General features: G+C 36.8%; 1 protein-coding gene across 1 annotated transcript; it reads left to right on the forward strand.

Moving 5' to 3' along the window:
- Nucleotides 1-13,576: 13,576 nt before the first annotated feature.
- On the forward strand, nucleotides 13,577-14,671 carry LOC143529631 (uncharacterized). The gene is made up of 3 exons (XM_077025383.1): nucleotides 13,577-13,763; nucleotides 13,834-14,030; nucleotides 14,573-14,671. Exons 1-3 carry the CDS (start codon nucleotides 13,577-13,579, stop codon nucleotides 14,669-14,671), a joined length of 483 nt encoding a protein of 160 aa, XP_076881498.1.
- Nucleotides 14,672-72,089: the final 57,418 nt, after the last annotated feature.

Genomic DNA, 72,089 nt, shown 5'->3' on the forward strand with positions numbered 1-72,089 from the left:
ATAAAAGAAAAGAATACGTTTCTTACAGAAAAAAGAAACGTAGGGTTTTTATAAATAAACTAAAGGTTTATATAGATTATTTTTTTACTAAGGGTTTTAAAGTAAAAAGAGATTTTTAACTAAAGGTTCATCGAGATAAATAAGACTAAAGGTCTTAAGCCGGATCGTATATCCGACTAACAAAAGTTATACTCGTACTATAGGTGCGAGATAGCAAGGGAAAGACCCAAGGACGGTGTTTGAAGCCGATCCCAAACAAAAGGTGAATACGCCCCACTTTTACAAACTTGATTTCAAACGAGTCAATTTGATTATGTGAAAAACTTTACGTGAGACTAAGTGTCTCTAAAAACATTGTGAATAAGAGTATAAGCCTAGCCCTCAGGCTGTAGTATACATTTGTCTGGATCCTTACATATGTGGAATGCGGTGGGCACATTGCACCACGCTTGGTCACGACCTCCAGCCATGATGGGCCGAACCTAAGTTACGTTCGAGTGAGACTGACCATGTGTATGTTTATGGTACCTAAGTTATGTCGAAACGCTACGGTGTTTTGCTGAGGTGACCTATTGTAGAGACTCGAGTTTATAATGATGTTGTTTTAACTTAATTATTCCTAAGCCAAGATGGGCTGAGGCTTACGTGGTCTCGAGGGCTGATTAAGTAAAGAAAATATTTTAAGCGTCAGCATATTCACCAGCATTCGTTGCTGACGTATTTTCTAATATTTTGCAGGTAACCAAGAATAGAGCTTGAAGGACGAAGGGCTCAAGAATCCGATGGCTCGGATATTTTGTTTAAATATTAAATATGATGTTTTTGTAAAACTTATAAACAAGTAAAACTAAACGAGACTTTCGTCTCGTCTTTTGTAATGTAAATATTTACAATTTCGATCCTTATGTTTTTATAAGACTTCCGCTAATAAACGTAACTCTGATTTATATACAAATGTGGGTACCAACAGTTGGTCGCACTCCTAGGCCCAAGATGGGGGTGTGACAGATGACTTTGCGGAAATCAATATAACTGATTGCTTAATAATCTAATAACTGTTCTTTGGGATTTCGTTTGATTCGGTCAAGGGTCCTTTAGGGTTTGTTAGATGAGTATGTTTAGAAATCAGTTTCCATATCATGTTATTTGTCCATTGCTTGATGATTATTGATACATGGTATTCTTACCTAGGTAGATTTCTTCTCTTATTGGTTTCGATCTTGTGTTTGATTGCTTGTTTCTCGTTTACTTGTTTATTTATTTTCTTAGTTTAATATTAGTTTAAAGACCCCCTTAAAACATTAATAATAAATAGTCGTGTCGTAAGTCGAGTCTAATTAGTTAATTTACGTAATTTATAGAGTCCAGTGGGTTCGATATTCCGGACTTACTTAGCTTTAGTACAATTGACCGATTCACTTGCCGGTGTTTTGTTTAGTTAGTCTTAGGTCTAGTTTTTAATACTTGTTTAGTTTAGTTAATATTTAATTGACTGTTTTTAGAACATCTATGATGGTTCAACGGATCCTGAGGAACATGTTGCACAGTATAGAGAGCGTATGGAGATCAATCCAATCCCTATGGAAATCAAGGAAACATGTATTTGCAAGGGATTTGGGTCAACCTTGACCGGGACAGCCATGAAATGGCTACTGAGTATTCCTTCTAACACTATCACTTCTTTTTCTCATTTAGTTAACTTGTTCAATAACCAGTTTTCTTGCAGTAGAACATTTGAGAAGATGACAGGTGATCTTTATAGGGTTACCCAAAATCCTGGGGAATCCTTGAGAGATTTTATTACCAGGTTTAGTAAGGAGTCGTTGGAGATTCTAAATCTAAACCCAGCTTCAGCAGTGGAAGCTCTTAAGTTGGGGTTAGAGAAAGACTCCTCTTTTTATGATGATCTTGTTATGACTCCATGCAGGTCGTTAGACGAAGAAAGAAACAGAGCTCTGAGGTTTATCAGGCTAGAAGACGATAAGAAAAACCTTAAAAAGATCGATATCCCGAAGTATGAACAGACGAACAGGAAAGCCGAATCCCCAAGAAAGTCATATCGATCAAAACCTTACTATAAGCCTGATAACCACAGGATTAATGCAGTAGATGACGGGGATGATGAAAAATATCCTAAGATTTCTGAATATTATTTTTCTGTTGATATTGGTGGATTAATATGTGCCATGTTGGATTTAGGTGAGAAAGCCAGGTGGCCCAAGAAGACGGAGAAACAAGGAACCTGGAAAGACAAATCAAAATGGTGTGCCTTCCACGAAGATTTTGGGCACTTGACTGAGGATTGCATTGCACTCAGAATGGAAATTAGCTATCTTCTCAGCACGGGCCACTTGAAAGAGCTACTTGGCCAAAAGAAGGGAAGAGAGAAAAATCCCGAAAAAGTTCCTGAAAAGCCAACTCCTCCACCAACAGATGCAAGAACAATCCTGTTCATATCCGGATGATCTGACATCTGTGGAACCTCTTATTCTGCTGCGAAAAGAAATGCCGATCAAAGAAAGTTAGAGGTGGTTGACAGACCAACAAAGACATCCATTCTCACTCAAGAAAGGACCATATCCTTCGATGAAAGCGATAGAGTCGATGTTCAGGATCCTCACCATGATAGTTTGGTAATAACTTTATATGTGGCTAACCATTATGTGTGCAGGATCCTCATAGATAGTGGAAGCTCTGTCAACATTATTCAACTAGACGTACTGAAAAAGATGAATATTCCTAAAGATGAGATCGTCCCCAGTTCCTCAGTATTGGTTGGATTCAGTGGAGAGACTAAGAACACTATTGGGGATATCAAGCTCCCTGTATATGTCGAAAGGGTAAATAAAATGCAAAAATTTTGTGTTATTGATTGTTTGTCTTGTTGCAATATTATATTAGGCAGGCCCTGGATACATGACATGAAAGCAGTACCCTCCACTTATCACCAATGTGTGAAACTCCCAATTCCGTGGGGAGTTATCAAAATCATCAGTGACCAACAAGATGCAAAGAATTGCTACACCCCTTCTATGAAGTGTACTGCCAAATCCCAGCAGGCATAGCAATTACAGACGCCGGCACGAGACGTAATGGAGGCTAGAGACAGGCCCGGCTCCGAGAAAGCAAAAAAAATTTTGGGCCGGAGGCAAAAAAATTTTTGGGCCTCAAGTAAAAATAGTTTTTTGTTAGGTTTAAACAATTTAATTTTTATACGGGTTTACTTGGTTATAATTTAGGTTGTATAAAAAACTTTTGTTTAAAAATATGATTAAACATGTGTCAAATGAGATTAGAACCCACAACCTTTTGGTTGGAAGTAATACCATTTGCCACTAGACCAAATTATTGGTTATGTAGTTGAGTTTAAACATTAAATACACATATTGTATTTAATAAAAAAACAATAATTTAAAAAAATAAAAAAAAATCGGGCCTATCGGGTGTCGGGCCTATGGCGGTCGACCACCTTGCCATGGCCCAAGGCCGGCCCTGGCTAGAGAACAAGAAACTAAAGAAGTACCTCTTTATCCTGAGGATCCTGAAGTCAAAGTGCTGATAGGAACAAGCATTCCTAAGGACATTGAGTCGAATTTGCTCAATTTCCTCAAGTCAAGGCTGTCAACATTTGCATGGAAACATAAAGATATGACAGGTATTTCCAAAGATATTATAACACATAAACTTGGAATTGATAATTCTTTCAGACCAATCCATCAAAAGAGAAGAAAGTTTGCACCTGAAAGAAACATAATCATTCAAGAAGAAGTAGAAAGACTCTTGAAGGCAAATATGATTAGGGAAGTTCAATATCCCCGATGGTTAGCAAATGTGGTGGTTGTAAAGAAAAAGAATGGCAAATGGAGAGTTTGTGTAGATTTCACAGACTTGAATAAGGCTTGTCCTAAAGATCCATTCCCTCTACCACACATCGATTAAATGGTAAACGCTACAGCCGGCCACGAGATGCAGGCATTTATGGACGCTTCCTCGGAATTTCAGAAAATCCAAATGGAGCCCTCAGATCAAGAAGGCACGGCCTTCATGACTCCCACATGTATTTATTATTATATTGCTATGCTCTTTGGACTTAGAAATGTAGGTGCGGCGTATCAGAGGTTAGTTAACATGATGTTCAAAGAGCAACTGGGGGACACGATGGAGGTCTATACTGATGATATGGTGCTGAAGTCCAAGAAAGCTGAGGATCACCTCCAAGATCTCAAGATCGCATTTGATATCCTCGACAAATATAACATGAAGCTGAATCTTTCAAAGTGCCATTTCGGAGTAAAGGCTGGCAAATTCTTGGGATACATGGTCACCAAAAGGGGGATAGAGGCGAGTCCAGAGCAGATGCAAGCTATCCTGAACCTGAAATCCCCAGCATCAGTCAAGGATGTTCAAAGGCTAACTGGCAGTATAGCAGCGCTCAACAGATTCATATCCAGATCCTCATAAAAGTGTAAAGAATTTTATGATATCCTGAGGAAAAACAAGAAGTTCGAATGGACCAGTAAGCATGAAGAAGATTTAATGTCCTTAAAAGCTTATCTTCCTTCTGCTCCTCTACTGGTAAAACCCGAGGAAGGTGAACTTCTATCTTTATATCTAGCTGTATCAAATAATCTTGTAAGTGCAGTTTTGGCCAAGGATCTTGAAGGTCAACAACATCCCATCTATTATGTAAGTAAAAGTCTCTTGGATGCTGAGACCAGGTATTCTTATCTTGAGAAATTAATTTTAGCACTTATTATGGCATCTAGTAAACTTAGACACTATTTTGAAACTCACCCTATATGTGTTAAAACTAATTACCCTATTAAGTCTGTTTTGAGAAAACCAGAAATGTCAAGTAGGATGGCAAAATGGGCTGTGAAGCTAAGCGCATATGATATAACATATGAACCTAGGACATGAAGCTTTGATAGCAGGATTACAACTAGCAATCGACATGAAAATCAGGTTTATTCAAGTACATGTTGATTCATTATTATTAATTAATCATTTTAATGGTTCGTATGCGGTTAGAGGAGAAAAACTAATGAAATATCTAGAGCTAGTCAAAAAACTAGCAAAGTGTTTCGAAATGTTTGATATTTCACAGGTACCTAGAGAAGAGAATGTTGAAGCAGATGCCCTAGCATATTTAGCTTCATCATTCAGGATACCGGAAGGTGTCAAGATTCCTATCATACATATCCTGAGCCCAGCAATAGAAGAGCAAGGTGTCAATGAAATAATAGAAGATGAAGAAGATATGGAAGTCAAAAATCCTGAAGATAATGAAGATTCTTGGACTATCCCGATCAGGAGATATATTTAGGATGGAGTTATCCCCAAGTATGAAAACCCAAGAGCTTTTCACATAAAGGTAATCCCATATACTATAATGAATGATATATTATACAGAAAATCTCTTGCAGGACCATATCTTAGGTGCTTGGAGAAGGCAGAGGCTCAAGAAGTTCTTCAGGATATCCATGAAGGAAACTGTGGGAATCACACTGGGGGCAGAGCACTATTCTCCAAAATCCTGAGGACAGGATACTTCTGGCCAATGATGAAGAGGGATGCTATGAATTATTCTCAGAAATTTGATGCATGCCAGAGACATAGCAACATTTTGCATCAGTCAGCAGAACCATTGTATCCTGTTATATCCCCTTGGCATTTCATGAAGTGGGGAATGGACATTGTGGGGAAACTACCGAGAGCTCCAGGAGTAAAAGTCTTTATGCTGGCTATGACAGATTATTTCTCGAAGTGGATCGAAGCGGAAGCTTTCGTTCAAGTCAGAGAGCAAGAAGTTATCTCATTCATCAAGCGCGATATCCTGACAAGATTTGGAATCCCGACAGAGATAGTGTGTGACAATGGGTCACAGTTCATCGGCAAGAGAACAACTAATTTATGTGCCAGTTAGGGAATCAAGATGATCTTGTCAACACCTGTCCATCCTCAGGCTAATGGACATGCCGAATCAAGCAACAAAATCATTATCAATAACCTGAAGAAAAAGTTGGGGTCTAAGAAAGGAAAGTGGGCCGAGGAACTACCTTTTGTTCTTTGGGCGGATAGGACCACTTCAAAGAATGCTACTGGTCAGACTCCTTTCTCATTAGTATTGGAGCCGAAGCAGTTATCCCTGCAGAGATGGTTATCCCGATAGCCAGAGTCAGTCATCAAAATCCCGAAGATAATACTCAAAGTCTACTTGAAGATCTGGATGCAGTAGAAGAACTCAGGGATTTAGCAAAGATCAGGATGGCATCTTATCAGCAGAAGATAGCAAAGTCCTACAACAAGAATATTAGAGTTCGAAGATTTCAAGAAGGGGATTTGGTTCTCCGAAAGGCTTTTCAGAATACTGCAAATCCTACGGATGGAAAGCTTGCACCAAAGTGGGAAGGTCCTTACTTGATTGAGTCAGAAGCAGGAAAGGGGGCATACAGATTGTCTACTTTGCATGGTGATTTGCTACCAAGAGCTTGGAACGCTATACACCTCAAAAAATATTTTATGTAAGACTTCTATCCCGAGGATAATTGTTATATTAAGCAGCTAAGGTATGTATTCGAAATTATATTCATTTTTAATATTATTATTCTTCAATCAAGATACTGACTTAAGCATCAGAGGGGTGTTAGCAAGGCTAACACCCACCCCTCACTTAGATTTGACTGTTTTGTAGCCTGAAGATATGTGGTATTCTCACATGGAATTAAATTAATCTGGGCTTTACTGCCAGTTTCTTTGGGCCTCTTCGCCAAGATAAGGTATTATTCGATGCCTTCTAAGGTTTAAGGGGTCTTCACCTCTTCTTAAGATCGCCCGTAGCGCGTGTTTATTCAGCCATAGTTCGAGAGGCGGGGCCAGCACATGAAATATAGTGACTTGTTTCCTCGTTATCCTTAGCTATTGGTTTGGATCTGGAGTTAATGGCAAACGTACCATCCCTAAGGGCCTCGTCGCCAGTTTTCTAAGGTTTAAGGGGTTTTTCGCCTCTTCTGAGGATCAAGGGGGTTTTCACCTCTTCTAAGGTTTAAGTGGTTTTCGCCTCTTCTAAGGGCCTTGTCGCCAGTTTATTTATAAGGTTCAAGGGGTTTTTCGCCTCTTCTAAGGGCCTTGTCGCCAGTTTATTCCTAACGATCAAGGGGATTTTCACCTACCCTAATGGCCTTGTCGCCAATTTATTTAGGGCTTGTCGCCAGAATTTCTGAAATTGTTTTCAGGATAATCACTGCAAATCTATTAATATATCCCTAGGATTGGAGAAACATTCTGAAAAGTAATCTCATTACAATGATGGAATGGTCTATACATTATTAGAGTTAGTTGCTATGTGATTCTGGTATGATTTCCTGTTTATGAATATTCTATATCACTTGTCTTATTTATATGATGAATTTTATGACTTGGTATTGGTTTATTGAGTAAAACTTAAGCTATTACTAAAGAACTTCCGTTCAAACAAACTTAAATTTTTCTATAATAACAGAAACAGGGAAAGAACACCAATATAAGTCATAATAAGTTGTTATACTAATATCATAATGTAGAAAAAGATGATTCAGGTTTCACTCAAAACAGAGCCCATCCACCCGAACCATCAGATTGTTCAAAAACAAGAGATTAAAGTTAGTTTGGGCTTCGTCCTGAACCAGGATCCCTCCACCCAAACTATTGTCCTAAGCATGTTATATTATCCTAACACAACCAAAATAAAAATTGGTCAAAACAACCATCAGAAACACATCAAAACAACCTGAAAACCAGGCTTAAACCTTATCACCTTCAACCTGATCATCCTCCTTCTTCTCCGCTTCCGCCGCCTCGTTAGCACCTGTCTCCTTCGTCACCTCTGAAGTACTTGGAACCTCAGCTTCTTCCACCTTCTCATCCCTTAGCATCTTCAACTTCTTTGCCCAAGCTGCAGAATTCCAGGAATCCATCACATAGCCCTTTGCTTTCACCTCCTCTAACATCTTGAGCATTGACTCCAGGATACTTGTTGCTGCAGACTTCTTGGCATCATCAATGAGTTCGGTTTTCTCTAGCTCGAAGGAAGCTTTTAGATCCGCAATCTCTTTTTCTTTCTTTTTGTGAAGCTTGATCTGGTGTCTACTGCATGTTGGAGTTCTGCAATCTTGCCTTCAGCTTCTTTCAGAGCCAATTCAGCATCGTCTTAGAGCCTTTGTTGGTAATTCTCAATTCCCTGTTATCCTCAGGTTAACATAAACTTTTGCAGGATATTATTTTCAGGATAAATAAAGAAACTTACCGTTCCAAGAAGATTCGCAAGAGCTTGCAATTTCTCCCCAATTTCAGCAGTGGTAATGCCAACAAAGGGCTCAGTCCCGGCTGAAGTGGTGGCCTTCCTTTTCTTCTGGGCAACGCTCTTTTGGCGAGTAGTTGGAATCCTCGGCTTTGGGGAAAGAGTCTTGGAACGCTCTTGTTTCACCACAGTTTTGTCTTCAATGAAGTCGTCCAGTCGATCAAGCTGAAGGAAGATTTTGGTTTTGGCATCTCTGCGCAATAATTTATCAAGTTATTCTCAAGAAAGTGAAATCCCAAGAATTCCACAAAATACCCAAAATACTTACAAGAAGACATACTTTAAGGAGATTTCGCGGCAGTCGTGCTAGTTTCCCCTACTTCCTCTCCAAACCGAAATTCCCTTTCTTGTGCCGGAATTTTGAACAAAGCTTTAAGCCTTCGATTCGTATCCTTCCTATACCTCTCCAAATCCTCAAACACAACTGCAAAAAAGAAGGTGTATTAATACAAAACGTTTGCAAAAAGAAATTCTATCCTAAGGATTTCCTACCCTTGTGAACCCATTTAACAGGCAAGTTTATTCCATCGGGAATAGAGTCACGGTGTACGAAAAAGAATTTCTTCTTCCAATCATGGTCATTATCGGACACCTTGGGGACCATGTAAAGACGGCTGGATTTGGATTGAAGGCAGTAGCGGTGAGATCCGTGTGTATGAAGGTTATAGGTCGCGGCTATCTCAGGGACACCTATGGACAGTTCGTGGGTTCTATTCAAGCGATCTATTGTAGACAAGACTCTCCATACCATTGGCATCATTTGGGAGTAAGAAAACCCGGTAATGTCGAAGAACTCCTTAATGAGCGGAGAAAATGGATACGAAAGGCCGATCGAAAAGGGGTAATAGAAAAAGCAAACCCAGGTTTTGGATGAAAAGTCAGCTTTGGCTTTGGGGTCATATGGTATGATGACGGCCTCAGCGGGTAACAAGCCAGAGTCTTTTAGAAACCTAATGTCAAGATCTTTGAAAAGACACTGATCCTCATCAGTGGCAGGGATGTAACCCTGATCGATAAAATCCTCCGAGTTTACGAATGAACAAGGATTGGACGATCGGGGGTTTCTTTTTCTCATTGTTGTTTGAATTAAAAGCTTCAGAAAATTAAGAGATGAGAGAAAAGAGGAACTGACCTGGTTATGAAGTGCTGAAGAGATTATTGTTTTGAGATTTGGGAATGGTTTGATTAAAACCTAAAGGAACGGTTATAGGGTTTTCTCAATCCGCGTGCACATCCTTTCAAGTAGCAGGAGATATTGTTATTTTTGAAATTTGAAATTTTTACAGCTGTCACGCGCTAACTGTAAAAATTGGGGCAATTGTTGGGTGCAGATTTTTTATCCTTGGGATTGACTATGATTCAAGGATTCCGAGCTATCCTGCCGACGCGAATATTCTGAGGATGATATTTGACTAATTCAATTGTCCAATATTATTTTTGTTTGTTTTGCAGATAAGACCACGTGATTAATGTGATTATAAGAACGTGGGTTTGCAACGGATATTATTTAAACTCCGTCAACTCGAACGTGGGCAACAACGGATCATGGAACACTTAGTCTAGGTTTTCCGGATTATTCGAAATTTCAGTTGTACTACTTTGCTTATTTAAATGAGCTGATAGAATCATTTAGAACACACACTACACTAGTCTAGCTATTATCACTGATTGTAGCACTTAGCATTCGATTCACTATCAGCTCCACCACTTGTAATCACCTTTTTGTCATTAATAAAATAGACGAGTCCGTGGTTTTTTTGTGCCGGAGATCCTTACGATCAAGGGCTTTTTCCCTCGAAACCAAATCATTGTGTTCACTTTGTTTTCGTTCAAGCACTCTACCTCACGTACTAATTTAATCAAAAGTTACTTTGTTAATTTTTGACCGAAACAGTAGCGACCTAAGCAAAAATCTGATTTTTTCTAGCTTCAATTGTTAACCTCCTGTGCACACACTTTATCAACTCACTTATAGGACATTTGCCTATAAGAGTTTTGTAGTTAGAAAAACATAAAAATGTGTTGGATGAGAAGTCATTATGAAATACACTAGAAAACCATTGCTTATTTCCATGTCTAACCCCTTTAATTTATGGGCATGTCCACTCATCACCATTATCTGCCCCTTTCACACCACTAACTTCACATACTTTTAAGTGAGTATCTTCATAATTAGAGTATAGTTTATTTTATAGCACTTGAGATGGAATTCTTGATAACAATTAGAGACAATCACTTTGACATCTCCCACTTTTCATTCTCAAGTTTCTGATTTGTAGTATTTTTAGCAGCAAAAGCACCGGGAGCATCACATTTTAGGGCATAATCAAGATCCGACATTTCAAGAGTTAGTTTGATTGAGTCCCTCCATGTGTAAAGTCCGCCCAGTTAGCAGTTTAATCTAGGGCTAGGGCTAGGGCTTAACTTGGATACTAGATTAATATAAATAGAAGAGTTAGCTTGAGCTAAATTAGGTATAATTGATTAAGATAGACAAAATTTATGTGTTGAAGATAAAGCCTATTACAACACCAAAATAATAGACTAAAAGTAAAGTTCTATTTGAATATTGACTTGGCCTTATGACCAACATTCAAATGTGATGAACTATTAAAGTGAGGTTCTACTTAAATTTTGGTTTCGCATTGGCTATGACCAAAATTTAAATATTATAAACAATTTAAATAAGGTTCTACTTGAACGTTGGCCTCACGTTGACTATGACCAACATTTAAGTATTATGAACAAATTAAATTAAGGTTCTACTCGAGCATTGGCTTCGCGTTGGCTATGACCAACGTTCAAGTGTTGTGAACATATTAAAGTACATTCTATTTGAATTTTGACTTCGCGTTGGCTATGGCCAAAATTCAAATATTATGAGTGTACATAATTAATATATTGTCTCAATGTTCTTTGTGAACTTTGGTTTCACTATGGCTTTGACCAACACTCATGTATTATAAAAATACGTAATTTATAAAGTAAAGCACATAAATAAGAAAGTTCGGTCATCCACAAGTTAAGCATTCCAAAAGTATGTGTCATTTGCAAGTTTACGTTATTTGCAAATTCGGCCTTTCGATAGTTAATCCATACCAAAAACTTTCGCTATTCGTAAGTTAGGCTATTCGAAGGTTTTAGTCGCAAGTTTCGAATGTTAAGGAGAAAGTTGGGTCATTCGAAAGTTTATGCGAAAATCAAGTAAAATAAGGCATTCAAAAATAAGTTCATGTGAAACTAAATAAACAAGTCCGTGTGAAAATAAAGCATTGTTTCATTGAGGGTTGGGAATTTAATTTAGGTCACATAAATTATGAGCGAGATATAACTCATGTCATACCAATTTAGGATACACACGAAAATAATGCATATTGATGGGTTGTTAATTAATTGGGCCAAAACGTGACTAATTAAACAGACCACACAAAATATATAAGTGCATGCCAAATAATCATATAAAACTAATTTTTATACGTATATATTTGACACGATATTGAAAGAGTGTAATTTCGTACATGCATTGTACTAAAGTCATACAAACATAATTCGTATAGAAGTATTATGAAAAAAATAAAATCATGTGAAGTAGTTTGATTTATAAGCTCATAAAATTAGTGAGAAAAAAGCATGCTACATACATAAGTTTCATGCATTCAAAGTTAATTATATAAAAATAAATACCCATACCAACCGTAATTAATTTTGTGAAAAAATAAGCGTTATAAATCACCCATGAGGCCATGAGTTTGTGAATAAAATTAATTTACATAACTAATCCTCATAATAATAAACACCATATAAAAACATTCAGTGAGCCATACAAAACTTAATGACCAAACAGAAATTTCTAATGGGCTATGCATCAATGATTTGGTCCATCGAAAAAATCATAATGTATACAAACTCAGTTTATGCCAAAATAAATTTACGGCCATGAATTGATAATCTGTATGGTTATAATATAATATGTACGATACATGCAAAAAGCTCATGTATGACATAAAGACTTTTCGGCTTTCGCGTATAGTTAATTTAATTATATATTGCAGGTCATGGGAATGATAAGCCACATACAAGTTTTGCAACAATATTCAATCACTAAAATAATTTAACACACAAAGTTTGTGTGAACCATAATGATATACAGGGGAATTAATTAAAATGTAATTAAGTTTCAAGCAAACATATTCTGATCCATCGTTAATTGACAAAAGTGATCAATGAAAAGCAATCAACCAAAAGTGCTTTGGTAAAGCCTTTCTACTAATTTATTTTAAAGAATTTCCCTTGCCTTGGGAAGAAAATTAAGTTCATTTCCCATGTTAACCGCACCCTTTAGAAATTTCATGAATTTGGTTTCAATGTATAAAATAGACTGTCGTGGGATTTCAAAAACCGCTTTCTTTAAAATTGATTTGTAGAAAAACTGATTCATCAATTTACGAAATCAAACATACGATTATTTTTATGGATACGATTTCAAGTAAATATCAAATCAATTATTCATGATTGAATTGATATAATCAACATTGATCTGGTACCACATGTTGAATATATCATTAGACATAGGTCAAAAATATGTAACCATAATCATGTTTATTCAATCCATAAGGCAAGCTGTAGTGGGACAATAAAATGGGCGAAAAGGGGCGACGAAATGGAGGAACACCGCCCCCATCAGCAATATTGGAGCGAAAGGGGAGGGGGCGGGGTATTATTGTCGCCGGATTAAAGAAAAAAATAATAATATAATATTCTTTATGACCGTTGGATAACGGTTAGATTAAAAAAAAATTAAATTAAAAACTTAATATAAATATCAAACCAACTAAACCATTTTCACCATATCATACACAAACTCAGACATAAAAATATCAACCATTTTCATCATTTCATACTTCGTCAAACAAAATGGGTTCCCCTGATTCAACGAATTCTGCCGAGATTTGGGATCAAGTAATCCAGGAGAGTCAACGAATTCATCAGATTCATCAACAAGTGGCGGGAGAGCATTTAGAGGTCACGAACGCGGTTCGGGCCATCACCAATAACATAGTGTCCGGCTCTACTAGCTATTCGCCACCACGTAGACGGTCATATATCCTTCGGGATCGTAAGCAAGCGAACGATCGTTTGATGAAGGACTACTTCAACGACACACATACATATAACCACGCTATGTTTCGACGTCGTTTTCGGATGTCTAAGCGTTTATTTTTGCGTATCGTTCGAGACATGGAGCGGGAGTATGAGTATTTTCAACAGAAACCCAACGAAAGAGGATATTTAAGATTCTCCACCATCAAAAAGTGTACTTCGGCTCTACGCATCCTCGCATATGGCAACATGACCGACATCAACGACGGGTATTTAAAGATGGCTGAGAAAACGACGAGAGATGCGTTAGAGAATTTTTGCATCGGTAAAATTTAAATTATTTGTATTAATTATTGTTTTTAATATAAATATTTTTTAATAATTTATTTGTATAGGAATAATACAATTATACTCTCGCCGTTATCTGAGGATACCAAATTCAAACGACCTGACTCGCATATACAATGTACACGAAAGAAAACATTCTTTTCCAGACATGATTGGGAATATAGATTGCATGCACTGGAAGTGGCCCAACTGTCCAACCGCATGGCGAGATCAATACACTCATGGTGACCATGGAGTGCCAATGGTTAGTCTTCAAGCCATTTATTCACACGACCTCTAGATTTGGTCAGCCTACTTCGGCTCCGTCGGGTCCAACAACGACATAAACGTTCTCAACGCATCACCCGTATCAGCCATAGCATACCGGTCTTACCGTTTTATGCTAATGATACCTTCTATCGTCATGGATACTATTTGGGAGATGGGATATATTTAGAGTACTCGATCATCGTCAAAACGTTTCAAGACCCGATCGAAGAAAAAAGAAAATATTTTAAGAAGAAGCAAGAGTCCGCGAGAAATGATATCGAGAGGTGTTTCGAGGTTCTAAAAAAGCGTTGGCATTATGTGAAAAACCCATGTCGTGTATGGTCGTTGGCAAAAATGAGCGATGCCATGTATACGTGTATCATATTGCATAATATGATTTTAGAAGATGAGGGAAAAGCAATATGTTAACACTATATACCAGGAAGCGTTCCAGAACAGTTCCATGCACCAACCCAAGACCAACGAACATATAGCATTCACCAGCTCACATCAAGTGATATACATAACCAACTGAAGGCGGATTTGGTTCAACACATGTGGGATAATCTTCCCGTTGAGGTCGAAGACGAGGTTGAAGACGAGGAAAATGACGATGACGAGGATGAAGACGAATAGATTAGTTTTTTTATTTGTATTTTTATATGTATTTTGTTGTGGTGTGTTTTTTTATTATAATTTATTTTTATTATTGGTGTGTTTTTTTTTTTAGTTTTATGTATTTTTTTGTATTTCTTTCTAATTTTAATGCATTTTTATTTAATTATTTAAATAAATTAGTTTTTATTTGATTAGTTTAATTATAAAAAGAAAATAATAAAAAAGATACCGTGGGCCAGTTTGTAGCCATTACATCATTACACCTCAAAAACAAATTACAACCCCTTACTGACTGGGCGCCACGGGTCGTAATTCGCCCCCATTTGTAGCCCCTCCACTACGCATAGCCTAACATAGTTAAATATCAACTTTGTTACTACATTGACTTGACCCACTTTTAACACAATCAATTCATGTATCCGTCACTGCGTAGTTTAGAGTCTTCCAACATCAACTTTATTTTGTCAACAACTTCAGCGACAAAGTCTTCCTGATCCCTGCATAATAGTTTGACAATAATGATCAAAATTCCTAACTGAGAAACGAATTTTAAAGTTGGAAATTACTTTAGAATAAATATAAAGAAAACCACCTAAAGTGAGAGTCTTCAATCCCACATAGTTGAGTTGCTTCCACAAGAGCACATTTGGATTTATCACAATCTGGGTCTATATGTTTGTGACAAGATATGGTGTTGCCAAAACCCCACCTAGGTTCTTCACCTCAGAGTAGCTTATGTTGTACAAATCTGCAAGCAGAGACATGCCAAATGAAGACACTGATGAAAATGAGGGTAAAAAAACAAAGCAAAACAAAACAAAAGAAAGTGTGTGAAATAACTTACAACCCCCAATCGCGCAGTTTATCATAAGCGTCACTGGTGATTCTATCTACAAACAGTGATTGACGCAGGATATGAGAATATGATAATTAGCAAATTTTAAATAAGTAGTGGTAGACACAATAAACCAAATGATCAATTAATTGACTCTTTTCAGTTGTCTTCATATAATGAAATAGGGGAGATTTTAAAAATATGTGCTCGGCGTATAAATTTGTGGGAATAATAGAAGTAGGACCAAGTGTTTTTTCCACTTTCAAATCTCAGTTGCACTAGTTAATTAGCAGCTATAGTTGAAGTTGTGCTCATTATACTGTATAAACTTTTAATGCTTAAATAATAGAAGTTCCAAGTAGCTGAACTTGCTCCAACTTCATGGCTGAATCAGCAACTATTGCGATGCGAGTGTGTCTTGCCAAATTCCGTACCTTTATGAACCGTAGATGCCGTCCCCATAGAATGTTGTTGAATTTCCATCTCCATATTCAGAACTCCTTGAAACTGAAAGAGACTCTAAAATCCGAACCTACTACACATTCGGGTAAGGTGAAGATGACCGAGACCGATTGGCTGTAACGCTACTTTGATACTACAACTTGGTTGATGTCGTGCTTTGTACGTCATCTTCAACCTAGTCCAGGTACATCAACTCTACCGGTGATCGAGCCATACCATCTCTTCTTTCTGATTTTTCAGTTTTGGGGAAGTTTAAGTTAGAGATGGTGAAGGAATTGTGTCTTTCTTCTAGTTCTTCAAAACAAATTACAAAGAAGGTTACAAAGAAAATTAAGTAGTAATAAATGGTGGATATAGGTTGAAGAATGTGAAGATATTATGTGGTTGATATTTAATTACCATATTTGAAAGAGAAGAAAATAAAGTCTATGTAATAATGGTTATTCGTAAATGTTAACTAGTCACGTGAAAAGTCATTACAAAGTTTGTATAAAATTGGAATTTCATCATTTCGACCAAATCAGTCAAAAACCCGAGACCAGCCCGAACACCGAAAACACCTAAATTAATAACCGAGATCTGATTAAGATACTAGTATACGGTTCAGTTTCGTTCTTTTTTCGGGTCGGTTATCGGTTAATTTCAGTCCGACCCGATATTTGCACACCCCTATTAGGTATGGTTTAGGGGGGAGCACATGGCATCTGTAACTTTGATGTTTAAGATGCTTTTCGAACGTGTTACCTAAATTAGTAAGACAATCCTCTATGATGAGGAGGGTAATGGGGCATCCAAACCCCATCCAAAGATACTCTTCTATGGTGAGGGGGCATCGATGACACTTTAATCTTTTGTATTTTTATAAACAAAAAAACCAACAAATATATAAAATACAAGAATAATAAAAAAACTTAATTAGATTTAAAATAAATAAATAAATAAAAAATCAACTATTTTTAGTTGTCATTGTCGTCGTTATGTTGTTTGTTTCTTCAAAGTTGTTCAACCAAATCCGATCGAAGACTGAAAATTGTTTCCTTTCTTCGTGTTCTTAATAAATTAGCAAGTTTCTCATCTTCGTTTAGTGTTGAGATCGGCTCCAACGCATCGTTGTACTCGTCTTGACAAATTGCTCTACCTGAGTCCTCAAATATCATATTTTGCAAGATAATACAAGTGTACATTATGTTTCTTAACTTATCCATTTGGTGAAAACAAGAAGGATGTCTAGCAATAGACCAGTGTTTCTTTAATACCCCGAATGCCCTTTCGATGTCCTTTCTGACCGACTCGTGTTTTTTCTTGAAATATTTTCGTTTATCGTCAGTCGGGCTCATAAAGCTACGAACCAACGTGGGACAATCCGGATGAATGCCGTCGAATAGATAATATTGTATTCGTAGTTGACATCATTGGTGGAAAATGACGTGTCGGGTCTAACTCCGTTTATGATTCAAAAATAGGGGACGCATTTATCACAGCTACATCTTGCACCGAGCATCCCGAAAAACGCATGTCATATCCAAATATCAAATGATGCACCAACCTCAAGAATAATTGTTGGGTCATCATGATCACCCCGATGATATTGACATTGCTAAGCAACTAGGCAGGCTTCCCAATTCTAGTGTGTGCAATCAATGCTACCAAGTATCCCGGGAAAATCTTGTCTTTGTTGATGCACCTCGTATATATTTTGTATGTCCGTTTGAGTCGGCCTCCTCAAATATTTTTTATGATATAGCTGAGGAATAACTACTATTAATAATTTTAATGTCAGTTTATAAAATTTACACTTAAAATAAGAAGATTTAGAAATAAATAATTAAAATGATAATAATACTCACATTCGTAAAACGTGTGAAGGGCTTCACGAGCCACTGTCTCCGACATCTGTAAATACTCTAACATGGTGTCGCTTGTGGTCCTGTACGCTAGTTGACGAATTGCCTCCGTGCATTTTTGCATAGGAGAAAAACCTGGTTTACCTCTCGCGTCCTCCCGTTGTTGAAAAAACGCATAATCTCGTTCTAAATCACCAACTATTCGTAAAAATAGTTGTCGGCTCATCCGAAAATGGCACCAAAATCATTCCGAATCAAAAGTCGCATCTGGTGAAAAATAATCTATAATCAACCGGTCATGAGCACCTACCGATCCCATTGAAGATGAGGTCGTCTTATTCGTGGTTGTGAGCTTTCGCAATGCTCGACTAATATTTGGGCAACCTCTCTAATAGCACTAAATATCACATCATCTTCTGAATCCGAGTCTGAAATTACGTCGGGATCGGGGTATTAACCGGGTGTCGAAGATGATTCGGAAGACATATTTTTGGAGAAAGGTTTAAAAGTTTAAAAAGGTGTAGGGTATGTTTATAAGTTTGTAGAGATTGAGTGAATGAGTGAATGGTATAAATATATATATATATATATATATATATATATATATATATATAATATTTTTGGTTTTTTTATTCAAACGGTCAAATAGCCGTTGGGGTGGGCCCACCCAGTTTTCCTTCATTAGCTCCCATCAATCTGAAAACACTCCATCACCGCGCCCCACCACCAAGGGCGCCCCCCCTGGTGGTGTTTCGCGCCCATCGACGCCTACCATGCCCACCATCGGCGCCCCAAGCGTAGAGTTTAATGGCTTGTAATTGTTAATTCACTCGAGCTAAAAATCAATTGATTGAAGTGCGTAATATCGATCGATTTTTGAAATTAGATATATGAATGGATGATTGTGAGTGTATTGTAGTCACTAGAGAGAATTCAGATTAATGAAGTTAGGATGAACTTGTTAATTTCAAAAACAACCCTCACTCATCTGGCACTTTAGGGTTTAAAAAAGTTTACTTTTTTGAAATCTTGAAGACTAGGTGGAGTCCGCCTCCGCACTTGATTGTATCATGCCAATTTGCTCAAACAATCTTGAGTATTATTGAAAATTAGTGAAAGGCATTAGCAATCTTTGCTTTCTCAACTTTTGAAATTTTGAAATTGCATAAATATTGCTCACTATCAAAATGGAAGTGATGTAAGATTAGTTCATAATTTGAATTTTTTATTATAATATCTTTTATTAGTTTAAATTTATCTGGTTTCTAATTTTATCTTTTCTTTATTTAATATAAATAGGGCTATTATGTTTACTGTTTATTTAGTTTTTGATTAAGTTTTAATATAAAGAACATTGTTCTAGGAACATTTGGTTCTGTTTATCGTATTTTGATTAATCATGAGCCTCTCGAGCCATTGATTGCTTCCAAAACTGCATCAATGGATACTTTCTTGCTCGTAGACTCGCCGACAGAGACAACGAAAGGAGGGGCTCCTATTCATGTGCTCGCGGAGAAGATCGACAGAGGCAACAAAAGGAGGGGCTCCTATTCAGCAAGTTATTTAATCGCTCACGCTAAATTATAATTTGCTAGAACAATAATCCAAACTAACATCAATTGCGAAAACAATAATCCAAACGCAACCACTCATTTTTTTATCCAAAAGATTCAAAATATCCTAAATACTAAACTGAAGAAACACAGATCTACTCCCCAAGTATGGGTCCTAGATCCAATGAGTCAACAGGGTAGGATACGGATAACTGCCAAACGATATGAACCCAATTGCCTAAAGTCCAGTGACGAACAACTGCAAAACAGACACCGTGAGCTCGTTATGGGAAGAACAAGAGGGGGGGTCTTCCCGTAACCACCCTCCAGCGTGAGAATAAGTACTGTTCTGTAGGAGATAAGCACTTAAGTAAATTGAGAGAGTACTGTGGGAGTGAATGCATACCTCATGGTGGTTGAGAGAGTATTTATAGCGGAAGGGTGTAGGAAGGTGATTGGGCCAGCTGTCCTTTAAGAAGATGCCTAAATAATCGTCTGGACACGTGTCCGTATGTGATAGGTTCATCTTATACGTTGCGTGTGCATGTATAACAACCTGGACACGTGTCACTTTATCATTGGTTAACGGGAGAATATTGGCCATGTGCACGGTTATAACGACCTTGCCAGATGTCACTTGTTGATTGGCCGAAAGATCACGTATTGCTCAAGAAAGTATCTTGGCAAGTCTTCTAGAAGATAATTGGTTATTGACAGCTGTCCCGGGGCATTTACCTCGTGGTTATTTGCGTGGAAGGATATTCCTTCTTGCGGATGACCTTTGAGGGTGCTGTGATGCTTCCGCATGCGCTATGAAAGTGTTTCTTCCTCAACTGATTATGCGGGTGGTTTATGTGTCCCACGGGTGCCTTATGAGGGACTTCTGATTGACCCGCGGGTAGTCCTTAAGGGTATTTGGGTCTTTTTGGTACCCTACCTCTATAAATCCCCCCAGTCCAGTGTTTCTTCCTAGTGAAGTATTTTATGCGGGTGAAATTCAGGACTTAATGTGGATTTGGGGGTTTTTGACCTTACGAGTTGGTGAGAAATATCTTTTGTTGTTGTGGATAATCATGAAAAAGGACAAGTTGACCACTCGCAGGCGCGTGTGCAGGTGACAGAACGTTTATGACGGCTGTAACTGTACCTGACTGTGCATTTTTTTCAATTTTTCGAATTTCCCGCATGACGTGGCGATCATTTACTGGATTGTTTTTTCTCTCTCTACTGTTTGTATCCCATCGCATTAATTGCAGTGGGTATAAATAGATGGAGTTAACTTCTTTTAGAAGTTTTATCGTCTTTGCTTTCTGAATATTAACTTCCTTTCTTTCTTTGAACCTTTTGATTTTTCCTTTGATTTACTTCAATACTGTAACGAGTTTTCTTGTAATGGCATCTGTACAATTCGAAGTTGACGAAATAGAGGTCTGCTGGGACCAAGGGGAATACCATAAGCTTATTATGACTTATGGTATTCCACCAGAGTGGGAACCGGAATTCCCTTCTACTGGTTCTATAGCCAGCTTTCCACCTCTAGGAAAAATGGCCTTATATGCCGACTATTTTGTTCACGGGAATTTCCGTCTTCCCATCACGAAGTTTTTTCAACGGGTGATCAAGGCATTTGGGATTCACTTATCTCAACTCCATCCTCGTGCCGTTATGCGGGTACGTCACTTCGAGTTCATGTGTATGGCGCATGACATGGTACCTCGGTTAGAACGATTTGTTGTCTTCTATAAGATGGCTAACCGGAATGGGTGGTTTACTTTTCATAGCTTGCCTGATAGGACTATCGGTAACGTTATTGAAGAAATTTTCAAGGACTGGAAGAGGAAGTTCTTTTGGATATCCGAGAATGTGATACCGGAGGCCATGGTTCGTCGATCTCCGAACGACGCTCTTATTGACATCACGCTGGCTGCTTATGAGAAGCGTGATTGGTTTCGTAAACTTACTACTCCGCCTACACCGATGCGAGCACTTCCAGAAGAAGCTCTCGTGTGGGCGGGCATGAGTCTCTTGTGGCCTGCTCCCGATATGGAGCATGTTTTCATTGAGCCGAACGGCCGTAAGTTTTATTGATTTTCTTTGGGTGGTCTTCCAAAGTTTCTGTTATTTTAATTTTTGCGTTTATTTTTCAGATTTTGGATCTTTGCTTAACGCCTTGTATACAAGGGGTGTGTTGGGAAAACTATCCGCGATGTTAAGCAAGTGTCTGTGTCATGGAAAGGAATGCCAAATATTTCCTCTTTCCTGTGAATGTGCGGGCCGAGCCAGTTGTCTCGGATACTATCTTTGAAACAGGTGCGTACATCTTAAACCCACCTCCTCTTAATGTGCTGACCTCCGACGGGACGATCGTCATTCTTAGCGATGACTCTGCCATCCTCGATGAGGAAAGCTCAGATGATGCTTCTGAGGTTTCATCTGTCTATCCTTTACTAGCAGAGCTTTACCGGAATAGGCCTTTCCAAGCATCGCAGGCGAGTGATGCGGGTACTAGTGCTTCGGATGCTGGGAAAGAACCGAAAATGATGAAACGTCGGACCCATCGTCCGCGGAAACCACTACCGCCCAGCCTTTTAGAACGACTGGGGGCAGTGACCGGTACGTTCGTATATGTTAGTTTTTTGTTGTATAAGACAATGGGATCTCACTTTGATTGTGCTATGCAGATCTGTCCATTGTTAAGGGTACATTTAGTAGGCTATCAACGCCGAAACCAAATGTTGAAAAGCAACCGTCGCCTCTCCGGAAAAATAGGGCAGAGAAACCTGTTACCCCTCCTGTTGTAACGGCTGTGGAGGGGTATAGCGTTCAACCGACGACTGTTGGGCCGTTGGATTACCTTTTTGAAGGCGGGGACGGCACTGGTTCTCAACAAGATAACCCTGAAATCACTACAGAAGGCTTCAGGGCTGATGAACCCCTTACGCAACCTGCCCAGCCATTTTACTCTACTTCTTCGCCCTTTGTGTCGGGCGGGGGAGGTGAGTTTTTCTTTGGACCATCTGTCCATGATATTAGGGGAGGTTCATCATGGGGTGGCCCTCAACAATCTTCTTCTACTCCTGTTCGTCTCGGGACTTCTAGCTCCCAGTACTTCGAGAACGTTCAGTTGGGAGGAGACTATGATTTGTTTGTCCCGTCTTGGGACATTGTCAATGGGTCGCGGGTTTCCGACCCAAAAATTTGTATGAGTTTTGTCGAACATTACATGCCACCTGCTGAGATAACACATCAGAAGACTCGCTCCCGCCAAGAGCTTCATACTAATTTAGCTGTTTCCTTGACGAATAGCTTGGCTTGTAGTCAAGAAATCTTGTGGGAGTGGCGGACAATGGGTGGGAAGCTCGGTGCGGCTTCCGAGGCCGTGAAGGTTTCGGAAAGAGAAGCTGAGGAGCAGCGAAAGGCAGCAGTCGCGGCAAAATGGAAGCAGGTCGATGTTGAGGCTGCACTCAAGCTAAAGAAAGACCGAAGTGATGCTGCTGCCAAGAGTTGGAAAGAGGCCTGTGAAAGGTCTAATGCCACTCTTGAAGCTTCTCGAGCTGAAACTCAAAGAAAGAAGGACGAATTGGCGCGGGCACAGGACGAGGTGTCTCGTCAGGACGCCCGGATTCAAGAGCTCGAGGAAGCGTTGAGATTGCAAGGGGAGCAGTCCGAGCTTAAGGATAAGACTATTGTTGAAATGCAATCTGCATACGACTCCCTTTTGCAGTCTCACACTGAAACAAACAACCAAGCCTCCGCCGAGTTACAGGGGCTCCGTGATAGGGCGGAACGTGCCGAACGGGAGAGGCAGTACTTCCTCAACCGTGGCCTTGACTCGGTAAGATTTTCTTCGTATGCTGCTTTGTCTATGCATTTGGGTTTCGTGCTAACATGTTCTTTACGCTTTTTTTTATCAGGTCATTCGTCATATCAAGAGGAGCACGGAGCTTACCGATTGCTTCGTGAACCTGACTGCTGCTTCGGAAGGCATTGGCCGGGTGAAAGGTTTTGACGAAGGATTGGCGTTTGCCCAATCCGGAAAACCTATTGAGAGTCACCCGCTCTATGGCCTCGACGTGAAGCAGGAGTTGGATATGCGGGTTCAAGAGTACGATGACCTTGTCTTCCCGCTACAAAATATGCTTCCGGAATTTGCTTCATCTGAAGATGGTGTGAATCAATTTCGGGTATATATTGATGACGAATCTGATGATGATGAGTCTGATGATGACAAGGCGGAAGATGTGGCTCATACTACTCCGGAAGATACAACGCCTCCTAACCCATAGGATAGGTGTAGGTGTTCAAAATTTTGGCTTGTAATTTCTTTTCATGTTTTTTGTGATCACTATTTTGAATGAAAAGAAACTTTATGTTGATAATATCTTTTGTGAAATATCTTGTCTTTTTGAATTTTTGTACTTGTGCAATTTGGATTGAGCTGATGACGTGGCAGAAAGAGGGTATAGGCGACGGTTGACGAGACGTGTAAATCGTCCACTTGACAGCCTGTATACACTTTTTCGAATCTCTCGCCTGACGTGTCAGCCATCCTGTGGCCCGGATTTTTCTCTTTCATCTGTTAGTCAGACGGTCGCATTAACTGCGATGGGTATAAATAGGTCTTGAAATCTTCAATCCATTGTTATCACTTACATATTTTTTCTCTTACTCATACCAAAGAACTTCTTCTCTCGTATATCCGTCTCATATCATTACCATAAAATGGCTGCCCAAAAGAAAAATCCTCCCGCTATTACTGAAGTCGGGTGTGAAATTAAAGAGAAAGACTTCGAGGACGTTAAAAACGTGTACGGCTTTCCTCCTGAATGGGAGGCTGAACGTCCGTCAAACGGAGCCATTGCAACGGCGCCTCCAGCGAGGAAGATGGCTGTTTACTTGGACCATTTCACCACCGGGAACTTCCGGTTGCCTGTAACCAAGTTCGTGCGATCGGTCTTGACGGCGTATGGGATTCATTTATCCCAAGTTCACCCTTTTGGGATGCTCAGGATTCGCCACTTAGAGTTCTGCTGCCAAGCACATAACTATGATCCTTCCGTCGGCATGTTTGCCGTTTTCTACAAAATGACTTTCCAGGAAGGTTGGTATAGTTTTTTGCGACCACCGGGAAAGGTGTCATTGGCTTTGAATGGCTTCGCAGCATTTATGGGTGGAAATCCAAATTTTTCTGGATTCGGGAAGATGTTATCCCGTTCACTATGACGCGGCAAAAAGCCAAAGATGAGCTGCCGAAAATTCTTGCTTCCGAGTATAAAGGGAATGCTTGGTACCTAACTTTGACCAAGACTCTGACACCCATGCGCCCTATTCATGAAGGGGCGATGGTTCATGCCAAGATGAGCCGTTTGTGGCCATTTCCGGCTTTTGAACCATATTACGAGAATCCGGATGGAAGTAAGTTTGCATTAATATCCTTCCGGTTGTTCAACTTACATTGTTTGACGCGTTCTCTTTTTCAGGCGAGGGTTCATTCTTTCCACTCTTATGGACAAGGTTGGTGGCATGATGGTACGCCGCCCAATTACTCAACATGACGTACCATTTTTGGACCGCACGGAAAGGAATTTCCTTTTTTCCACTACCCTTACTCCGGAACCGATTGTCTCCGAAGCCATGTATGCCCAAGGTGAGGAGTTTGTCAGAAAATGCAAAGGTATTTTTCAAACTCGCCCTGTAACCGTCGTCACCTCCAGCGGAGTGATAGTTCTTCTGTCATCCAGCGAAGAGTCATCACTCTGTGAAGGGGATATGCTGATAGGTGCTACTAACCTTTCATCTTCCACTGTAGGTTTGACCCGTAGGCACGACCTAGAGACCACCGCCGATCCGCCAACAGGTGAGGAAGGTGGTCCTCAATCCGTCGAGGGTGACCCTCAAGTTTTGGATACGGGTACTTCTAAGGCTGCTGGCAAGCGGAACACGCAGCCTTCCGATGCTACGCCTAAGAAAAAGAAGAAGAATGAGGAAAAGACCCAAGTTCTTGACTTGGGTGCTCGCCTTCGAGAGTTGTCTTCCCGAGATGCTTCCAAAGATCATGTTTTAAACCATTATGGCTATATTTTGACCTTGTCACTTACTGATTGCTAAGAAAGCTTTGCCTTGGAAATTTCAGGTTTCAAGGATTCAATTATTGTACCACTTCCGACTCCGCCAACCTCTCCATTCAACACTGTTCAAGAGCCGATCAACCTATCAGACACTTCTCCGATCAGGGAAAAAGAGGTTGGTGAGTTTGAGCAGCCTCCCACATCTCCACCCCTGATGAACACAATCTCCAAGATCAGGGTGGGGTTAATGTGTCTAAACACAGAGGGCAAACTTCCTCTTCTCAAACGGGTGAAGATACTGCTCCGTATCATCCCCGATGGACGTTATGGTGAAACTCGGTACTGAATGATGCGGATGTTTGCCAGAAATATCTCGACGAAAGTCTTCCTCCTGCAGAGAAGGAACGACAACGTCTCCGCGTCCACAAAGATCTGTTCGACTCCAACACTTATCATGTGGCGAACGCTGTGTCTACCAATCAAGAACTTCTCCGGGATTGTTTAGCTATGAATGATGAGTTGGAGGAAACCGAGCGAAACTTGCTTGATGCCAAGAAAGAGGCTCTCAAGGCATTAACTGATGCTCGAGACAGTTATCAAGCAATGGAAGTGGCAAAAGCCGCACAGCTTGCTGCTGAGGAAGCTAAGGTCGCTCTTCAGAAACAGCTAGACGACCAAGCTGAGCTGATAAAGACTCTTCAAGCCAACTCAGCAGCCAAGGCCAAGCGTTTATCCGACCTTAATGCTAAGAGTCGAGACCAAGCGCTGGAGTGTGCTAATTATAAGATGGATCTTATCCGAGCTCAGGCGGACAAGAAATGGCTTCTGTCGACGGCAATTCCCAAGGTACTAAATCTTTTGCAGCCATAATTCATTTACACGTGTATGTGTTCATACAGAGTTATATGGCTTCAACAGGTTATTACTGATGTTCAGAATAGTGACGACCTTGGGAACTGTGTCGCAAAACTCCTCCGTGGTTCCGAACAAGCAGACAGGAAAATGGGTTTTGAGGAAGGCTATAATTTTGCTTCCGAAGGAAAAGGGCCGGAGGAGTATGTCTTGGCTGGTGTGGATACCGCTTCCATCCTTATCAAGAAAACCAAGGATTATGACACTCTGAATTCTCCCTCTCTGATCATATATCGGAGCTTGCAGATAAGGATTATGCCATTGAGCAACTAAAGGAGTTGCTGGATCTTGAGGATGAAAAAAACGAAGGAGCCGAAGATACTGCGGGAGGCAAAAATGTCACCCCATAAATGTACTTTCCTTTGTAAATCTTTCTTCCTATTTTGTAATCTCTTTTGATCAATAATAAGAAGTCTTTGTGTTTCTCCCGGTGCACTTTGTCTTATGCACTATAATATAAGTGCCTATCCGGAACTTCGGTTTTTTCAATAAAAGATTACAACTTAACAAAATAACATGGAATTGACTGGACATTTCTCATATATTGGGCATAAGCCTTCTTAGAAAAAGAAATTACACAATTACTATACTATGTGGGCGCGCAGGCCGAAAATAAAAGACAAATAGGAGCACTACATGTAGCATTTCTTTAGTTGTGTTGCATTCCATGTCTGAGGAATCTCAGTCCCGTCTAATTTCTCCAGCTTGTAGGCACCTTTGGTTAATAGTTGTTTGATTCTGTAAGGTCCTTTCCAAGTTGGGACTAACTTTCCCGGAGGCTCATGTCCGGATGCCTCGTTGTTGCGTAAGACAAAGTCTCCCGCATCGAATTTGCATTCTTGAACCCGCGAATTATAGTATTTTTGAAGCTGTCTTTTGTAATTGTGTTCGCGGATCGATGCTAATTCTATTCTTTCTTCGAGCAAATCGAGATTCATCCGGAGTTCGCGATCGTTATCGTTGATTAACGAAAAGCCTCGCGGATGGGATCCCGATTTCTGCCGGGATCATGGCTTCAGTGCCGTAAGTTAGGCTAAACGGTGTTTCTGAATTACTTGAGTTTTTCTGGGTGCGGAAGGCCCAGAGTACATGGGGTAACTCGTCAACCCAACTGGTCCGTTTAGTACCCAACCTCGCCTTAATTCCTTCCTTGATAGTTCTGTTGGTCCTTTCGACTTGACCATTTTCTTGCGGGTGAGCTACAGATGTGAAAACTTGGGTTACCTGAAGTTCTCTTAACCATTCTTGTAATCCTCTATCAGCAAATTGGGTCCCATTGTCACTTACCAACTGTTGCGGGAGACCAAACCGGCAGATGATGAATTCCTAAAGGAATTTCTTAACACTCGATGCCGTTATTGAGGCGACTGGTTTGGCTTCTACCCATTTGGTGAAGTAATCAATGGCTATAATCAGGAACTTGCTCGTCCCGGGGCTTCTGGTAAAGGTCCCATAATGTCGATAGCCCACTTCTGGAACGGCCAGGCAGATGTTACCGGAATTAGTTCGTTCTTTGGACGCAAGGTATTTGGGGCATGATGCTGGCAAGAATCGCACTTTCTGATTTCTTGCACAGCGTCTAAATGCATTCCAGGCCAGTAATACCCTGTGTTCATGATTTTTGTAACTGTCATTCTTGGACCCGCATGAAGTCCACAAATACCTTCATGAATTTCCCGGATGAGGTAATTTGCGTCTTCCGCGTCCACACAATGTAACAACGGACCAAGAAATGATCTTCGGTACAAGATACCATCAGTCAACTGGTAATTCAAAGCTTTGTGTTTGATTTTCCGAGCTTCAGCTTTCCCAGCTGGAAGCGCTCCGGAAGATAGGTAAGACTTAATTGGCGTCATCCATGATTCGACGCTTGTTTGAATTACCAATACTTGATTCTGGGGAACGGATGGATGGTCTAAGACTTCTACACTAATATCTTTGGCAAAATGCTCAAAATTTGTTGAAGCTAACTTGCTAAGAGCGTCCGCCGATTTGTTCTCACTCCTGTTAATGTGAATAACGTTGAAGGAGGTAAATTGGCGAATCAAGACCCTCGCTTGCGACAAATAAGAAGCCATGACATCGTTTTTGGCTTCATTTATTCCATTTATTTGTCCCGCAATTAGCATAGAATCCACACGTGCTTCCAAGTGTCTCACCCCAAGCTTTTCTCTATCCGCAAGCCAGCCAAGAAGGCTTCATACTCCCCCTCGTTGTTGGTACTTTTGAAGTCCAATTTGATGGCGTATGTAAATTCATGTCCCTCGGGATTGACTAGCCTTAGGCCAGCACCACATCCTTCACTGCTCGAGGCTCCGTCCGTAAACAATGACCAAATTTGTCCTTGTTCCGGAGGTGCTTGGGGTTGTTGTTCAATCAAACACTCTTGTTCTTTGTTTTGCGGAACTTCTGTGACAAAGTCCGCCATCACTTGTCCTTTGATTGCCGGTCTTGGTTTATATTCGATTGAGTGTTCACCCAATTCTATGGCCCACTTTGCTAGCCGACCGGACAATTCAGGCTTACTCAACATGTTCTTGAGTTTGTAACCGGTTAACACATTTATGGGATGACCCTGGAAATATCTGCGGAGTCGTCTGGCGGCATAGATCAATGCCAGTACCAGCTTTTCCAACATCGAATATCTTGTTTTCGGGTCCGATAATGTTCTACTGACGTAATAAATTGGAGTTTGGACATTTTTCCTATCCGTCAATAGGACAGCCCCCCACAGCAATGTCGGATGCCGACAAATATAGTGTTAATGGTTCACCTGCGTGTGGAGCAGTTAACGTGGGTAATTCCATTAAACACTTCTTGACTTCTTGGAACGCTTGCTCGGCCTCCAGAGTCCATCTGAATTGTGCCTTTTTGAGGAAATTTCTCAGAGTTGAAATGAACAGATAAGATTTAGCAGCGTGGTTTGCCAAAAACCTATTTAATGCTACCAATCTCCCGTTAAGTGTTTGGACTTCTTTGAGGGATGCGGGGGATGGCATGCGGGCTACTGCTTGTATCTTGTCTGGATTAGCCTTGAAACCCGTGCCTGTAACGATTACCCCGAGGAACTTCCCTTCCTCCATCCCGAAGGAACACTTTGCTGGATTGAGTTTCATGTTGATACTTCTCAGTGTTTCAAAAGTTACCTCTATGTCCCTCAGCATTTGATCTTCTTCGATGCTTTTGATCACTAAATCGTCCACGTAAACTTCGAGGTTTCGACTTATCTGGCCTTTGAAGGCTTGATCCATCAGCCTTTGATACGTGGCCCTCACGTTTTTTAACCCGAAAGGCATCATTCTGTAGCAGTATGTGCCCTGATCAGTGCAGAACGCTGTCTTATCCTCATCACCAGCCGCCATATGAATCTGGTGATACCCTTTGTAGGCATCGAGGAAGCACTTGAATTTGAATGAGTCCACAACATCTACCTTTATGTCAATTTCCGGAAGTGGGTAACAATCTTTCGGACATGCCTTGTTTAGATCTTTGTAATCTATACACATACTCCATGTTCCATTACTTTTTGGGACCATCACCGGGTTAGCCACCCATGTTTGGTACTTGATTTCTCGGATGATTCCGGCGTGAAGAAGGTCTTGCACTTGCTCGTTCATGGCTTTTGTCTGTTCGAGGCCCATTTTTCGCTTCTTTTGCACAATTGGGGTGATCAACGGATTCACCTTCAACTTGTGCTCTGAAATGTTCCGCGGGACACCTGTCATGTCCGCGGGTTGCCATGGGAAAATGTCGATATTCTTTGTCAATAATTGTTTCAGAAAAGTTTGGACGATTTTGGAGATAGCCGGACCAATTACTACGGTTTGATCGGGAAATTTCTTGTTGAGAACCCATTTCTCCGGTCCAGTCCTCTGGTTTTGTTTGGAAACTTTGTTCGGCCTTGAACTTTCAGTTGTGTAGCAATGTCGGTTAGCATGGATTATTGCTACGCCAGTGCGGGTCGGGACTCCTAATGCTCCATGAGCTGTGGATGGATGGGCATTGAAGACACCAATTGCCTCTCGTCCGAGGATAATATCATGTTTAGAGGTTGCCGGTAAAACTAAGAATTCAACCTCTTCAGTTCTTGAGTGAACTCCATCACTAAGTGTGACCGGGAAAGTCGTAATCGTTCTTTATCCTCTTCCTCAAGCTGTTCAAAGCACTGTTCATACATAATGTCGGACGTACTACCGGTGTCGAAGAACACATATTGTGACCGGTAGTGTCCGAATAAGGCAGTAATTATCAAAGGGTTTTTGTTACATGGTCCTCCTTTGATACGAGGAAAAATGACTGGCTCATTTTTCCACTCTTCGTCCTCAAATTTTTTCCTCTTCCCGCTGGTCTACTGGCCTCCGTGAATCATATAAACGTTCAGATCTTTTATTTGCCTTTTGGCTGGGCCCTGGTTGTCCTTTGCGGGAGGTTTACCAGCCCCTGGTCTTACATTCTTGACCAAATGGTTTAACTTCCCGTTTTTTACCGCTGCCTCTATTTCATTTCTTAAGGCCACACATTCGTTTGTGTTGTGCCCTATGTCGTGCGGGAAAGTTACGTTTGTTCTTGTTGCTAATCAATGATCTCGCATCAAACTGCTTTGGTGCTTCTGTACTTGGTTGCAGTCTAGACCAAATTTGCCCCTTGGCCTGTCGATTTGGTCTTGGGGTTTGGAATTCGACTCTTGGCATTTGTTTTTGACTGCCGGATCCCAAGGTTTTCTCAGTTCTTGCGAATAGCTTAGCTGACGTCATAATTTCGTCCCAAGATTTGGGCATACCAACTCTTCCGGTTAGAGTACGAATCAGAGCGTCACTATTTACATTCTTTCGGAATGCTCCCCACAGCATGTCTTCACTAACCCCGCCAATATTAAGGCTCTCATTATTGAAACGGGTAATGAAATCCTCAATGGATTCATTATTTCGCCTTACTACATCAAGTAATTTCAGACGGGTCACGAGTGTGTTTCTTTTGTTGACTAAAGTGTTGGGAAAACTTTGCTACGAAGTCTTTCCAACTCTTAATGTGTCCGCAAGGCAATTTTTTAAACCATTCTCGTGCAGCTCCAGTAAAGACATGCTTCGAACCTCAGCAAGTATGGGAGAGTCCAACCACTGACTCCTCCAACCGCTTCGAACCTCAGAAAGTGATCACTGAGGTCCGTCATCCCGTTATATGTCCCAACGGATGTTGGTATTTTTGTGTTTATCTGGAACGGAGCTGTCGCGATGGCCGGAATAAACTTTGATTTTTCTGCGAACGATTCCGGACAATATGGTTTGGAAAAATATGTTCCGCGTTGCTGTAATACTCTGCGTGGCGAATAGCCAACCGCGGATAACTAGTCTCTCCAAATGGAAGAAAACGGCTGTCTCCGCTGTAATAGCTACCTCCCGGATGATATGTCGAGTCGTGTCCGTCTAGTTCTTCGTCGTAAGACGGTACTCTCATATTTACGCGGGAACGAGGACGTAACCTTGGAATTTCTTTCTGAAACTGTTCTTCTGGGTGACTGCACTGAATATGACTTCCTCTTATCGGAGGAGAAACAGATCTCCTAGGAGGGTCGTCATAGCTCAGGGTACGGGCATGAAATCGTTCATTCCGTACCATTCGTCCATATTCAGCGGCCAGACTCTCTTGTTGGAAACGGTACCACTCATCTGGGGACAAAGGTTCTTCAGATCTATGGCTTACTGTATGAGTTTTTTCCAGGGCTGAGTCACCTGAATTTTCCTCGAGGTCCAATTCTAGGTGATTCCGGCGATTATTTCTCATAACTCGCCCAAGATCTCCCAAATTGGAACCAATCTGAGTTGTGACTCCTCCTAGATCATTGGGAGGGGTACCAGCTGGTGTTACTACATTTCTCGTACCCACTGGAGCAGCGTCTGCCAGTGGGGTAAAATGCTTTCGAGTTGATGAACCACCCAAAGTAAAACCTCCGGTTGTCACTGTAACGATTCCGACGAAACCCGGTATACCCTAACCGGTAGACAATAGTTACGTCATATTTAATGTCAGGTACATGAGTTACCACAGTAATTATACGAGGATACATGGTTCACTGTATTGATTGTACGTGAATATATAATTCATCGCATTGAATATGCGATTAATCGATCGATAGTTATTGAAACCCGAACGAATCGAGGGTTCAATTATAGACGAAATATATGATATTTAGTGATGCTACGAAGCATTAATGCTTCGGGATAAGGAAAGTACGGCACAGAAAAAGAATTTTCAATTTAATGGTACGTCGGTACGTTAAACGAAACCTTTAATACCAAACCGAGCAAGAGACAATCGATCAAGCCGAAAAAGATGCGCAATTATTAATAACATGGTATTTTAAGTTAATGGAAGTCATGGTTTAAGTTTTTTAAAGTGGTTTTATATAAATTTCATTTTTAGCCGAAAAACGACCGTTTTAGCCTCGTTTTAAGCCGAATTAGACATTTAACCGAAAAACGAACTGAACCAGATTATCCAAAACATTATCCGGATATCCGAAATCCAAACATGTGGCTTAGAATGGAGAGGTGGGTCCCACCCCACCCCTCATACATTCCGATCGGCACAAAGGGGGTTACCCCATTCCCTTATTTCTTTTTTCTCATCAAACAATCAACAAACTTCATTTTCTCTCAAGTTCATGACCTAAAAACCGAGAGTTTGTAGTAAGAAAACAAGGTAAAGAATCGAGTTAATCACGTTTCTATCTTCGTTTCTTGAGTTGGTTTTCAAGAAAATGAAGTTTCAAAGATGAAAACCGATTCTTGCATGATCAAGTGATGTATACGGGTTATACAAGGGATCTTGGTCCAAGAAAGGAGTTAAACGAACCAAAAACGAATTTTTACGGTTTAAATCTTTGTTTTTGAATCATAACCGAAACTATAGTGTAAGAGGCTTGATCGTGAGTGTAACTTGCTTGGTATTGAGGTATGTTGGTTGTAGGTTCTGTATTTAGTGGTAGATAAGGCAGAAAAACGAGTTTGTAGCTTGTAGTGGCGGAGATCGAAAGGTATATTCGGTTTATGTTCGGTTTTGGAGTTTTTGGACAGATTGTTGATGGTTTAGAGTTGGGTCATGAAATTTTACAGGGATGTTCTATACATGAAAATAGGAGTTCTGTGAATTTTTGGACAAAGGATGAATATTTGGTGAATTTAATGCTCGGTTTTGGCTAAAAATGGTGAAAAATAGTTAAATATCATGAAAAATTCTGGAAAATTGCAGATAAGCTTTTTATATCATGTAAAAGTGACACACAAAATTTGAAGTCAGTTGGAGAAGTCTAAGTAGGCTTTTCGGTTAAACGAGTTCTAGGGTTTTCTAGCTCGGTTTTAGTGAAAATGGCATGTAAAAGAAGATTTTGGTTATGTAAATATTACAGGGGACTATGTGGATGGCAGGGGACATCCAGGAAAAATTTGGGATATTTCTAAGATCGTTTGGTATTTACGACATATTTAGTGTTTAAATGGTGTTTAAAAATAGATAAATAAATTTTAAATATAAAAATTAATTCTGGAAATATTTTTATAAAATTCCCCACTGTTAAAAAGTGATTTGTACAAAATTTCAAGATCCGAGGCTAAACGGATAATTATTTGTGCTAAAAAGAAAATAAAAACAAACTTTTAAAACTTAAAACGCGTAAACCGGTAAAGTTCGCTTAAACGAACTGACTGGTGTATAAAAACCCTAAAAATGAACTATTTTCATAAAATAGAGTTAAACAAGTAAAAATGAATCATCCGAAAATAATTCGGATGATTTGGGTATTTTTTTAACCGATTTAACAGTTTCCGGTACGCCAAAGACGGAAACGGGTTCCGCGGCCAAACGGGGCGTCTAAACCGAGCTCTAATTTCACAACTTTAACTAAATTATCAGTCAACAACTATTTTCGGGTCGTGTGTGACCAAACTCATTTTTGGAACGTAAAAACGGATAACCGTGCTAGGCACGCAAAACGGGAAAAACGACTAATAATAATTTTGACCATTGAACTCTAAACGATATCACAATCTGAGTCCGGAGAAGTGTTTCTGGGTTAACATTGCCCCCTGAACGGGTACAGTACTGGGTTAACAGTGTCCCCAGATGTACCGGTTAACACGGTTAAAGATTATATAAACAATAATTGTATAATAACGATCGTAGGGATCATATTACAGATTGGACGTGTTAATTGATAATGATTGTTGTTACCTGCTTGCATGTGCTAAGGTGAGTTTCACGAGCCCCTTTTTCTGAACTGTTTTTACATATTTTCTCAGGGCGGAAGCATGTTACTACTGAAATGTTTAAATACATACTGAACGCATGGATTTGCGTGGATTTATATATATTTTATTGTACGTTAATCGTACGGAAATGTACTAAGATGGTAATTGTCTGAGTTGCTAACATTCTAAGGCCCCGGAACACGAGTGATTAACTGAAAGCCGGTAGAGTGTGGATAGTACTATTGGTCTGACAAACCCAACTGGTCCGGCATGGACTTGCTGATGTTTCCCAGCCAGCTGCACATGTCTATTTTGTTGTTATATATATTTTGCTATGTAATGTTAGACATAGCGGTTTGGGGCAGGTACGTGGGCGGAGTATGCCACGGGGTTGTGTGTGGATAGTCAGAGGTTTCACTTGTGGGCTCAGCATAATTACATCGTGTTTCTGGGTTAACATTGCCCCCGGAATGAGTACGGTACTGGGTTAACAGTGTCCCCAGATAATATTATATTTTGATATGGATTTATCATGGTTTACTCAAATTGTGAAACTCACCAACTATTCGTAGTTGACCCGTTTTCTCACATGCTTTTCAGGTACAACTAAGATGAAGTGATTGCTTACGTGCTAAGTGCTTGATGTGTGTAAGATTTGCGTGCGGGATGTTAGGATACATTATAATAACCAGAAATATGTATCGTATTGTATGATGTGTGTATCACCTAGACGGTAATGAAATATGAGATAATGTAATTTGAAGTTTAGTAATGTATTCAGTTTTCTTTATAAACAATGTGGTTGATATCAGAGGTGTCTGTTGCATTCCGTTTACGTTTCCGCTGCGGTTACGGGGTGTTACAGAACTTGGTATCAGAGCCATTGGTTATAAAGATTTAGGATGTCTTTAAAAGATACCTAAAATATAACCAGTAGCTCAAGTATTATAGGATCTGAATATCAACTAATAATTTATAGTGACGAGGTCTGGATGAACTGGAATGAACAAGTGAGTTATTATGGTCCGGAACATAATAACAGAATTGTCCGCACGAGGGAATTCAGGGGAAGTCACGGGGTACATTAATAGGTAAAATGGAAACATATGTGTAAAGTATATAATATTATTTATACGTGCTAATGTGTATATATATATATATGTGCATATCTTGTGGGTACAAGTATTGAGAAATAAGACCCGGATAAGGAACCGGGGGATGAAATAATAAAAAGTACCGAGGATGCTGAAATTTCTAGAGCATCGGTTGATGATAAGCCTGACTTATCGGGCTATAGTTATGATAGTACCAAGTTAGATCTCCCGTTTGACATTAACCAGAAATATCTAGTAACCGTCACTCCCAACCGAAATTAATAAATCCCTTACCCTACCAACACCGGTACCATATGTCTTAATAGCCCCCTATGTCCACCCGAACCGTCGACCCTCACGTACAGACGGATCTGTACCTGAACCCATTCCTATTTCATTAAGGTAAAAAAATAAATAAATAAATAAATAAATAAAATGAAATAAAATAATAATAATAATAATAATAATAATAATAATAAATTTGATAGTAAATGAGCAGATAAAAATAATATATATAGAAATATATACGTGTATTTCTCACTCTCAATCATATGAGACATACCACCTCTAGATCAAGAATTACCGACTTTAGCGAACCTAGAACGCCGGAGGACATTGACCGAGCAAGTGATAGAGTTTCCCATAATAGTAATTGATAATATTTGAAGGCAACCCATGTTGCGCGATTACCTTGAACCTTGCAACTCCCTATGTTAACCTTACATCCGTTAGATGCCTATACCCATGTATACCCGAATAGAATGATTACCCATACACAAGGAGGTGTCGGAATCATTATAGCATAGTTGGCTGTTCGTTCGTAGGTGGTATACCGTGTATGCCAGATATACAAATAGACACGGATATTATAACTCCGTGGTACGTAATCGTTTGGTGCTCACGGTGAGCATGTATCGGTTATGCTGACGTGCAGAAGGATATTGAAATCAAGCATATTAAACATTAATCTTTGTTGAGAAAGATCTATATGTCAGTTGGTGACAAGGGTTATGAAACATATTTGAACGTTAACCGACGTCAGGTTAAGTCCATATATTATTATATTTGTGGGACATATATACTAGATACTGGTATGTGTAATATGTATGATAATATTTGGTGTGTATGTGTACCTACTGTTATGATTGAGCTGGTAACGAGTTATACGGTGAGATTAGTATTGATTACTGCGTACGGGATGAGTACGGCAGAATGACATAAAAAGAGTAACTCCAATGATGGGGATTTATATGATTCAGGTTATTGCCTAAAGATAGCAGATGATGATACCGAATGTCGTATCACAGATCACTGCTAGTGTTGATGCAAATGTGATCGCGGAATTATAGATCGAGCAATCACATGAATATGAATATTCCAATTCTTAGTGGTATTACTAAGAGTGATAATGTCCCACCGAATACTATTATGACTACAAGTATTAATTATAAACTAAACATGAATAGTAGTCGTAATGAATTAGATCCGGTATGAAGGATATGTTTGTTGGTTGTGTTAAGGAAATTATTAATAGTTTACTGATGGTAAAGGGAGGAATAGATTAGCGAGTGGTTAGAAAGATCGAAATGGTTAAGGATATTGGCAAGAGTCTAGAACATGGTGTAGTGAAATATGCTACAGATATGTTGGTAGATTATGTTGTATCGTGGTGGAACACGATGGTACAAAATTATAATTAGAAAATTATTACTCAGATGATATGGTCAGAATTTAAAATTCTTGTGCTAGAGCACTTTTATTCGAGCAATTAAGCTCAGAGATTGGAAACTGAGCTATGAAAGATAGAAATGTTGTGTGCTGATCACTTAGAAAACGCTAATCGTTTGAAGGAATTGTCATGTCTGGTAACATGGCTAATTACTCCTGAAACTAAGCGAGGTGAGCGCTATATTGGGGACTAACTCCATCGATAAGGAGTATAGTCAATCCTGTAAAACATACAACCTTTGGAAGGGTTGTGTCACAAGCCAGCATTGATATATTTGACTCTATGGGAAGCGTACTGGAAGGACGTTAGGTGAGACGTCGAGTGTTAAAGAAGAGAAATGATAAAGGTATAGTGCAAGATAGGCTTTTAAATAAGTAGGTACGTCCTACAACCCAGAATTATACTAAGACTAGTTCTGGTGTGAAAACGTGAACCGCATGAAGGGTCCTTCCCTAAATGTGGAAAAATATGGTTATCGGCAGGAAGAAGAATGTCGAGTGATAGTAGGCTACAGGTGTGGTAAAGATGGACGTAATGCCCCAATTTTAGAACCAATTGAAGCCATGTGAACCGGCAACCCCAACCCATTCGTGTACAACCACTCCGAACCCAACAACTTCAATAACAATCCATCCAAAGAAATCAAATTATACCAAACAGTTGTACTTGCTATGAATGTGGCAATACAGAACGTTTCAAGAAAAATTGCCCAAAGTTGAACCAAGGTGTCGTTGGAAGACGAACCTCATGACAAGCATCAACCTCCGATCAAGCAAGGAGCCGTGCTTTTGTGAGTAATTCGAATAAAGCACGTCATGATCCAAAGGTGGTATTAAGTACGTTGTAGTTTAAATCAATAGACTTCAGCGATATTTTTACGGTCGTCAATAGAAGTTAGTTCCTGCTAACCTCCTATCATTTGGAAAGATACCGATTAGTGAAACTATAGAACCCTATACTGTAGAATCGCTAACGGTACACCCCTAATGGTTAAATAAATTGTTCGGAATTGTCCTATTATTCTGAACGATTAACTTTCCTTATTGATCTACGACCAGTAAAGTTAAGAAGTTTTGACGTAATAGTTAACATGGATTGGCTAACTCAACATGAAGCAGAAATTAAATATGAAAAGAAGATGATTAGAAGCTCTCTTTTAGACGACGAAGCGATTAGATACAGAGAAAAGTATTTAAAAGAAAACATATAGAGGATGTTTCGGTGATACGTAAATATCCAGAAGTTTTCCCAGAAGAACTTCCTGGATTACCGCCAACCCGACAGGTCGAATTCAGAATCGATTTAATGCCTCAAGCTGGTCCTGTTGCTAAAGCATCTTACCGACTTGCACCAACTGAAATGCAAGAATTATTGGATAAGGTTTTATACGATCTGGTTAGTCGCCATGGGATGCACCAGTGTTATTTGGGAAATGAAAGACGGAAGTGTTAGGATATGTATTGATTAGGGAGAATTGAATAAAGTGACGATCAAGAATAGGTATTCACTTCTTCGAAGTAAATGATCTGTTTAACCAACTGCAAAGGGCGATTTATATTTAGAAAATTGGTCTTAAATATGGTTATCACCAAATGAAAAATCCAAGAGCAGGACGTTGCAACAACAGCGTTTCGGACTCGCTACGGCCATTATGAATTCTTAGTTATGCCTTTCGGGCTAACAAATGCGCCGGCAGCATTCATGGAACTCATGAACCGAGTCTGTAAACTTTATTTTGACAAATTTGTCATAACATTTATTGATGATATTTTGATATATTCGCAACGTAAAGAAGAGCACGAACGACGGTTAAGGAAAATTGTGGAAGTGTTAAAGCAAAAGGAGTTGTACGCGAAGTTTTCGAAATGTGATTTTGAATAAAGAAGGCATAATCCCTTGGTCATGTTGTAAAGCAACAAGGATTTCACATAGACCCAAATAAGATAGAAACCATTAAAATTGTGCCAAGCGCCAATTTTAAGTCTCCCCGATGGAGACGATGGTTTTGTCGCATATTGTGACGCATCGCGTAGAGGGTTAGGATGCGTGTTGACGCAGTATAATAAGGTTATAGCCTATGCTTCCCGACAGTTAAAAGTACACGAGAAAAATTACACTACTCACGACTTAAAACTGGGAGCGGTTATCCTCGCACTTAAAATCTGGAGACATTATCTCTACAGTACGAAGTGCACCATCTTCACCGATCATAAAAGTTTGCAGCACATATTCGATCAGAAAGAACTGAATATGAGGCAACGAAGATGGGTCGAGTTGTTAAACGATTATGACTGTGACATCCGTTATCACCCCGGCAAGGCTAACGTCGTAGCCGATGCCTTGAGTAGGAAAGATCGGATTAAGCCATTGCGAGTGCGAGCGCTGGGGATGATAGTCCAGTCGAACCTTTCGGACCTGATTCGAGTCGCTCAAAGTGAGGCGTTAAAAGAGGAACAATTGGAAAAGGAGCGACTTTACGGCAATGAGAAGAATTTCGAACAGCACGTGGACGAAATTCTCTACTTCAAAAATCGGGTTTGGATCCCGACCCTCCATGACCTTCGTGAATTAATCATGGACGAAGCGCCTAGATCGAAATATTTCATACATCCGGGATCGGATTAGACTATTGATGATATGAATATCTGAAAAGATTTTATTAATGGCCGAGTTTGGAGAAAGATATGGTTACGTATGTTGGTGAATATTTAAGTTATGCAAGAGATAAGGCTGCACACCGAAAACCCTAGGGAACGCCACAACGACAGAAAAATTCGCCAATGATAGTGGGAATAAATTACAATGGATTTCGGGACGCAAATTCCCAAGATATATCAAAGGCATGAGGCAAATTGGGTAATCGCGGATCGATTAACCAATCCTCGCATTTCATCCCAATCCATGACGATTACCACAATGAATTCTTGCCCAAATTCATGATGGTGAAATGGTATCTCGTCGTAGAGTACCATTTGCAATTATCTCAGATCGAAGTAGTCATCCTACTTCCATTATTGGAAGGCGGGGAAGGAAGCATCATGAGCTTGAAGCTTTCTATGGGTGAAGAAATTATCACCAAATTGTTAAATTGAAAATGGGCGTCACTCAAGCCATAAGATTTGAATTGATTCGAGAAACAACCAAATCGGATTTATAATATTTAAGATAAGTTGAAAGCAGCGCGAGATTGGCAAATGATTTATGCCAACATTGAAAGGAAACCATTGTCACCGGAAAGAGGTGACAAGGCATTCTTAAGGCATCACCTTCGAGAGGTGATATAAGGTTTGGCAAAACCGAAATTGGCTCCTTAATCTATTGGACCTCATGAGACTATCTCCATGATTGGTCATTTAGTTTATCGATTAAAGTACTCCAGGGGCTAAGTACTATACATGATGTTTTGCCATGTATACGGATTAAAAAGTACCTAAGCGACGAGGCAACGAAAGTACCAGTAATGGAGGTACTCATAGAAGTCATGCCTGATATCATAAATAATTCCGTAGAGTTAGTAGACGGGAAAACTAAACAGTTTGGACATACCAAGTTTTATTGATTAAGATTAAGTGGAATTCACAGCGAGGACCAGATTATACCTGGTAACGTGAGGGTGAATTCTGAAGGGAAAACCCCCACCTTCCTCTCGGAAGGGGATAGTGGGTGTGAAAAATTTCGAGGACGAAATTTCTTAACGGGGGAGAATGTAACGATTCCGACGAAACCCGGTATACCCTAACCGGTAGACAATAGTTACGTCATATTTAATGTCGGGTACATGAGTTACCACAGTAATTATACGAGGATACATGGTTCACTGTATTGATTGTACGTGAATAAATAATTCATCGCATTGAATATGCGATTAATCGATCGATAGTTATTGAAACCCGAACGAATCGAGGGTTCAATTATAGACGAAATATATGATATTTAGTGATGCTACGAAGCATTAATGCTTCGGGATAAGGAAATACGGCACAGAAAAAGAATTTTCGATTTAATGGTACGTCGGTACGTTAAACAAAACCGTTAATACCAAACCGAGCAAGAGACAATCGAACAAGCCGAAAAAGATGCGCAATTATTAATAACATGGTATTTTAAGTTAATGGAAGTCATGGTTTAAGTTTTTTAAAGTGGTTTATATAAATTTCATTTTTAGCCGAAAAACGACCGTTTTAGCCTCGTTTTAAGCCGAATTAGACATTTAACCGAAAAACGAACTGAACCAGATTATCCAAAACATTATCCGGATATCCGAAATCCAAACATGTGGCTTAGAATGGAGAGGTGGGTCCCACCCCACCCCTCATACATTCCGATCGGCACAAAGGGGGTTACCCCATTCCCTTATTTCTTTTTTCTCATCAAACAATCAACAAACTTCATTTTCTCTCAAGTTCATGACCTAAAAACCGAGAGTTTGTAGCAAGAAAACAAGGTAAAGAATCGAGTTAATCACGTTTCTATCTTCGTTTCTTGAGTTGGTTTGCAAGAAAATGAAGTTTCAAAGATGAAAACCGATTCTTGCATGATCAAGTGATGTATACGGGTTATACAAGGGATCTTGGTCCAAGAAAGGAGTTAAACGAACCAAAAACGAATTTTTACGGTTTAAATCTTTTTTTTTGAATCATAACCGAAACTATAGTGTAAGAGGCTTGATCGTGAGTGTAACTTGCTTGGTATTGTGGTATTTTGGTTGTAGGTTCTGTATTTAGTGGTAGATAAGGCGGAAAAACGAGTTTGTAGCTTGTAGTGGCGGAGATCGAAAGGTATATTCGGTTTATGTTCGGTTTTGGAGTTTTTTGACAGATTGTTGATGGTTTAGATTTAGGTCATGAAATTTTACAGGGATGTTCTACACATGAAAATAGGAGATCTGTGAATTTATGGTAATTTTTGGACAAAGGATGAATATTTGGTGAATTTAATGCTAGGTTTTGGCTAAAAATGGTGAAAAATAGTTAAATATCATGAAAAATTCTGGAAAATTGCAGATAAGCTTTTTATATCATGTATAAGTGACACACAAAAATTTGAAGTCAGTTGGAGAAGTCTAAGTAGGCTTTTCGGTTAAACGAGTTCTAGGGTTTTCTAGCTCGGTTTTAGTGAAAATGGCATGTAAAAGAAGATTTTGGTTCTGTAAAATTACAGGGGACTATGTGGATGGCAGGGGACATCCAGGAAAAATTTGGGATTTTTCTAAGATCTTTTGGTATTTACGACATATTTAGTGTTTAAATGGTGTTTAAAAATAGATAAATAAATTTTAAATATAAAAATTAATTCTGGAAATATTTTTATAAAATTACCCACTGTCAAAAAGTGATTTGTACAAAATTTCAAGATCCGAGGCTAAACGGATAATTATTTGTGCTAAAAAGAAAATAAAAACAAACTTTTAAAGCTTAAAACGCGTAAACCGGTAAAGTTCGCTTAAACGAACTGACTGGTGTATAAAAACCCTAAAAATGAACTATTTTCATAAAATAGAGTTAAACAAGTAAAAATGAATCATCCGAAAATAATTCGGATGATTTGGGTATTTTTTTAACCGATTTAACAGTTTCCGGTACGCCAAAGACGGAAACGGGTTCCGCGGCCAAACGGGGCGTCTAAACTGAGCTCTAATTTCACAACTTTAACTAAATTATCAGTCAACAACTATTTTCGGGTCGTGTGTGACCAAACTCATTTTTGTAACGTAAAAACGGATAACCGTGCTAGGCACGCAAAACGGGAAAAACGACTAATAATAATTTTGACCATTGAACTCTAAACGATATCACAATCTGAGTCCGGAGAAGTGTTTCTGGGTTAACATTGCCCCCGGAACGGGTACAGTACTGGGTTAACAGTGTCCCCAGATGTACTAGTTAACACGGTTAAAGATTATATAAACAATAATTGTATAATAACAATCGTAGGGATCATATTACAGATTGGACGTGTTAATTGATAATGATTGTTGTTACCTGCTTGCATGTGCTAAGGTGAGTTTCACGAGCCCCTTTTTCTGAACTGTTTTTACATATTTTCTCGGGGCGGAAGCATGTTACTACTGAAATGTTTAAATACATACTGAACGCATGGATTTGCGTGGATTTATATATATTTTGTTGTACGGGAATCGTACGGAAATGTACTAAGATGGTAATTGTCTGAGTTGCTAACATTCTAAGGCCCCGAAACACGAGTGATTAACTGAAAGCCGGTAGAGTGTGGATAGTACTATTGGTCTGACAAACCCAACTGGTCAGGCATGGACTTGCTGATGTTTCCCAGCCAGTTGCACTTGTCTATTTTGTTGTTATATATATTTTGCTATGTAATGTTAGACATAGCGGTTTGGGGCAGGTACGTGGGCGGAGTATGCCACGGGGTTGTGTGTGGATAGTCAGAGGTTTCACTTGTGGGCTCAGCATAATTACATCGTGTTTCTGGGTTAACATTGCCCCCGGAATGAGTACGGTACTGGGTTAACAGTGTCCCCAGATAATATTATATTTTGATATGGATTTATCATGGTTTACTCAAATTGTGAAACTCACCAACTATTCTTAGTTGACCCGTTTTCTCACATGCTTTTCAGGTACAACTAAGATGAAGTGATTGCTTACGTGCTAAGTGCTTGATGTGTGTAAGATTTGCGTGCGGGATGTTAGGATACATTATAATAAACAGAAATATGTATCGTATTGTATGATGTGTGTATCACCTAGACGGTAATGAAATATGAGATAATGTAATTTGAAGTTTAGTAATGTATTCAGTTTTCTTTATAAACAATGTGGTTGATATCAGAGGTGTCTGTTGCATTCCGTTTACGTTTCCGCTGCGGTTACGGGGTGTTACAGTCACAACATCATCTTGCTCATCAGGAGTAAGATTCTGAGCGAACAATGACGTTACTCTTTCACGTGTTTCTAGATTAGTAACACGTGGAGTTTGCTCTGAGGTCCCTGTCGGCCCTTTAGGAATTTGGCTCATATCGTAACTTCGAAAAAAAAAAATTGTTGTTCTAACAAAAAACACGGATGGCGCCAATGAAGAAACACAGATCTACTCCCCAAGTATGGGTCCTAGATCCAATGAGTCAACAGGGTAGGATACGATTAACTGCCAAACGATATGAACCCAATTGCCTAAAGTCCAGTGACGAACACCTGCAAAACAGAAACCCTGAGCTCGTTACGGGAAGAACAAGAGAGGGGGGTCTTCCCGTAACCACCGTCCGGCGTGAGAATAAGTACTGTTCTGCAGGAGATAAGCACTTAAGTACATTGAGAGAGTACTGTGGGAGTGAATGCATACCTCATGGTGGTTGAGAGAGTATTTATAGCGGAAGGGTGTAGGAAGGTGATTGGGCCAGCTGTCCTTTAAGAAGATGCCTAAATAATCGTCTGGACACGGGTCCGTATGTGATAGGTTCATCTTATACGTTGCGTGTGCATGTATAACAACCTGGACACGTGTCACTTTATCATTGGTTAACGGGAGAATATTGGCCATGTGCACGGTTATAACGACCTTGCCAGATGTCACTTGTTGATTGGCCGAAAGATCACGTATTGCTCAAGAAAACATCTTGGCAAGTCTTCTAGAAGATAATTGGTTATTGACAGCTGTCCCGGGGCATTTACCTCGTAGTTATTTGCGCGGAAGGATATTCCTTCTTGCGGATGACCTTTGAGGGTGCTGTGATGTTTCCGCATGCGCTATGAAGGTGTTTCTTCCTCAACTGATTATGCGGGTGGTTTATGTGTCCCGCGGGTGCCTTATGAGGGACTTCTGATTGACCCGCGGGTAGTCCTTAAGGGTATTTGGGTCTTTTTAGTACCCTACCTCTATATAAACCCACTATAAACGATATACAAAATTCATCCGAAAAATAAACGAAAAACTGAACCACTTATGTGGTTAAAGAATAAACAAAAACCCACATACTAAGCTACAAACCCACGTGACAGTTTAATGTTTCCTTTTTTTGCTTCATATTTCAAGTTAATGGTATATTTTTCAATTTAGATATTTTATATTAATTTTATATTAAATATGATAGAAATCAGGTTATAGAAACATTGAGGTAGCGTTTGTTATGCAGTAATGACAGGTGGAATGGAATGATTCATTACGTGGGAATGAAATAAGAGGTGTTTGGTTGCACAATGGAATAGAATCATCCATTACACATGGAATCTCATTCCATCAAAACCATTCATTCCCACCCCCGTTCTTTTTTTTTTTCATTCCATTCCTCCTTCAACCTACTTTCTAAACAACACCATCATCTAACAACCACCACCGCCATCACCACCACCACTACCCTAGCCACCATCATCATCTGACTACCACCGCCACCGTCACCACCACCACCTCCGCCACCACCACCACCTAACCGCCATCGTCGCCATCACCACCTCCACCACCACCACCTTACCACCAAAGCTACCACCGCCACCATCGTCGCCATCACCACGACAACCATTGTCACTGTCGCCACCCGACCATAATCGCCACCACCACTATCACTGCTTGGCCACTACCACCGTCATCACCACCATACCACCGCCATCACTACTAATGCTAGTATCGTTTGACCACCACCACCACCACTATCACCACCCCCCGCCGCCTGACCGCCACCACTACCACCGTCGCCACCGCCATCACCATTTTAATCTCCAGAGCTGCCACCACCGTCGCCATTTCAGGTTTTTTTTTTGTAAAAAAGTATATATTTTGGGATAGGAATATTTTTATTATTTCTATTTTATTCCTAAAAATTTTCAGATACCAAACAACATAAAGTAATTATTCATTTCATTCTCGTATGTTAACCAAACAAGACAAAGGAATGGTAATGATCCATTTCATTCCTTTATCCATTCCATTCCTCCTTCATTTCATTCCTTTTAACCAAACATACCCTGAAGAAGGTTAACCCGAATACTTTATCCCTGGAATACTTTGTCCGTCAATTATGGAAGGTGTTTGTTTCTTTTTTTTTAATTACTACACATTTAATTTTTTTTAACAAAAATAAGAAATGTCATTAAAAAAATTAATATAGAAGAAGGAGGGAGAATTAATTAGATAAATAATGATTTTGACATGACAATTAAAAGGAGAGACAAATTATTAGTTTACCAGCCCTTTAATATTTTAAAAGGTTTGATGATGTGGTTGAATACGATTCACTCATTAAGTTCTCAAATTCTTGCAACTTATTTTGGTTCTTGACTGATATATGTGAAAAAAACTAATGAGAGAACCTCTTTAACGAGAGAACTAATAAGAAAATCATGAAAACTAGACCCAAACAATAGTTTTTTTACGAAAAAAAGTCATTCTTTTATTATAAGTTACTTTTCTAAAAAAACAAAAAAGTCGATCACGATATTTGGCATATTATATATACGTAATAGTGTTATATTACATATAATATTGTTGTATTACATGCATGTAGCACACCAATATTGTTATATATATATATATGATTGATTTCATCTGAGAACCACTTTGAGTTTTAAGAACTCGAAAGAACCCAACGTAACAATTTTTTTTTCGAATTTTTTTTACACATGTGTAATACGTAAGTGTAAGTGATGTACAAAAAATTACGATATTTTTTTACACACCGAATCGACTTTTTACACATGTATAACTAACGTTTAAACTTGTGTAATTATTAAAAATACTTATTATCTCTCCTCCTTCATTTTTTAATTCAATTTAATCTCAGCCACATATTTCATATCATTTAATTAAATGTGTGGTTCAATATTGAGTTCTTAAAGTTCTTAAAACTCACAATGGTTCTCAAAATAACTCTTCCCATATATATATATATATATATATATATATATATATATATATATATACTTGTGAGAAGCAAAAGAATAGATGTAGACCCTTGGATCTAGGGTCTAGTAGTTGAGATTGGTAGTTTTTAAAAGTTGTATAATTTTATATTTAGGTGGTTTGCTTTATTTTAAAGCATTCTCACACTTCTCGCAAAACAATTGTTTTTTATTTGAACCTCTTTTATATATATATACTAGTTTTTATCCACCTTATTACGGGGGCGGTTTTATATTATTTGACCCTAATATTTATTTATTTTTTGATTTTTTTATTGTATGAAAGTTTTAATATACTTATGGTTTGATGCTAAATTGTTTCACAGACAAATAAGATGTTATAACCCGATTTAAAAGCTATATGGGTTTGATGAGACCCAAAACCAGTTTATTTTTTTTACTATAAAAATTGGTTTTTTAATTATAAATAATATATCTATTTTTAAATAAATCATATATTAATTTTTAGTATATCCCTACTTTATAGGAATTTTATATCAAATATTTGGTGAGATTAGTTTTTTATTTAATGAGATATAATCCGTTTAAGAAATATCTAGGTTTGATGAGACCCATACCCGTGAATTCGGGTCAAATGTATGAGAAGCCTCCATTTAAAAATCAAGCAAATCTGGTGACTCCAAAAATAAGGGGAGCGACCACATCGTGACACCTATGATTTTTTGGTTTTCGTTTATATATATTATATATATATATAACAATATTACATGTATGTAATATTGCGATCGACGTTTTTTTTTCAAAATTTTTGTAATTACTAATAACATATAATAAGGATGACAGAAAAAAAATATAATTATTTTTTTAATTTAAATTTTCGAGAGATGTTTGTTAGTTATCGAGTTCTCTATTTAATATATATATATATATATATATATATGTGTGTGTGTGTGCATTGTGTTTTAAGTTTAGACATGATTTTCTGATTCTATTAGCATGGTAGTATATAGAAAACACATCATACGTGAATAATTAAAACACAATAAAATGTATTCTCTGTAAGATTTTTAACACACCAGTAAATTTAAAGCGCTATGATGTGATACATTTTCATTATGTTTTAAATTGTTATATATGATATTTTTCTATATAATACCATGCTAAAAGAATCCAAAGCATTATTTCTAAGAATAAAAACACAATGCTTACTTAGAATTCTTACATTTCTTAAAGTTTCAGGTTTTCTTATTCTAACTTTACCCTACACACACTTAGGGGTGTGCATGTTTAGGGTCGGCCCGAAATTAACCGAAGAACCGACCAGATTTATGTAACAACTCCGGGTTTCAACTTACAATTTATATCCGTTACCCGACCCGCTTTTACGTTCGGTTATTATATCGAATAAAATATCGAGTTAATTAATTATTATATTTAATAGTTTGATCATCTATATTATATAATTATGACTTTCACATTATGGCATTTTTAACCCAAAGAGATACTTTAAACCAGATCTGTCTCCATCATCATAGTTTAAGGACGAAACTGCAAATCTGACAAATTATAATCCACTAACCCACATGCCATGATCCAAAAACCATACCCGCGACCCGATTTGCTTACCCGTATACCCGTTAACGTTTCTTGAACCTTAATACTTGCTCTAAACTTGGAATTGATTATCTCATATTGTTATACACGTCATTAATTGCCGAACCGACACTGTTATTTAGGAAACGAGATAAATATATTATACGTATTGATTTCTTTTCTTAGACCGTCAATACCCTAATATCAAAATATACTCTATCGATGTTTATAACCCAATTAATCATGGCTGCAACATCCTCAACTCATCGCCGTCGTAAACCCTAAGCCTAATTTTATTATCTTGTTCTGCAGTACCCTGTTCATCATCGTTTTGTGTCGGCTGCTTAACGAACCATTAAATGTCACTGCTTGATCTTCTGAGGTAATTATGATGTGTAACATAATCGTTCATCGTCGTTTATCATTACCCCTAACTTGAATTAAACGGATTTTACGTGTATTGGGTGATTGTGGAATCTAGGGTTCTTGAGTTTTGGGGGTTTATGTTTGTTATTGTACATAATAATTGGTTTCCATCTATAACCCAACTAGGTTGCTAGAACAACTATTTGTTGTGGCTTGTGTTTAACAGAGTGCCGGCCAGGAACGTGGGTTCGAGTCCTGGCCAGCCCCTTTTACTTCTTTGTTATTGTTTTGTGTTTTTTTAAAACATTATAATTAATATATATTACAAAACGAATGTTATTTTATTAAACAACAATCATTAAGTTACATTTTTTTTTCGAGTCTCGTTAAAGGCTTTTCGTTTATATATATATATATAAAATTTGTAAGTGTTATTAATAATAAGTAAACATTATTATCTGAAAACCGACATCATTAAGTTATGTCTTTTGTCAAAATCTCTTTAAAAGTTCTCGTTTAGGTATGTATATACATATGCATTATAAGTATATTTCAATAACAGTAAACCTTATTCTTTTACTTAAAACCCGACATTTTAATCTACTTTTCTCATCGTTGAACGTTTATATAAATTCAATTATATTAGTTTTGTACATAAAAATATATATATTTGTATCATTCTTTAAAAATTGTATAAATCGTATTTTGAACATATTAAATATATTTATAAATTATATTTTCGTTAAATATTCCAAGATACACATTGTATTGTAAATATATATTTTAACGTTAGTATTAAATTAATAAATATAGTACAAGTTATATTTTCAACGTTGGGTTTTCGTTAATGATTCTAGGATATCAAACTTATTGTAATAAAATATTTAAACGCATGTCATTAATTACAGTATATCGTAACTCATATTTATTTAAATTAATTATTCATGACTTAGATTATATAATAAGCAAACAATTCTTTTAATTTAATTAATAACTAATAATATTGATTAATAAAAGCAATAGAAACCCATCGATCAATTAACAAACATCCTAATCTCAATCATAACTCATATCACATTGACATCTTAATTCATTAAAGTATGTTATATATAATTAACCCATATTATTTAACTATGAAACCTTGACGGTATATCCCGAAGAGTTTACTTTTCTCATCATCGTCATTTGTATTTCGTTCATCCGATCAGGTGAGTAATCACTCTCCTATTTTACTTGTTTTCAACTGTTTTGGGGACACTTGCGTACCATTTATCAAATTATTTATCTTATTGTTTCTCAAATGCAAACTGTGATCTTTGTGTGGTGTATCAATTGAATGACTACTTGTTACTTGATATTTGCTTACTTGCTTACTTGAATCACATTCGGAGAGGTCCAAAATAATCTCATTATAGTATGATCATACGACCGTCGTAGTGGCCGGAGCCCGATCGCATTGGCAATGGTTTCACCGACACTCATTACTTGCTTATCGATTTCATTGTTTATACTCACAGATAACATTTTTGCTTATGATTATTCTATTATTTATATCATTATATATTACCATTTTTGTTTGTGTCAAAACTGGTGATCTACTCACTCAACATGTGTTGTTGACAAATATATATTTTGTACGTATTTGCAGGTTATAGATTTGGATTGCTTATCGAACTGAAGCTCACGTAGAGATGATTTTAGGATAATAAAGATATACAAGAATAGTTGGTTTTGTATTGTAATTTTCTCTATTTTGTTGTACTTAAATGTTCGTCGACAATTAATAAATTAATTAGATATTGTCGCTTTACAATTGCATCGTAGTAACCTTGTGAGCTATGACAATCAGATCACGCCCCGACATTTCCGCCTTAGGTTAGGGTGTGACAGATTGGTATCAGAGTCGAAGGTTTAAGATAGGTCGTTAGTGGTGCCTAGTAACATGCTTAGGAACCCCATACGTGCTTATTTGCTTACCTGATGTGTTCTATTTGGTTGTGTACAGCTTACGTAATTACTTATAGATTAAATACTTATTTAGCTGCTTAGCTAATTGTTTATTTTATTGTCATTTACATACACAACTCCGAAGCTATGCTTCACTCTCAAAATATTTTATTACTCCGAGACTGTGTCTCGTCCTCAAAATATATTTATAACTCCGACGCAATACCTCATTCCCAAGATATATATTTACATTCAAATTTTTGTTTGTCGTTTTCGTTGACGGGAAATTCTTTTTGGATTTCCTAAGTTTTGTTTTTACCTTTTAAGCGTTTAACGTGATCAGTTAACGGTTACATCTTTCCATTTCGTTTTATTGTTATTATTTTATTACTTTTTTAAATGTCTAGTCGGGTGAAAATTCTATGGGACGCCATGAACACGCCAACTATTCATTTTCACAATTATTATATTTAAGATATTTGGTTGGAGAATTATCACGTGTGGTGATACATCGATAAACTTACGTTATTTATTATTATTTGTTTATGTATTTGAAACAAGTTATCAATTGACTAAATTACTTAATTGAAACTTTCGTTACTTGTTTAGTTGTTTGTACGTTTGATTTCATTCGAAAAAACCTATTATATGATTTAGTTACTCAATTACTTAATTATTCGGTTACATTGGATCAAGACTTATTGATTCAATTCATTCACATACTCACAATTATTTTTATCCTCGTGATAGAGCACAAATCATTCACTAACTGGGACTATGTTATCACAAGTCCATCTAAACAACATACTATTTAATTATCTAATCGGTTATCTCGCACCCATATTATCACATTCACAAATTATCAAGAGCAATTAATAACTATTTTCTCATACGCTACGCATATTACAACATCATCAAACTATCAAATATAATAAAAGTAATATTAAATACCTTAATATTTGAACAATATCCCTCATGTTCACGATGATCACGTTATCAATTAATGAACTTATCACAAGTAACTCAATACCCCCAATAACTATCAATTACATCTCAGTTATCACCCTCAAAATTTAAGTACTAACATTTTAATTTATTATGCTTCGACAAAAATCTCATATCAAATCACCTCATTGATAATATCATATACTTAACAAATTGTCGTATAGATTATCTCATTTAAATTCTGACTTATCCTTAAGTCATGATTAACACTAGCACAACTTATGCCGAATATCTCTATTTAGTTAATAACTAATAAGAAATTTACACAACATAATATTTATACTCATTTAATCTCAATTTACATAATTATAGAATGATTTCTACATCACAATATAGATCATATATTCTCTACACTCGCTTTATGACCGTAAGTACAGTTAAAGAGATAGCTCCTGCAATCTCTAGGGCATAAATTTTAACTCAAAACACTAATCTTGTCCACTAATTTCTTTAAAAGAAATGTCGATTCATTTACCCTTACTCACCCTCATAACAATGATAATAACAAGCGCAAGCTTAATAATCGAGTTTAGGTTACTAAGTAAACAAATTATCAATCTCAACGAAATCATAGTGTCCCAAACAAGAAACTTTACACCGGAATACGCTTGTTACGTCTTATTCGCAACTTTCATCATCCAACTCAATTCTTGTGTTATTCTTACACTCACTATAACAGTTATGGTTATCCCGTTAACACTCGTCATTACGCTGCCTATGACACAAAGACATCCCACAACAGTCTATGTCGTCGACTTAGCTTTATACACCTGCTACACGTGTCTTCTACAATTATGGAGACCCTAATCACCTATGCAACGCATTGTTCTTTACTCATTCAAGCCGAGTTTAAATTATACCGGCACCGTACCATACTACCCACGCTCATTTAGCTTAAACCTAACAACTCGATGCCTTTCAGGCTTTCTTCATGTAACAAGGTCGTTCTCTCTTATTCGATTCTAGACCCGCAAGACTTAATTTCATCAAGCTTGCCTTAGTCAAACCTCGTTTTCACAAACCTATTCGAGGTGCCTCAAATCATCCGATCTCAATTATTTAAGTTTTCATAAGCTCAATTAACAAAGGTGTTTTGTATCAAACCAATCGTAGTTAAGTTTTCACAAAGAAGATTTTTATCGTCTTCATCATTTTCGTCTAAACGTATTTTGTATTCAATTATACCTTAAACGATTATTTGTTTAAATTAGTTATTTTGGAACAAACCCAACTTGGAAAATCCATCATTTTAAGTATTTTTTTTCTCATACAATAAAATTTTTCTTATCTTCTCAAAGATAAATATCGTTGGTTGTCGTACTTATCTGGTTTTTATTTAATCAAAAAAAAAATCTTAGGAGTTGATTCGTTAACATTATGTTAATTAATCAAAATATTTAGATTCTCATAAACTGAAACAATTCCTTAATTTTAAAAGACAAAAATTTGACAGTCAATTATTAGTCGATCATATTATTCAATTTGTTTTTTCTCATTTACCTTGTTTGCTTACTAATTTATTGACAACGTGTCAACTTTTACTCTCAACTTTGATTTTTTTAACATTTTTGTACGTCGTGTATTTATTGATCTGGTGCATTACAAGTTACCTTTTATCTTGTAAAGTTTTATCGTTGAAATTGAATTGTTATAGTTCTATTATTAATTGAACTTGTCCTCATTTAAACAAAATTATTTCCGCTATGGAATTTTATTTTTCATTGTTTAAATTAATTTTCATTATTAAAAAAAACGAATTTCATTGAATTCCCACGGTGATTTAATTGGAATTTTATTATTAATTTTCACTATTATCTAATGACATTTGCACGATTGTTGTCGAAAACCTGTGGTGATTCGTGAATATCCGCTTCCCAATTTTAACTATTTACAGTTGTTTGTATACATAAATTTTTTTTATTAATATTTTTGCATTCTCAATTACTACTACCAGTACTTTAATATTTTAATTTACCTCATCTTAAATACACAATTGCGACATTTCAATGTTGTATAAAGTTCTCTTTAAATTTCATGAGTTTCTCATTTAACTAAACTAAACCCCTCAAAGTCTTTGTTTAATCTTGTTCAAATTTGTACTCTCGATCTTATGAATTCTACCTCGAATGTTGCAATATTTAAAAATTTCACAGGTTATTATTCGTCTACAATTATCAATTAATTTCTTTATAAACTTTTGTTGATTTTATCCTTGTAATCATAAAATTTTTGGTAAGTTCACATAAATTTGTTAGTTGGCTCGTATCCCCACTCTCTTTCTTCACAATCGATCTTGTCGACGCATCATATATTCCAACTTCAATGTTTCCGTTTCTCTTAACTTTTTAGTTACTTTAAAATTTCCACTAATTTCATTAATCAAATTTGAAAGTTCACCTAAATTGCGTTATTAGAGATATTTTATAAAATCTTGAGATTTTACCCTTATAATAAATCAACTCCCAATGGTCTTATAATAAGTTAACACTTTCCACATATTTATAATAAATTAATAACTTTTCTCACAAAATCATGCCTTTCAAGTATTTTGTAAACCACACGATCGGACGAATTATGTGGACCATCCGACAACCTAAGTAATTATGGAGGCCTACATAATTATCGAAGTCCTCGTATGGAAATCATATTGCGTACAATTGTGTGTCATAATATAGAATCGAAAGTAGTTGAGATGACGGTACAAATGTAGAGATGATAAGGACATGGCGGATACGCCGCTGGTACATCCTATATATAAGTGTTCTTACCAGATTTCATTTGGAGCGTTATTTTGACTATTCAAAATTCTATGTTACGATAAAATTTAAAAGTTATATTTAAAATTTTATCTTTCTTAAAATTTAATGGTTTTGTTATAATATTCCTTAATTTCGGGACGAAATTTCTTAAAGTATGGGAGACTGTAACAACTCCAGGTTTCAACTTACAATTTATATCCGTTACCCGACCCGCTTTTACGTTCGGTTATTATATCGAATAAAATATCGAGTTAATTAATTATTATACTTAATAGTTTGATCATCTATATTATATAATTATGACTTTCACATTATGGCATTTTTAACCCAAAGAGATACTTTAAACCAGATCTGTCTCCATCATCATAGTTTAAGGACGAAACTGCAAATCTGACAAATTATAATCCACTAACCCACATGCCAAGATCCAAAAACCATACCCGCGACCCGATTTGCTTACCCGTATACCCGTTAACGTTTCTTGAACCTTAATACTCGCTCTAAACTTGGAATTGATTATCTCATATTGTTATACACGTCATTTATAGCCTAACCGACACTGTTATTTAGGAAACGAGATAAATATATTATACGTATTGATTTCTTTTCTTAGACCGTCAATACCCTAACATCAAAATATAATCTATCGATGTTTATAACCCAATTAATCATGGCTGCAACATCCTCAACTCATCGCCGTCGTAAACCCTAAGCCTAATTTTATTATCTTGTTCTGCAACTACCCTGTTCATCATCGTTTTGTGTCGGCTGCTTAACGAACCATTAAATGTCACTGCTTGATCTTCTGAGGTAATTAAGATGTGTAACATAATCGTTCATCGTCGTTTATCATTACCCCTAACTTGAATTAAACGGATTTGACGTGTATTGGGTGATTGTGGAATCTAGGGTTCTTGAGTTTTGGGGGTTTATGTTTGTTATTGTACATAATAATTGGTTTCCATCTATAACCCAACTAGGTTGCTAGAACAACTAGTTGTTGTGGCTTGTGTTTAACAGAGTGCCGGCAAGGAACGTGGGTTCGAGTCCTGGCCAGCCCCTTTTACTTCTTTGTTATTGTTTTGTGTTTTTTTAAAACATTATAATTAATATATATTACAAAACGAATGTTATTTTATTAAACAACAACCATTAAGTTACATTTTTTTTTTCGAGTCTCGTTAAAGGCTTTTCGTTTATATATATATATATATATATATATATATATATATATAATTTGTAAGTGTTATTAATAATAAGTAAACATTATTATCTGAAAACCGACATCATTAAGTTATGTCTTTTGTCAAAATCTCTTTAAAAGTTCTCGTTTAGGTATGTATATACATATGCAATATAAGTATATTTCAATAACAGTAAACCTTATTCTTTTACTTAAAACCCGACACTTTAATCTACTTTTCTCATCGTTGAACGTTTATATAAATTCCATTATATTAGTTTTGTACATAAAAATATATATATTTGTATCATTCTTTAAAAATTGTATAAATCGTATTTTGAACATATTAAATATATTTATAAATTATATTTTCGTTAAATATTCCAAGATACACATTGTATTGTAAATATATATTTTAACGTTAGTATTAAATTAATAAATATAGTACAAGTTATATTTTCAACGTTGGGTTTTCGTTAAAGATTCTAGGATATCAAACTTATTGTAATAAAATATTTAAACGCATGTCATTAATTATAGTATATCGTAACTCATATTTATTTAAATTAATTATTCATGACTTAGATTATATAATAAGCAAACAATTCTTTTAATTTAATTAATAACTAATAATATTGATTAATAAAAGCAATAGAAACCCATCGATCAATTAACAAACATCCTAATCCCAATCATAACTCATATCACATTGACATCTTAATTCATTAAAGTATGTTATATATAATTAACCCATATTATTTAACTATGAATCCTTGACGGTATATCCCGAAGAGTTTACTTTTCTCATCATCCTCATTTGTATTTCGTTCATCCGATCAGGTGAGTAATCACTCTCCTATTTTACTTGTTTTCAACTGTTTTGGGGACACTTGCGTACCATTTATCAAATTATTTATCTTATTGTTTCTCAAATGCAAACTGTGATCTTTGTGTGGTGTATCAATTGAATGACTACTTGTTACTTGATATTTGCTTACTTGCTTACTTGAATCACATTCGGAGAGGTCCAAAATAATCTCATTATAGTATGATCATACGACCGTCGTAGTGGCAGGAGCCCGATCGCATTGGCAATGGTTTCACCGACACTCATTACTTGCTTATCGATTTCATTGTTTATACTCACAGATAACATTTTTGCTTATGATTATTCTATTATTTATATCATTATATATTACCATTTTTGTTTGTGTCAAAACTGGTGATCTACTCACTCAACATGTGTTGTTGACAAATATATATTTTGTACGCATTTGCAGGTTATAGATTTGGATTGCTTATCGAACTGAAGCTCACGTAGAGATGATTTTAGGATAATAAAGATATACAAGAATAGTTGGTTTTGTATTGTAATTTTCTCTATTTTGTTGTACTTAAATGTTCGTCGACAATTAATAAATTAATTAGATATTGTCGCTTTACAATTGCATCATAGTAACCTTGTGAGCTATGACAATCAGATCACGCCCCGACATTTCCGCCTTAGGTTAGGGTGTGACAATTTTACCTTAACCCGGACCGACCCTATATTATGCTTGTTAGTTTCGGTCCTCAATTTCTTGGAAAATCGGTCTCGGGTATTATACCTCGAAAATATGCAGAAAACCCGAAGACCGATTAACTTTAACAGAAGAAGAAAAATTCAACATGGGCCATAACCTAAAGAAACAGATGCATCTGTTTTCAACCATGTTGTAAGGGTTGAGATTTGAATTTCTGTTTGATTTTTGTAAACAGCTTTGTTCTTCTTTCTTGGGTTACCGTCAACAAAAAAACTGATAAAAGTGAAAAAAAGAAACCTAGAAGGTGATGCATTATATGTGAAGATAGGCTTAAAGTTGTGTATAGCAAGATACAACTCTTTTAATATAATGTACAATTTGTTAAAGCTCTTTCAATTGGTTTTTGAAGTTTTTGACCTCGAAAGGTAAAATGTTTTATAATTTATATAATAACAACTAGACGGGTGCCCGCGCCATGCAGCGGGAAACGCAGACTACGTAATAAGTTTATGGGTGTTTATTGTTCGGTTTGAAACCGTAAAACCGTTCATCTTTTGATTTGACGGTTGATTTTTTTTCTTTAACTTTTGACCAGTTGTTTTCAACTTTCAAAGCATCTTTCTTGGTTTTCGACGACAAAAAACCGTTACAAAAGGTTTGGCTCACGATTTAATTTAAAATTATCAAAACCATGCCGAAACACACATACATAAAATGTATTTTTTTTAACTGAAAAAAAATATGACAATATCATACTCAAATTAAAGATAAAAATATGCTCGTTTTTATGGTATAATTTTTTTAATACGAAAAAGTTATTAACGTTTAAAAATCATGAAGGTATTTGGGTTAAAAGTGAAAATTAAAATAAGATTTAGGTAAAAGATTAAGGGTTATTGTTGTAATTATTCTTTAAATTTAATTATAATTGAGGGGTGAAAATTGTAACTATATATTAAATAAACCGTAAGTTTTGTTTTAATGTGAGAATGACTATTTTGCCCCACTACAAATTGTACCATATGCAACACTACTTGTGAATCCCTTAAAAAGTAGTGTCTTAATTTGCCCCTCTTTACTACATTATATATATATATAGTATATATATATAATGTACTTTGTTGTCACACGTTTGAGATTCTCTACGTTGCCTGCCACAAACACGTGTGTTGCCTTATCTGTCCTACAATACCATCACAATCTGATATTGGTTTTTGAAGTTTTTGACCTCGAAAGGTAAAATGTTTTATAATTTATATAATAACAACTAGACGGGTGCCCGCGCCATGCAGCGGGAAACGCAGACTACGTAATAAATTTATGGGTGTTTATTGTTCGGTTTGAAACCGTAAAACCGTTCATCTTTTGATTTGACGGTTGATTTTTTTTCTTTAACTTTTGACCAGTTGTTTTCAACTTTCAAAGCATCTTTCTTGGTTTTCGACGACAAAAAACCGTTACAAAAGCTTCTCTCCCTCCTACCAAACTATCACTCTCTACATCTCCAACTTCATGCTTTAAAAGTCAATACGATATATCGAAGACCGATCTCGCTGTGATTTGTTTGTTTCCCATCTCGCTGCCATCCTGTCATGTGCTTCAACTCTCGAGAACGAACAGAAGTTTAGCGATAGTGAAAGCTTTTGAATTTAGGTCATACAGCTTAATTTGAATTTCAGGCTCAAATTGAAAGGCATCTATTTGAATCGTTTTTTCCTTTGGTTAGTCTGATGTTTGGATCTCAGTTTTTGAGGGTTATTATGTTTGTTTGTTTGTTTGTTGTGTTGCACTCCCGCCGGAATGTCTATGTTGTTCATGTTAAATTCTTTTTATGCATTCTTTTCAATATTAAGGTTTGAGATGCTTTCAATTTAGCTTAGCTTGATTTCCAGTTTAATAGGTTTCAATCTGAATAACCGATTTGAATCCCAAGGTTTGTTATACAGATACAGCTACAAACCAACTCCCAAAATGGTTAACCGAAACTGTCAAATCAGTTTATAATGTAAACTAAATTCAGCGTTTTTTAACAATGCAGTTTATGTAAATATGTAATAGTTCAGGTTTGGGTTTAAACGTATTGGGTTAGTCTGGTATACGTTGTAAACTGTCCTACTATAAATCTGTTGGGAACTTGGGCTTCACAAAGTTTCTTATATGATTGTGTTATTAACTTATAATTATTATAGCTTATGTGTATGAAAAATATTGTTAACTTATTTGGTACCGTTTAAGGAACCTAATAACATACTTGATGAAACAATCAAATTTCCCTCTCTTAATTTCAAGTATAGTATTATGCTAATATGATATATTGATATGGTCATATATATGAACTTATGAAGTATGCTGACTATGTTCATGTGTGTTAAGCTTTTTTATACTCTTTATTGTAATCTAGTTTGTTTATGTCATACTTATTGTACATTTGTGCTCTATATTTTTACAAGAGCGGAGTATAATTGTTGTGTATAACGACGACCATAGAACTTTATCATAATTGTTGTGTATAACGACCATAGAACTTTATCATAATTGTTGTGTAAAATGACCATATAACTTTATCGTTTATAAATTACTCTTTCTTTTTATTTGCAGATTGGAATGAGGTTTTTTCTTTGTTGAGAAACAAGGTTTGTTACTAAATATATGTTTATTATTCACAAAAAATTTCCCATATGTTTTGAGTTTTCAGTTTTGAATATAATGACAGTAGCATTGGTTGTACCTTTTAGTAGTCTGATAAATATGTATTTCAAACATTTGACAAACAAATGCTACGGTAAAACTAAAAATGTTACTATCAAAATCTACAATGGCTGTCCTAAACTCCTAACAAATACAATTTTCACTTGCAAGGTCAAGATGAAATTCTCCAGAAGAAGATGAAGTCCGACATCCTGTTTAAACATCTGAAACTGAAACGTTTTCATGTCAAGGTTGAAGTCAAATCTTTCGGAGACACGAAGCAGCTAACATCTGAAATGCTTGGACGTCTTTAGTTTATTCGGTTAGGGGTTCACACTCCGCCGTAACGCGGTGGTTCAATATACTAGTTCTTTAATAAATATTGGGATACAGAAGTATAAAAAGTCAAATTCAAGAAAAAAGAAACCTGGCACTTTTAACACTTTAAACAAAAGTTTGATTTATTTATAACGAGTAGTCACTACAACATACAACTATTATTATTATTATTACGGAGTACTTTAGTAGGTTGTGTCTTGAGAACACAAATGCAATAAAGTGATAAATCATCTTCCTTATTTTGCTCCTCAAACACAAGCTAATGCAAATAGTACCTATACCACCAACGCCGGCTACTGGAACAACCACCAAAGTACCAAACTATCTATTTTCACTTCTTACTTTACATGTTAACGTCTCTGTCGTGGCCGGTGCTTTTAGCTTCGAAATTTTCCCGATGAATTCAGTCCTTCCTCCTTGCTTCGAACCCGGTCTCGGGTTAACCCGAAAACCGACTTATCAAAACCGAGACCGGCAAAAACCGAATAGGGCATCAGCGGTCTGGTCCTCGGTCTCTGTTTTTCTAGACCTTCGGTCTCGGGTCGGGTTCGGGTTCGGGTTTCTGTCGGGTCGGTCCGATTATCACAGAATGAACAGCCCTACACACACTAGTGGGAAACCTATGATGCCATAATTGTAACAATTTACAACACGATATTTGTTTATATTAGTTCAACCGAATTCAACAAAGATGTACCCAATATTTCCAAATTAATAATATTAATATGACATAATTACAAATCTTTTCCTTTAAACATGGTCAAATTATCGATCAAGTCCTTTAAAAAGTTTAATTTAAATCATTGTCCTTTATTTGCAAAAGTGTTTCGATTTTAGTTCTTTTGACTTAACGGTCATCCAAAAAATCAGTTAAGTCTTGATATGTGTCAAGCATGTGAGTGCATAAAGGTAATTACACTTTTATTTTCATTATAACAAAAACAACGAAAAGAAAGTGGGTGAAACTTACAATAAAATATCTCTCAATCCGTAACCTTTCTTTTTCACCGCCACCACTTTCACCGGTAACCACTAGCCACATACATATATAACAGGCAACCTTCCACCACCGCCTTGTCCCTGCGGAAACTCCAATATTTGATAACCACCTACCCACCACTTCTCTGACCAACCCCGTCTTTTTAGATTCGCCACCATCACCGCCCGATAGAAGCTTCAGTAAACCCCTTTTCCTCTTCGTCGTCGTCCTCAAATGGAAAGGCGGCGATGTTGTTAATGTAGACGATTCCATCTCTCGCTGAGCACCACAACATGTCACACCCCGCCAAGGCGGAAGTACGGGCGAGTGACGTCATGTATACCGTAAGCATATGATTATCGCCAACGTACATTTATTAGGATATCAATAGTATTAAAAAGCGTTTACAAATCATAACTTATTTTTCAAACAAAATTTGTTGAAAACAGTTAGGAGATTTCTCGTATATGACCCTAAACATCGATAGGGTTATACAAGCAAATTCCTACAAAATGGTATCCTAATTATGCATTGAGGTCCCGTCTTCATGATTCCTTATGAGCGCTGTTAGTTCCCTGAAAACATACGTTTAAAAAGTCAACACAATGATTGGTGAGTTCACAGGTTTTGAGTCTCGATATGAAATCACGTTATTCATAAAACGTTGAATCAATTCACAAATAAGTATACGATAATCTGTTGAAACAAATACGATGATCCTCCGTAGACTAGCTAAATCTACGAATTAATATGACGAACCCTGAGCCTATAACCAAACCACGACTTATATCCTTTTGCCCTGTTCAAATCTCACAGATAGAATATACGCACCCTGTTTCGATGCAATATCGGAGGTTAGCGCGACTAACCTAACAGTAGGGGGAAATGTCAACGTCAATAGTACTATTCGTATATTCCTGTGGCTAACTCCGTTAGCTAATGGTTATAGTATGCAAGCAAGGGACTTATAGCACTACATAGTTCAACTCATGTTCGCATAAGGATTGTGTGTTTTGTTTCTAATTATCGTATATAAAAGCAGTTGTGTATGTTTTCCACCCCCGGATTAATAAAACAGTAAAACCGTAAAAAGGGGGTAGTGAAACTCACCTCGTGAGTTCAGTGGTCGATTTGCTAGAAGTTTCAGATTAAACCCGGTTCCGCTGCCTTCACACGTCCTAAACGCGTAAGGTCAGTTAGTTCGTTGCCAACTCGCAAGTCGGTTTATGCTAGTTGCTTTCACCCAACTAGTCGTTTAGTTAATTCGTTTGTGTCGGTTGCTTTCACCAACCGAACGTTTTGTTTGTTTGTGTCGGTTGCTTTCTTCAGCCGAACGTTTCGTTTGTTAAGTTCGTTCCAGTTTCTTTCCCCAACCGGACGTTTCTCCAATTTTTTTTACGACCAACGGGTGATAGGTTTTTATATTCTTATGTTCAGGATATATATGTTTTTCCGAAATATATATTATTTATTATTATGTAGTAACCATAATATTTTGCAGAATACATTTTGTTTCCATCATAAATCATAGTGTTACGTTTTTAAGCTATATATTGAAACCAAACTTTTTTATATATAAATACATTTGCATGACTTATGAAGATAAAAATATTAAGTATTTTATTTAGTGTTTTAAAATTTATATATATACTAACAAAATCATCATAAAACAACATTGGGTTAAGTCCTTGGAAATCAAGTTTTGAAACCCACACCCACAATTAATTAATACATATATACGTACATGTGTAGATGTTTTAACGAAACTGGTGTTTGGTTCTTTATAATCATACATATATACAGATTACAGGGACATATTGATGAGACTCGACTCTTTAAAACAAAATATGAAAACTGTCTTATAACTTTTAACACCTTGAACATAGATATAAAAATGATATTATCGAAACAATATGTTAATAACAGACTATGTAAACAAATGTATATATATTATATTTGTGGTATGAACAAACAAGTGTTAATTTTTGGTTCATAGAAATTTTGGTAGTATGTGTAGGTTGCTAGTTTAGGTGAAAGCATAGTATAAACACATTTATTAATATAAGGCTAGACTTAGGAATGTTTAGCTTACTTAGTGCTAGGATTAATGACGAATATAGAGAGAGATTAGAGAGTCTTGGGCTATATATTCACTTGAAGCTCGTTTAACTTCTTGGAAGGGTCTCGTACACCGTCTTGATTCTTAAACACAAGATAATATATATTAGTAGAATGTTTGGGTGTGTTTAAATATGTACCATGAAGAGATAGAACATGATATATGGGTGTATTTTACCTCAAGAGGGAGAGAGAGTGTAGAGAGAGGAAAGGTGGCAGATGAAGATGGTGGTTCCGGGTGGTGGAAGCGTGTAGAGGTGAAGGTGGTGGAAGTGGCGATGAGGCGTTGTGGTGTTGCTGCTTCCATACGGGAATAGAAGGACGGCGAAGGTGATCGTTAGATGGTGGACCGATGGCGATGGAGGGTTGTCATCGGTGGTGAAATTCTAACTGAGAGGTAGAGATATGAGATTTTGTTTTGTGTTAGTTGTTGGTGATAGTTTTCTTATAGTATAAATAAATTCCATTGTATAACAAAGGTGAAGCAGGGATTGGTAATAAAAATAAACCAATGTAGATAATGGGGGTTGAGTGTCATGTTGAATAAAATCAAAAGAAAAGTATGGTCGTGAGATGTAATAGACCGAGCTACAGAAGAATGGAGCAGAGGATAACGTGAGTTGGTAGTTAATTTATTTTGTGAATGGTCATGTGATAATAACCTGAGCTGTTGACTTTGTTTACAAAATGGAAATAACTCATGATGCAATGGGGGTTGCATACTCCACGACAAATGTGAATTTGTACATTTTGATTTTAATTTTTTTTCCTTTTCTTCGTAACAATTTTCATTTATATTTCTAATTGTGATTGTTTGTAATATTCATTATTCTGTATTTGCTTTTTATTTGGTGCTCAAAGAAAGAATTACCCTTTTCTTAGAGTAAAATAGATATATACCTCTATGCGTCTAATGACCATACATTTAATTGATAACGTTTTGTATTCGATGACAGATATTATATAAATCTAGTTACAAAATATAACCGTATAACTTAGAAATCGGACCTTATAGGTTCGTTTGATACGTTCGAGTCGTAAAAACAAGTTATCACCAACATTCGTTATCGTCGGGTAAGTTCCGTCGTTCCAAGTAATTTGAATAAAAATATATTTAAATTACTTATGTGCAATATATCATGCATATGCGGGTTTATACAGGATTTCTCATGATTAAGTTTAATTATTTAGGAATTAACGTAAGGAAATCATAATTAACCATTGTACGAAAAATGACCTGTTTAACGGAATGTCACACAACACAACTCCCTTCTTGCTACTGTTACCTCAGATTGCCTCTCCCTATGTTAATAGTCAATTGGAAGTTTCAGTATCAATCCGATCTTCAACCTACGGTATTCGTTCTCTTGAACCCCCTTTCATCGTGTTCGTGGTTGATCTAAAAATATGTTTCATCTTCTCTAGCCAATTCGCCCCCTCTTTTTTTTCTTTGGAGTTTCTCTATTTTGAAGAACAAATAGTTATGAAAGCTTTTTTATGGCTTGATCTTGATTTTTCGTTTATGGATTTTTATGACTATTTAATGCCAGGGAGGTAATGGATTTTCATGGCTTGTTCTTGATTTTCAGCAGATTACTTAAAAAGGTACGGTGGTAATATGTAGTGTGTCGGAACGACGAGTCGGAGGAGACGGATAACCGGAAAAGATGGAGTTCGTGGTTTACTTGTAATGGCAGAGAGAGAGAGAGACTTTATTATTTTGTTTGTTTAAATTAATAACTATGGACTAATTATATATTATTTCTTTCTTTTTAAAATATAAGGGTATATTGAAAAGTAACTTTATGTCCTCACATTTCAAGACTTAACTGAGTTTTTGGATTACCGTTAGTCAAAATGACTAAATTCGAAACACTTTTACATATAAGGGACAACGAGTGAAAGTAAACTTTTTAAATGACTCAATCCATAATTTGACCATGTTTAAAGGACAAAATTTGTAATTCTGTCTATTAATATTTAACCAATAATGGATAAAGGTGACGTAATCACAGTATCGTCCAACTGCTACAATTTTGGATCCAAGTAATCTTGTGGATAATCTTCTTCAAGGGTTTTGCTTAAATTAGCTAGTCTTTCCCATTTTGAACTAGGTTTACATCTAAACGAAGCACTTCGACACTGTTAAAATTTTTACGATTGACCAACACTTAACTTTGTCATAACTGATTGTGATCGAAATCAAAATGTCTATAATAAAACAATTATTAGTTTTTAGAAAAAACACACATTATAAAAATATGGGAAAGGTTAACGTACAAATGAAATTAACGTGCTAAACGTGAGAATCAAGTAGAGTAATTATATATGCAAGTAGAGTAAATATGTAATTAAATCATAGAGTTACTCTACTTGCATATATAATTGCTCTACTTAATTCTCATGTTTATCACATTAATTTCATTTGTATTTGATCCAAATCTATAATAATATAATAATATGTTAGTAACATAAGATGCAATAATAATATTATAAAAGCATTTAATTTGAAATATATGAAAAAGTGAGTTGAGTATAAAAGCCCTGCGTCTTTGTCTAGGGTTTCGATAGCACCTGCAAATTGTTTTCAGGCATCCAATTCAATTAATCATTTTCATCATCATCATCATCATCGTACTCAGTATATCCCATCAATAGCAATGCTATGGTAGGGTCTGAGGAGGGTAAGATGTACACAGCCTTACCTCTATCCCATAGGGATAGAGAGGCTGCTTCCGGTGAGACCCCCGGCTCGATAGTAGTTTTGCATCAAGCCTTGGACATAAGACACATAGCACTCAATCATCGGGACACCGGCTGATTGGTGCATGTTCCCTTATCTTTCGGCTATCAACGCCACCACATGATGCCTGATTAATCTTCCGCCACTTTTAACGTTATTTTCACAAGATTAGTAAATTAAGTCAAAATTAGTGCAATTTTACTTTTGCCCACCCGAGGGTTCACACATATATACATTATATGCGCGCACCGCAAGCAGGGATCATTTTGATCAATCAATTTCGTTTTGTTGTTATTATTCTACACATTTTCATCCTAGAAACCCATAGGGTTATTGAAATGTAGGTTGTCTTTGATTAAGTTTTGTAGAGATGGTGATTCAAGTGGGTGACATGGTTTGGGCGAAGATGAAATCGCAGGCATGGTGGCCCGGCCACGTGTACCGTGAGGAGTTTGTGACTCCCATGGTTTGTCGGTCTAAGCGGGAGGAGGAGGGTCTCTTATTGGTTGCCCTCTTTGGTGCTTCTACTTGTTTCGCCTAGTTTCATTCTTCCGACCTTATACCCTTTGAATCAAATTATCGCCAAAACTCCCTAAAGACCACTTCCAAAGAGTTTGTTAACGCCCTTCAAGATGCCATCACGGAGCTCAACGCTAGGGCTGCTGTTGAATTTGTGTTGTCTGAAATAGAAGTTGCATCTAAAGAAAATTTTAAAATTGGTAACAAAAAATTTGAAACTCTATCACATGGTAAAATTGGTAATCAAAATTCTAGATTTACTAAAACCAGTTTTTACTATAAAAGAAAGGGTATTGGGTTCAAGGAAGGTATTCAAGGGAATATAAAACCACAAGATGGTTTTCAGAAGATTGTTTTTGTTAAATGTGAGACTTCTGAGGAACAAAAAGAGGCTATCTTTGCAAGGCAATCTACTTATGTGTTTTATAAACTCAAAGCGGAAAGAGAGAATGAAGAGAATCATATTAATTTAGTTAACAAGTTTGTTTATATGAGAAAATGTTTTTGTTGTAACGAGGAAGGGCATATGTTTTACTCATGTCCTAAACGTTTCTCTCAATTTCAAGAGAGAAACCGTGTGGTGAACACAAAACCATATGAGAAAGTTCCATCTGTGAGATCTACATCTCCTCCTGTTAAAATTTTAAAAAGATGTGTAGATAAGGAACTGGTCAAAAAGATTTTTGAAATAGGTGAATCTTCAAATGGTAAGAAATCTGATGGTTTTTACAAGAAGAAAAGTTTCGTTAGGTAGAACTGGGTGGTTAAGGGTACAATCAAAGATAATCATGATAATTCAATCACTGAGCACGATATTAAGTCTTCTCAAATTAATAAAGATAAAGGAGTTGAAATGTTAAAATCCGAGTCTTTTAATTCAAGCTAATAAACTTGGTCATTCAAAAATATTATAAATTCAAGGACAAATTATGACAAATAAAAAATAGTTATTATGGTGTTTTAGTATTGATTTCAGATATTATGAGAACAATATGGTGTCGATGAAGAAGGACTAAAAGGCTTTTTCTAGAAACAATATGGTTAGTTAAACAAGAAATTGTTAAATATTGTTTTCAGTTTAGATGTGACATTGGTTGAGAAAGATCTTTTCAAATAAAAAAGTTGATTTGTCTTTTTGTAAACTTGTGAGATAAGTATGCCAGCATGACGACTGACGATTGGTATCAACTTGTGAGATATTGTGATCTGGGACAAACAACTTTTCTTTGTTTTTTTTAGCAATAATGGTGCAATGGAATCTTTTTGGATTAGATCGAAAACAACTAGACCATTTAATGGATTTAGAATTTGAAAGTTACACTCGTTAATTAGTTATGCCAAGTGATTATAAGAACATAAATGATGAATTGTTAGTCTATCTTTTTATCCATAGCTTCTTTTTTAGGTGACGATGTTTTGACTTTTGTATATATATATAAACAAAAGAAACGGCAATAACCGAGACTTAAGAACAACTTACAATGCTATAGTGAATTTACAATTTGAAAGTTACACTAGTTATGCCAAGTGATATAATTGTGATCGTTAGTTCTACCTTTTATTAAAAAAATAACTTTAAAGCTTTTATAATCACTTCCAAACACGCCACTCTGTTAGTCCACAAATTATTCTTTCTTCTTTTCTTACTTCCCACAACAAGCATGTGAAGTTTGAATTAACCTATATATTAAAGCAAACTGTGTTGCTACAGTACATCTTTCATACATGCACACCTAGCCTATATGAAAACATATGTTGACGTTTTTTATCCATGTAGCTTCCTTTTTCTCCTTTTCATTAACTCATTTTCTCATTTTCATTAGTATATGTCAAGTGTTGCTATCTAATTGTTATCGTCGTCAGACCATAATATTTACTTTTATGAAGTTTTGTTGTTTAGTCTTTTAACTTATAAGTTATTTCAAATTAACCCCCCTTAAAGTTCTAAACCGTTTTAATATGATCTCCAAACATTTTCTTTTGTTAAACTTTGTGTACTGTGTAATTTTGCCCCTCAAGTATTCATAGTTTTAATATGTCCGTAATTTGTTATTATATATGTATATATTTATATTTAAGTTACTGATCTTTTTTAATGACCACCATACGACGTTTTTTAGTTTTTATAAGATGCCATTACGACATGTTTTTAATCTTCTTTGGTATGAACATGTTTTTAACCATACGAAGTTTTTTACATTTTTTAGTATGCCGTTATGACATGTTTATTTTATTTATGAAACGAAGGTGTATTCACAATAAAGTATATAACTTTCGTTGAAAACGAAATTGTATTCGCAATAGAATATATTTTTTTGTATTGTAAGCTATATAGTGAGTACAGTACCACATCGATACCGTAATAAGCCGAAAAATACAAACCAAAGTAATAGTCGTTACAATGTGTTTGTATATTAGCATTTAAAAATTTGAGGCAATTACCGTGTTTCTCACATAACGCCCGAACACACCTAGTTATATACTATATTAAAGGAAAGAGGACTGCCACAGTATATCTTTAAGCTTTCCAACTTTAGTCCTTGAATTACTTGTAACAATTTATAAAGCGACAAATACTAACTATTCTTTTCAACACAACCACACGGGCACATGCCTAACCCCCCCCCCCCCGCAGCCTGGGATAAAGATGGAGGGTAGTGATCTCGAGTATTGGTTACCATAGTTGATTAATAGTGTATTCATTCATATATGACCATTGATCTTAAAAGAAATCAAAATTTTTACTCCTGTTAAAAACATAATTCACATCTTACTTTTCACACTTTAATTCTACACCCATAAACATTTCACTCAAATCACATACAAATGGCTAGAACATACAATCAAGAGTTTGGATCGATGATGAAGACGAAGCCTTGGGAACAACTTTAATGAGCATGTCAGGTAACCACACGGTTGTATAAGTGGGACTTCGAACTGCAATTTTAATTTTTTTCAACAAAATTTTGGTGTGGTAAACCACACAAAACACCAAATATTTTCAAAGTGGAGGGGGTGTGAAACCAAGGATTACCATGTTCAACTTGTAACACTCCCGCTTTAAGCGGAATACGCCCGGGTGCAACGTACAGATCACTCATAAGCTCGTAACACAATTAATAGTGACAATATATTTATTTTATTTCATAATTTTACAAGTACACAAATAGTTTGATAATAAAAAAAAGCATCACATCTAAATGAAGCAAATATTAATCATTGAAATAATCCTAAGGTATAACTAATTTTCTTGTCCTGACACTTCATCGTATCAACCTGCAGCACGTTTAATATAATATATTTTGTCAACAACACATGTTGGTGAGTTTTCATAAGTTTTTGCGTATATAAATATATATAAAATGTGCGATTCAACGATCGTCATGCAATAAACATTCAAACAAAATGTAAATGAAATTACAAATAGTGTCGTCCTCCCGTTCATTTAGCCGAAACCGCAGAAGTCGGGGAAATGAGAACCACCTTACGTAAAGAACCGAAGTCGTAACGTTAGACGGCACAGGTACGTCCCGTCGGACCCTTCCACTATGTGTATGCGTTTGCGTAGCTTCCACCATAAAACAGTAGACACGTTGCAAGCAAGTTCACATATAATCATAAACAATATGCAAGAATAATATTAACATGTACAATAAATGTGAATCGTTTTCTAAATAAGTGCATAACTAACAAAATAAAAACTTGTGATATGCTACACCCCAAAAATATTAAAAGAGTTAAAAATGGGTTATGAAAAACTCACTTGTTAAGTAAGCGAGCCGAGAGCGAAAAATGTCTTTAAGCAAGTGAACCAACAAGTTCGGTTCAACGAACGAACCTAGATAAATAAATAGCTAGTCTTAAAAAGAATTTGCGAAAGGAAAGTAATTTGGCGAGGACGTTCGGTTTATAACAAAACAATTTATAAAGAAAAAATATATATTGGGTTTATTAAAAATGGCTTTTGGTTATTTGATTTGTTAATTTAATTTATTTTAGTCTTAGAAACACAAACGGGTTATAATAAATATTAATTAATTTAAATGAGTCCGGTTTGTTCCAACTGAACAATTAATTAAGAAAACTAGTTTGACGAGTGGTTTGTTTTTTGGTCGAACACGAGCGCGGTTTTAAGTCGGGTTTGTGCCTAACACTATTTGAAAGAGATGAAGTAGTATGAAAAAATATGTTTGATTTTGATTATTAGTTTGTAAAAATAAAAGTTGACTTTTAAACATAAAATTCATAAACCGAACATAAGCGAGATGATTACGAAGAATTATAGGTCTCCATGAATGTCATATGTGTTGTCATCATGGAAACAGTCATTATGCGTAGCGACAAGAAATAAACATTACCCGATGATTGAATCACAAAAGAAAAGAAAATAATAATTCTTGAACAATTGACTTTTGAAGTTTAAACTTGAGACTTGAGAGAAAATGACAAGTTTGGATGATTTTGAGTGTAAATTGGTTGTGTAAAGAAATTGTAGAGAATGGGTGAACTTTATATAGGCTCAAAATTGTTAATAACAAGGTCAAATGAGTTAATTTTATGGCTAGTCATAAGGCTTGAAACATGATTTGACTAATTGAATGTTTAAACCCATTACGTGCCTTTGACTCAATTGATTAAAAAAAGATTATATAATACTTAAAATTAATTTTGTAACATCATAAATAATAAAACAACATTATAAACATAAACACAATCATGAACATAAATAAAAAAAACAATTCACTATTTTATTGATAAATGAAGATCCGAATGGTATCGAAATTTTAAAATGGGTCGGGTTTTCGGGTTTCAAAAATGAACTATAAAGCCACGCATTTGACGGGCGAGCAGAAGATGAAGTCAGCGCCGATGCCCTTCTCGAGTACGGACACCACTGTAGAAATGCATTTAATCACTTGGCATCGTTGAATGTTCTAACAAAAGTATCCAATCATTCACCTAGTGTGACGTAAACGGTTTCGATGTTTTAATGAATTTAGTATTTTATTTATGTTTTAATGAATTTAGTATTAATGAAAGTTTTAAGAAAGAAAGATATTTTTATTGTACTTGAAAGGTGTGGTGTATGATGAGAGTTTTAGGG

The sequence above is a fragment of the Bidens hawaiensis genome, unplaced genomic scaffold (assembly GCF_021521415.1).
Source record: "Bidens hawaiensis isolate Kalapana, Puna unplaced genomic scaffold, B.hawaiensis_p1.1 tig00008633_1, whole genome shotgun sequence".
Classification (NCBI taxonomy): domain Eukaryota; kingdom Viridiplantae; phylum Streptophyta; class Magnoliopsida; order Asterales; family Asteraceae; genus Bidens; species Bidens hawaiensis.

What these genes read in the sequence shown, in the direction of transcription:
- LOC143529631 (XM_077025383.1), top strand. Translation starts at nt 13,577, where the DNA reads ATGGAGCGGGAGTATGAGTATTTTCAACAGAAACCCAACGAAAGAGGA. An exon ending in GTTAGAGAATTTTTGCATCG is followed by an intron (nt 13,764 to 13,833) that starts GTAAAATTTAAA and finishes TTATTTGTATAG; the next exon opens with GAATAATACAATTATACTCT. An exon ending in GTGACCATGGAGTGCCAATG is followed by an intron (nt 14,031 to 14,572) that starts GTTAGTCTTCAA and finishes AACCAACTGAAG; the next exon opens with GCGGATTTGGTTCAACACAT.